The following is a 72089-nucleotide window of genomic DNA, read 5'->3' as shown; positions in this document are numbered from 1 at the left end:
ATGTGCCACCCTACATTGATTTTCTTGTTTGAGAATCACTGTTTCACTGAGACATACTTCACAATATAGGGAAGAAAAGACAATCGCAACCTCAGTTCCATGCTGACCTGAATCTCTGAAAGACTGTGGTCTTAAACTTTGATATAATATTTTCATATTTATCTGCTATATAAAATCGAAAAAAAACAACCTTAGACTGTGAATTAATGTCAAGTACAATAACAGTAGATGGGCTGGGTGTAGAACAAAATACATGAGTTTATATTTTGTACATGAAAATAAATTTTCCCTGAAATTTTGTACCATCCCAGTCAAAACCTACCTTTAATACAAATTTATTGTTTATGTGCATGTGTGTGTCATTCATTTATATTTTTACACAGAGACCAACATATTAATTTATCATCTTTGGAGGGTGGTGTGCATGTTTATTACAACTCTCTCCCCTAAACATCAGCACTCTCGGTTATCATAAATAATAGTAATCATTTCTTTGCACACTTTTTCTTCCTGCATTGTAATTTATTGACTTACGAAATATATCCTATGTAATATTGTTGCTTTGAAGTGAAATGAAATTGTACAAACTGAAGTAGACATAAGTGCTCGCTTTTAAGTTATTGACCCAAGATAACAGCTTTTCATCTGGCAGAACCGAACAAAGCAGTAACATTCAAATATAAACAAAGAGGGTTTTTTTGAGCATTTAAGCATCAAGAAAAATTAAGCATTGTGGGAAAACAGCCCCATTAAGTCACAGTTAAAACATCAAGATTGAAAGCTGAGTCAAGCTAAAGTAGAACATTGCATCTATACAGTAAACATCACCCTTGTGACATGTGCAGGATAACGGTTGCATTAAGACCTGTTGCTATGGATACAAAAGCAGGTCTACATTACATTTGAGAAATATCCTGATGCATTAACAGCCACAGGTTGCAGGCCACATTTAACCATTATACAGGTCAAAAGTTTAATTGCTCCTGTGTTTCACGTAAGAACGTGAAAATGCAATATGGCCTTTATCATTTAAATTTCACATATATCCTACATATATTGCAATAAATACACATCTAGGCAGAACACTTAATTCTGATTGGTCAATCGCTACACAATTGACTGTTAGTCCAGGCAACATACCTCCTTCTTATAACTCAGCAGTCTCTTTCTTCTCTCATTACAGAATTATTGAAACTCAATACTTCACATGCATTTATTTATTTGGTAAAAAGGTCTTTGGTGTCACATGATCCTTCAAAAATCATTCTAATATGCTGATTTGCTCAAGACTTTTTTGTTGAAAACTTTTGTGCTTTTTTGTAGAAACTGATAAATTTTTTTCAGGATTCTTCGATGAATAGACAGTTCAAAATTATGACTACAGCCTATATTATATATTATAAATGTTTTACTGTCACTTTTAATTGTATTAATTTGTTTAAAACAGTTCTGAACAGTAGGTTAACAGTTGGAAAAATGTACAATAATTGTAAGGAATTTAAAATAAATGTCTTACTAGCTGCATTTACAAAGAATTATGGAGCTGGGAAGAATCTGCGGCAGAGAGTGAAAGAGAGAATCCTGACAGTCAGAGAGACTGCAGACTGTCTGAAGGTAAAACATACAGTAAGAACCAGAACTTGATAAAATTTAACAACTCATAAATAAAAAGTTGACATTACATGTTTGTTCGGAGCATTTGACTGCAGATTGTTGTTGTTTTTTAAGCCACAGTTTAATGGCGAGTTCGTAAAGAAACTTTTGTTGAAAGATGGAACAGCCAACTGTATTGGATCTCAAGCCATAAGTAAACTATTTTATAATGCCTTGTCTGTAAATGATTTATTTCACGTGCAATTGCGTGGAGGCATTATCCAATCATAACAGTGGCTTTTTACTGACAAGCCTTAAAAGCATGAGTCTTAAAAACTGATCATTTCAGACAGAGTGACGGAATGAGGGTGGGAATTAATCATTTCGTCAAATATATATATATAATTTTTTTTTTTTTTTTGCAAATTACAAGTGAACCTCAAGGAACATTAAAATAATAAAAAACAAAAACCAATCCATGTCATTGCCCCTTTTTATTTTATTTTTTTAAGTAGCAATGTGATATCACTATAGAGACTCTTGTCTATTGCACTCGTAATCTCTCTCTCTTTCATTGTGATTCACTCACTCTGTCATGCCATTCAAATTAAACAGGATATGATTCAGTAAACAGTGATATTATTGTTCCAAGCAATGGCAAGTGACTCTATCAGCTGAAGTCTTTACCTCATATATGAACAACCTCCACACTGCATATTCAAGCCCTTTCATACTGCCATCTTGCCTCCCATTTGAAAGCTTCCAACAGCTCATAATCCATCTATCATCCATTTAACATATTCAAGTTATCATTAACATAAACAGAGCTTATGGCTTTGATTATCATTGTTTTACTACCAAACACTGTTCTCCACAAGTTAAAAAAAAAAAAAAAAAAAAAAAAAAAAAAAAAAATGAACTATTGTAGTATTGCTATGGAAATTTCCTGGAAAAGAAACGCACATTGAAGGGACACAGACTTACGTGTAGAGAGGATTAGAAACAGCGCCAACTGCGAACAAGTCCAGGATAAAAAGCCACTCAGCCATGATAAGCTTAACATTGAATTATGAGGGCTGGCAAAACTCAGGACCATCCATTCCCCTATACACTCATTCTCAGCAGAGATACTGAAAGAAAGTGACTATAATAAGGGTGTGTAGAGAGTTTTGTATAGGGGAATGGAGTCACTGGAGTTCATTAATATTTACATGGATTTTACTGGCAGTAAATGCATGTCCATCCACATACTTACATTCATGAGGTAACAAATCTAATTGAGGCACAAAGACAAAAACATGAAATAACATTAAGAACACATACTTTGAGAGGAAAGGTGGCAATGTCTTTAGAAAACTTACATTTATGCATTTGGCAGACACTTTTACAGTTCATGCATTCTCTGGGAATCAAATCCATGACCGTAGCATTGTAGTGTCATGCTCTACTGTTTTAGCTACAGTAATTTGCTCCGAGATCTAAAAATGTTAAGTAGCAATATTCATTCAACTTTTAAGTTTGAGCAAGTTTTTAGTGCTATTAATACCCTGTCCAAGGGAACCTTCTAAAATAAAACCTTATAAAATAAAAAGCTGGAAGCTGAATGACAAGACAAACCACAAGTTAACCACATGAGTCTGATGGGAAACATATATAATGGGTTTGACAAAAAATACTTCCTTTAGAGGAAGGGAAGAAAAGATTCATCCATGTTTTGCACAGACATGTCTAATTCTCTGAAAAAATGCATATCCTCAGAGTGCAAAGCATAAACAGAGGAGTTTGTGAGAGTCCTATAGTGTGACATCTGGTTTGGGTTTGATAAGCAAAAATGTGATAAGGAATGATAGAGGTTTAGGGATTGTGAACCAAGAACCACTTAAATAAAATAACAGAACCAAGTGATTTTCATGATATTCGATTCTGTTGACATTTTTCTCACCCTGAAAGTGTTCCCTGCGTCACTATTCAGAACGAAACTGTGTGACCAAGTCTGATTTTCAAGTAAATTATTCATATGATCCGGTTCTTTTTAGTGAATAAAAAACATAGTCTGATCAGTGGTCCGATTCTCAATTAAATGACTCATATGATCTGATTCTTCTTAGAGAATCAGAAACATACAGCCTGACCACTGAAGTCTGGTTCTCAAAGGAAACACTCTCATAAGACTCTTTTCTTCTCTTATGAGAGTTCTTTTTTTTTTTTTTACATCACAAACAGTCAAAGCTGTTTCTAAATTAATGCACATAAAACAATGTGTACTTAAAGAAACACACTGTGAGTTTTGTCAGTGGTATTTAAAAAAAGGGAAAAGTCATGTGACTACACCTTTTATTATTTGTTGTTTGACACTTATTATTGAAATGATCACAACATTTGGTCGCAGAATTGCATTTCTGTTTTCCAAATATTCAAAAGAATCATTAATAGAACAAGAATCAGAACCAGAATCATTACATTTCATACAGTTCCCATCCTTATAGAGTCATGACCGTCTTCAGCACTGTTGGGAAATAATGTGTGAAGACAAAAAACAAGATATCCCACCATCATTCATCAGGTGAACCTCATCAGAGCAAGAGCACAGATACGCTCTGTGTCCGAATATGCCAACTTCCATATATATAGCAGGCGAAAAACAGTACGTGAGCCGAGTAGTTTGTCCAAATTCATAGCATTCATAAAACAGTAGGCGAAAAGTACCTGGATGACTTACTACTAGTGGCGAGATTCTGAAGTGCGCTTTTGATGGACACTTCAATATCTCATGAGGCCACAGAAGAGGATTTTTGACTGGAGGTGAAGCGACGCCACTGACGCTTTAGGTCACATGACTGTGACAACATGGCGGGTGTAATGAGCCCGAACTTCTTTCAACTACACAAATTCATACCATATAGACCTTATGTGGCCCCGCGCATTTTCAGTGCTGTGCTCGTTGTCTTTTGTCTTCCGGTCTGTATTTTCCAGTGATGGGGACGAGACCGCCTATGCCGAGTCCGAGTCAAGACCGAGTCTTTGAGAAAGCAAGTCCGAGTCGAGACCGAGTCTTTAGGAGTCGAGACCAAGACCATAAAAACATGTCAGTTTTCATATTCATGATTTAATGTCAATCATAATATGTCTTAACGTCTTAATATGGACTATGCTTTTACTATCATTAAAAAAATCCCTACCACATGCATCATCTTCTGCCTATTTTTCTAAACTGCTTCAACAGTGCTGCTCTGTCATCAACATGTTAAGCCCACCCTGACTTTTTTAATCATAGTTAGGACATGCAGAGCAAATTAAAATTTTCTAGTGGTATGTATTCTAGTGGACTAGTGATGGGGACGAGACCGCCTATGCCGAGTCCGAGTCAAGACCGAGTCTTTGAAGGGTCGAGTCCGAGTCAAGACTGAGTCTTTGAAGGAACAAGTCCGAGTCGAGTCCGAGAAAGCAGAAATCGGTCTCGAGACTGGACTCGAGTACTACATCACTAGTATTTTTACAGCGATCTTGCGTATTTATGAATTAAAATCTTCCCGGTCTACTGACATTTGTTAAGACATCTGCTTTAAACATTACAATCCTCATGATAACTTTCGTTAACTTTACATTAAGTTAATCCACTTCAAAAGCGAATTACTCCTCGACAGCAATGCCATAGAGATATACAGAGTGACCGCAAAAGCTGAAGTTCAAAGACAATATCCTAAAGATGGCTGCACCCTCATTTCTCTTGCGCATAAGGTCTATAGAACGTACATTTTTAACAGTTGCGAAGTAAGTTTCAAACCAAATGTAGTTCCTACTAAACAGTATGTGATTTCGCACACAGCAACACTCTCTCAATGTAAAGATGTCAGCATTGCTAGCACCTAACATCAAGCCATATGCTGACAGATCAGCAATCCCCAGAGTTCACCCTCCATCCCTCAGTGCTTCCTGGGCAGGTTTTCCCCCTTTTTTCTGTTGTTAATAAGCTTAAATTTGTCAGGTGCTCAAGTCTGTCTCCTGGGCTGGCCCACACTAATCCTTTCTCTGATGATACATTGAATCGCTGAGGGGGAGGGAAGCGAGAGGTCCTCTAAAGGGCCGCAGGAAGTCTTAGAGTGCACCAGTCCTCTGGGACGTCCAAAGAGAGGAAAGGGGACGGACAATAAGACAAGTATCGGGGACCTATTTGACATGCTTTAGAGGGAATACGATGAGCTGTCCGATCCATCTGTTGCACATGCTCGGATACACACAGAATGCATCCTCCATACTTCAGATTCATAATGCTATAATATAAACACTTCAAAGACTCACAATTATTGTACAAAAATACGTTTGCAACCCAAATCTTTGTATATGGTGTCATACGCAGATGCTGGCCGCTAACAGACATACACATTTTGAAGTGGGAGTTGAGCAGACTCAATCAATACAGTTTCTACCGAGAGCAGCTGTTGGCTGGGATCTTTAGTAGCACACTGCTGTCGCTATGGTGACACCACCAGCTTCAACAGCTGCACGGAGAGGGTGTGTGCGCGCATGTTTGCTTGTGTGTTGATGATTAATCTGTGTCCACCACTTATCGCCCCACTATAGGTGCTAAGGCCATGGGCACAATACACTGCTGCCTCTGAGCATGCGATCTGTACAGACAAATGGAAAAAACAGGCACCGCATTCACATCAAAAATAATCACTTTTGCATTTTATTTTACTGTAACTCAAAATGCAAATGAAAAAGAAATGCCTCCATTGTGTATCCTGTGTCATGAGTAGAAAACAGTTTAGCAGAACTCAATTAGGTTTGATATATCAGGCAAAGCATCACAGAAACGATTCATATAATCAAGTTTCAAATGATTTTTACAAGGAAGCTAAAAACAATATTTTATAACATTGTACAAAATAAACACACATACACATATATCAGGGGTGGTTCCTCCAAGGAGGCAAGGGAGGCAGTGCCTCCTCAAAAAATTGGATGAGAAAATAATCAACAGTACAAAGATAAAGATAAAGCAACGCAAATTTCACTCATTTCAAACTGACAGTGTCCAACAACACCACAAGCAATTAAATTTACAGCGGGAAGCATCTAGCCTCACCTGAGCCCATTGAGTTTTAACAGAAGCGTGCCGTGGGTTTGGTGGGGGGTAATTGAGAATGAATGGGGAAAAGTCACGTTAGAGGAGGCAATGATTCCATCACGCTTTGATTGGCTGTACTTCTCTTATTTTTGTGTGAGTTCCGTGTCGGCGAATCAGTCTGAATGAACAAATAATAGTGTTGTTGTGAAGACTAATTAAAAAGAAAGTAAACAACTCACCCACTTAAATATCACCACTTAATGTATTAAAATCACCTGAAATTACGTGAAAAACACAATCTGTCAGGTTTTTTAGTGAGCAATCTGCTTGGTGAAATTAAAGGTGCATGTCTGTGACCATCATGACACCTGCAGTATTTAGTAAGCTTTGATAATGCAAAAATAAGTGACTGTTAAACAATAATTAAGACAATTAAAAAGAACAGCTGAACAAATTAAATATATGCAATCTAAAATTTGTTACTGTGTTTTTATAGTTACTATTTTGGAATAAATGTAAACATGCTTAAAATGCTTACTGAGAAACATACTTGGTTTTAATAAATAGAACAAATATATGTAATATAAATAGAATTAATTGCATTGTTAATGTAAAAATACAAAATAGCATGTTTATTATTATACATGCTATTTTGGCTCTTGCATGTGCAAAATTATATAAAAGTATAATTTTATATTACGTTTCTAATAGAATATGGAACTCTATTCTCGGATGAACCTGTTAGTCATATTAAGGATGCAGAAGAGGACAGGCAAATACGAAAGAACAGAGGGAATCTGCTGTGACTGTATGAGAAAGAGAAAAAGGGAAAGTGAGAGGGAGGGTTTCGCCTCACATTCCACTGTCATTTGCCCCCTTGGAAAAAAAATAAAGGACAAAAAATACAGCACGAACTGAGCTCCTGTCTGGTTACTATAGCAACCGAAAGGCTATTATCGTACCTTGCCATTCATTATGAAAGGGCTTTAGTTGACAGAGTGAGGGTTGGGAAGAGGGGAGAGAGAGAGGGAGAAAGAGAGAAAGAGGCAGACAGAGAGAGAGAGAGAGAGAGAGAGAGAGAGAGAGAGAGAGAGAGAGAGAGAGAGAGAGAGAGAGAGAGAGAGAGAGAGAGAGAGAGAGAGAGAGAGAGAGAGAGAGAGGAAGGAATATTCTCAGTGCTTGTGGCTGTGAAATGGAGTGAGACAGGAAGAATGATTTAGACGCAAATATATATTAAGTAGGAAAAAGAAATACATAGCAAAGAAGAACGATCAAACACATTAATATCAAACATCTTTCAGAAGGAAAAAAAAAATGTTTTATACATTATAAATAGCTCCATAGACACTCTATTACACAGAATCCTGATTTCCAGACCCACTTGCAGATCTCCACAGATTTACATAGAAATGGTCTTGCACACATTAACTGTCCTTTGCATGTTTACTTACTTTGGCTAAATTGAATAACCTTTTTGCTATGTTTAGTATGTTCAAATTTATTACACAGAATTGTGCGCACTTTCCGCAAAAAAAAATCTGTGCTGAAAATATGAAAAACGTCTGCAGATTCCATCTGGGCCCAGTTATTGCTTTACTCGGTGCATTGTGGAAAAGACAGAAAGATAAACAAAGAAACAGAAAGCATACTCAAGGTGCACTTGACACACTCATATGTACATACAGTACCCACACACTTAAAGGGGGCATTTATCTGGTGCTTGTGCCTCTGACTGTGAATGCTGACTCTACTCTGTTCTGTTTTCTGTTATAGGAAAGTAGGCTGAAAGCCATCTGAGGACAGAGAGACAGAGGGAGGGAAAGAGAGAGGGCACATGCAAGAGCCAGAGATTGAAAACTAGAGTATCCAGAGAATCCAGTATCCAAGATGGCGCCAGTGTGGTGTTTGGCAAGCCGTCGCCTGTTGTCTGTGTTCTCTTTATTGAGTATATTCATCTTGTTTGTGTGTTTGTCTGCACAAAAAGTTACCACAGCGCTTGCTTATGATCGCTCGTTTCTCCTCAATACACGAAGGACTGTTGAAACTTTTTCGGATCCGAATTACAAGATAATTACAGGGGGGGTACAAGATTCCTGATCCTCCTTTTTCGACCTTCCTGCTATCTGAAATATGTCGCTTACCGGCCTGCGAATACCACCAGAGGAAGAAACGCTATAGAAGACGTGGAACACGTGGCGGTGTGTTGGTACGGGTGAGGAGACACCTCCGTGCCTCGCTGCGTGAAGGCCCGAGTCATGCGGATCTTGTGGGTCTGGCTTCCAGTTGCGACCATGGCCGGATTTTGTACTCTTTTAAGCACGGTCCTGACTTCGTTTACCCGGAACAACCACGATCAGTGCTATCGTCAAGGAGGTTGTCTGTTACTCTGTTCTGCCAAATGCAGATAGGATTTTGATATTGGGCGATTTTAATATACATGTTTGTTGTCCAAACCTATGGTTAAAGAATTTCTACAAACTTTTACTTGGCCTACTTGGGCCTACTCATAAACAAGGGCATGCACTTGATTTGATCTCATCTTACGGCTTTTCAGTTAGCGATGATCATAAGTTAGTCTGATCATAAGACTATTACTTTTAATATAGATGTTCCCAGCCCTGAACCACATTATGTGCCGGTAGCCCGGTATGATCGTTCTTTTAACTCATTTACATCTGAAAAATTCCTAGATTCTTATATTAGTTACCCAAAAACTCACAAAATTGAGTCAAACTGTTTTGGAGCAAATCCAGTTGAGTTAGTGAATATGTTCAATATGTTATGTTTAAACGTACTGGATGCCGTTGCCCCGTTTAAATTGAAGAAAACTAGAAGTCGTGCACATCCTTGGCTTAATGATGAAATTAGGGATATTAGACGGAAATGGAGGAAAGCAGAAAGGAAGTGTAAGAGGGACAAATTACAAATATTTTATGAATGTGTTAGAGATCGTATGATCCAATATCAAAAAGCTATTAAGTTTGCAAAAGCAAAATATTTTTCAGACATCATCACTAAAAATGCACACAGCCCAAAAATACTATTTAATACCATAAATAATGTGCTAAATCCGATTTATAATTTATATCCTGATCCCTCCTCCCATATGGCCTGTGAAAACTTCCTTAAGTTTTTTTGCGACAAAATTTATGTTATAAGATCATGTTTTTTAGCCTCTTTGGACCTACCTCAGTCAATATCGTCACAGATTTTAACAAATTTATCTTTTCTCCAGTGTCTCATATTCATCTGCTACAAATTTTCCGACAAATGAAGTTCACTTTTTGCTCACTGGATGTTGTTTATCCTCGCTTTTTATCAGATATACTAGATACTATCAGTCCTAACTTACTGTCAATAATCAATAGTAGTTTAGTTAGTCGGATAGTTCCATCTCATTTTAAACATGCCATTGTGCAACCACTGCTCAAAAAGTCAAATCTTGATCCAACAGTTTTGAATAACTATCGTCCCATCTCTAAATTACCATTTCTATCAAAAGTTTTGGAGAAGGTTGTGTTTAATCAGCTTTCTTCCTTCTTACAGGAAAATTGTATTTTGGATAAATATCAGTCTGATTTCAGATCACAGCACAGCACACAGAGTCTGCACTGCTTAAAGTATTAAATGACTTATTTCTGATTGAAATAAATGTGCTGTTTTAATTCTGCTGGATCTTAGCGTGGCATTCGACACTCTTGATCATGGCATTCTTTTGAATCGTTTACAGCAAATTGGGATCAGAGGTTGTGCTTTGAACTGGTTCGATCCTTATTTAAAGGATCGAACCTTCTCAGTAGAGACGGGCAATTATTATCTCGTGCACCGGTTTTGTATGGGGTTCCGCAGGGCTCAATCCTGGGTCCTGTATTATTTTCCTTATACATGCTCCCGTTGTATACTATTTTTAGCAAGCATAATGTATCATACCACTGTTACGCAGATGATACTCAGTGTTATGTTCCTTTACATCCAAAGGATGATTCTAGTTTGCAGTGTTTGTTTGATTGTTTGAGAGACGTTAAACAGTGGATGTCTGCCAAGTTCCTTCAGTTAAATGATTCCAAAACGGAAGTCTTAATTTTTGGCTCCTCTACTTCCACAGAGGTTGTTGCCAGTAAACTGGGACCTTTAGCTGGCAATCTCCACACACATGTTCGAAACCTGGGCGTTACTTTTGACTCTGCTCTGACTTTCGACAAACAGATCAGTGGTGTGGTCAGAAGTTGCTTTTATCAGTTAAAGAATATTGCGAAAGTTAAGGCATTTTTATCACCCAGAGACATGGAGTCTGTGATACATGCTTTTATTTCATCAAGATTAGACTACTGTAATGTACTATACTTGGTTGTCTCACAGTCCCTATTGTCACGTCTTCAACTAGTTCAAAATGCTGCTGCAAGATTGTTAACAGGAACAAGGAAAAGCGAACATATTTCACCAGTATTGTTCTCTCTCCATTGGCTTCCAGTTAAATATCGTACTGAGTTCAAAACACTATTGTTTGCTTATAAGGGATTGCATGGACTGGCTCCTCCATACATCTCTGATCTCCTTTCATCCCACCATAATGGTTTTAGAAAACTTAGGTCAACCAGTAATCTACAGCTGACAGTTCCAATGACACGTTTAAAATTGAAAGGAGATTGTGCCTTTTCAGTGGCCGCTCCACAGCTTTGCAATAATCAACCATCTTACATAAAGACTGCACCAACATACATTGATTTTAAATCTTTGCTTAAAACCCACTTATTTACAGTTGCTTATGGTCATAAGTGGGCCTAGCGGTATAAATTGAAGTGTATTGTTTATTTGTGTGTTTTAGGTTTACTCTAGGATACCTGTTTACACTTTGTACAGCACTTTGGCCAACAGCTGTTTTTAAATGTGCTCTATAAATAAATATGACTGACTGACTGAAGAGAATGAACGAACAAGAAAAATGAAAAAAAAAAAAAACGAAAAAAAAAAACACTGCATGCGATTAATCCACCTCAAATGCAGCACACAGACTCAAATACATTTTCCCTCCAGACTGCATACATCCACATGCAGTTTTCCAGTAATTCAGTAGCCGTGACTGTGGCCGACTGCTCTGTTAATCCATTGTGCTGGATTTAGAGAAATCAGCTGGACTGAGGGGGTGAGCTGCAGTCAGGCATGTCTACGAAAAACTGCTATTTAGTCACATTCCTGCTGTTTCACATTCTAAATGACAAAAGAGCCTTAACTGTTGAGTTGCTATTCTCTCTCTCTCCCAGCTCTTTCTTGGGTTTTCTCCACGGTTCTTAATGAGTCCACGTTCAAATGTATTCTTCTTGCATGTCTTTGCTGCTTGTTTAATGGCTGACAACTGTAATTCACCATTATTAGTAAGTGTTTGTTTTTCTGTTTGCGTGGACGAACTCAGATGGACAGACTATAGAAAATATGTAGGATGCTTTATGCCAGCTTTGAACATATGGCCGTGTGGGACAACGTCTGTGAGAAAGGGACAACGGTGTCTTCTTACTGCAAAATACGCAGACATGCACACATGGCCAGACATAAAACGCTTTTAAAGTAAAAAAAAAAAAAAAAAAAAAATGAAACGAAGACGACTTTTCAAAACATTTGCGATTGTATAGAAATCTTTTCATAGAAATTGCTTGGCGGATCTCAATTTGAATTACTCAATTCTCTGGTATACAAATGTCCCGACCTTCAATATGTGAAGTGATATTTCACTCTTTAAGGAATCTTTAAATTTCTAAATTTCAAGCCAAACAAAAAATGTCCTTGACAAGGGCAAAACCCGACAAATTTATTTTCACTATTAAAGATCAAGATTTGTAAGCTTTTAAGATTTCCCTATATTCAATGACTTTCCAGCCCTGGAAATCACAATTTAAATACAAGTATAAATACAAGAAAAAAAATATGCTGATGACAGTCGATGACAGTGTAACTAACATTTTAAGACATTTTAACTTTCGATTACATTATACCATACATTGATATGAGCTGATTAGTTAGCCTCATAATCATATTGCGGGTGGAGTGAGTGGATTTATGTGTGTGAAACTGCTCAGGGTACTTTGGTACTGCGGTAAAATCTGGGCGTTCCTGGGGCGTGTGCTGGCACTGCAGACCAACTACCATGATTCTGACAGCGAGGGAGAGGAACAGGGTGTGTGTGTGGGAGGAATGGTGTGTGTGTGTGGATATTATCAGTGGAGTGACACTTTAAGAAGCCTGTAACTTCAGCACCATTCTTCCACTGCACAACTGCATCTCTCCATACAAATGAGAGATGCTGAGAAACACAAGAGGTGAAATTTCCATGCCAAACCACTGTGACTAAAGCAAATATCTTCCATCATAACCGTCCTGCATTTTCGCACTGACCTTGCACCAGTTTCACACACACACATACTTGTTTGATGAGGTGGGCTGGCATGGTGGGTGAGGTGTGGTGCCAGAGGAAGACGAGGGCACCAGAACAATAGTCTTCATCCAGCACTGCAGAGGAGAGGAGGGGTTCCTGCATGCCCTCGCCGAAGCTAGACACCACAATACACACAACAAACTATGACGAACATACATGTTCGTAAATGTTGAAACATTTACATGAACTATCCCTCATGAAATTCTCACCTGAACTGGAAAACGGTTACTATAACAAACCCTGATATGAGAAAACACTACGCTGTCATAAATTTATTGGCTTCACGGACCAATAAATAAGCTATTTTTATTCTTAATTGACATTTCAATTAACAAAGACAGTGCTTACTATATGATTAGTCTTATATTTACGGATGCGTTCATTGAAGATTTCGGCTTTAAAAAATTAAATCAAAGTGCAACAATAACTTATATGTATAATAATATATGACCTGTCAGGAATAATATTAATCTGGCAAGGCGTTATTAAAATGTTTCCGTGAACATACAGTATACACAGAGTTTGTTTATATAGAAAATTAACTCACTACATAGGAGCAGCCTTCATACATTATTATATTGGAAGAACAGTATTAGTCTATTGTAAACATCAAATCATCTAAAACAAATGTGTATCCATTTTTATTGCCTTTAATAAATCACTGGTATCACATTAAACTAATAGTTTAAAATATATCCTTTTAACAAAATAATCACAACTGGTTTTTAAATTAATATTTCCATTATAAAGACCATTTTAAATGATAGATCTGAGAAACCTAATACACATCTTCTATATCAATGCACCATATTCTCTCTCCTTGCCTCTCGTGACCCGATGCACTAACATAGACTATATGCTCTACAGTGTAATAAGACACTGAAACACTGCTCATCTAAGAACAAACCACACATCACATACACACATACACATATTCAAACACAATAAACTCATGATGACACTCAAAACATCATGAGTTTTTTTCAAATTTGCTATGTACTCAAATATGGTCAACACTACAGATGTATCCATCAATGTAGTCAATGAATCAAAATTATAATCTTTAACTGTATTTCAAGAACAGCAGAGAAGCGTTTTAATAAAGGTGAGTATGAAAGTAGATTCATCTACTTCATAACTGTCATGCCCTCTAAAGCCGATATAAATATCCACAGACATCCATAAAATGTATAGTGTCAACTTAACAATACAAGCAAAGTATTCCAGTTATAATACAAATTGAGTTTAATGAGGCACTTAATGATGTCAAGAAATGGGTTGTTCATTTTGCTGATTGCAACTCCCTTTAAATGACCATTTTAGCAGCTTAATATGGCAACCAATCTTTTGAAAATAAACACATCATTCTGCATCGCTCGGCACTACACTGTTTGACAAATACTTTCGGGGTTAGAGAAAGCATAAAGACAGGAAAATATATTTTTTTTGCTTTTCTTCACTTCAAGGGTAACATGCACAAATATAAGGTGAATTAAAAATAAACTGATATCATAATCCCCACCATTTGAAACACCACAGTCAATCTTCCAGATAAAAATCTAGTCTGCGGGACTGTTTAAGCCCAGGATGTACTCTTGCTTCCGTTCAAAATGTATAGCCTCTGTTTGACTCTGAGAAAATCAAGCACCATTGATTTGGAGCCCTACCAGAGATATGGTTGGTTGTCTTACTCACGATGTCTGTAGGAACACACATGATGCTGTGTACACATACAATGCACTTCTGCTGCAGACACACTAAAGGTATCTCTCTATTTTATGCCATTAACATCCTCTGAGCATCAAAATAATCCAACATATGTTGCTGTAAAGGTAGGCTATATCCAAATCTGAATATGACGAATATCAGAATATGACGGTCAACATGTCGCAGAAAAAATATAGCCTGAAGTCGAAAATAACAAGAAAACATGTGCGTTTATTTTTAATATCGATGAAGGTTTGTATGAGGTCAAACACAAGTGTACCGAGCTATCGATGTCACGCTCTCAACAGTACTTTGTGCTGCTCTCAAATTGGTGGATAAAACCCACACACATGCATACATGAACCGAAGTCACTGGACATGTCCATCTATGAGGACTTCCTGTATGGAAAGAAGAATTTGGATTAAAAAAATAAAAAGTACTGACACACACAAATATGGGTGCGGAACGAGGGCGTAACAGACAAGGCTGTGGCAGAGACATGCACACACACAGCCATTTCAGTGTCCTGACTCACAGTCTAAACATACGCTTTGTTTGGGCCAAACCCTCAATGGCCCAACGTCACCCCAACCTAAAAACACAGATCTCTCACTCTCTCTGACTTCACCTTCTATCCTTTAAACTCTTGAACCACAATCCACAGGCCTACACTGCGCCACCTTCACCTCACTCAACCCTATCTCGTCCCCTCGTGTCCCTCTTTCTGACCGTCCTTCCTTCCCTACTCAATCTGCTCGGACAATCTCTCTCGCTGTCCTCTGCTCTGGTCCTTCTTGGATGGGCGGATGACTGAGTGCCTCTCACAGCTCCCGAGAACCCAACCCGTGGACATCGAAGCAGAACGTCACAAGTTAGGGTCTCAGGGAAGGAGAGGGGCACGGTGCGGCGCGGAGAATCGAGCGATCGCCATTGTGTCTCTGCTGTTGTCTCGTCCTTCTCTCCTCCGCTGTCTCTAATTCGCCATCCCTTCGACATTTACTGCAATCGGCAACTTAAAAGCAACACAACATAGTTACACACACACGCCCATCAGCATGGACTGCAAACAAAGACATCGAGTCTCACGCGCAAACACACATGCGCACGGAGGACTAGGACATGCGTGTAGAAGTGGTGCCACACACAGACCCCTCACGCCGGCCACGCACACATAACACGAATCGAGTACCTGCCTTTCTGTACACCGATATGAATTACTGCGGAAAAGACATTCACTCATCTGCAATGAGGTTTTAGAGTATAAAACAGCCGGAGTCAATTATAAAAAGGCTGAAAAAGACCAAGTTCTCGAAAATCCAAAGTTCTCGAACCTACGAGAACAGCGCAACACTGTCATTGCTACTTCATATACAGATACTATTGGGTCACGTCAGCTCTTGTATAAATCACACACATGCACTGAGAGAAGGGGAGTGAACTCACCGAGCTGGCGGCAGCGACTGACCGTGCCTCGGGTGCTGCGGTCCTCCGAACGCCTGCGAGACTGCGAGGACAGAGAAGGAGAGACAGAAAGAGAAAAAAACGTTTTTTTTTATGCTGCTCATTCCATGATGCAACGCAACACACCACGTATACAAAATAAAAAGAAGAGAGCACGTAAAAAGACACGAGAGGGCACTGACAGGCTGATGTCTGCCCGCCGTCTGGAGCCGAGAGACGCAGAGGAAAGAGAGAGAGAGAGAGAGAGAGAGAGAGAGAGAGAGAGATAGGAGGAACGTGAGAGAGAGGGAAAAAAGGTGGGAATTTCAAACGGCAGCAGAGCGCTGCTGAAAAAGGAAAACGTGAACAAAGGAAACAAAGAATCTGGGGAGAAAAGGTATCCGGATTAATCAGCCTATAGGACAGAAAACTGAATGGGGATGAGAGAGAGAGAGAGAGAGAGAGAGAGAGAGAGAGAGAGAGAGAGAGAGAGAGAGAGAGAGAGAGAGAGAGAGAGAGAGGTAGGGCCACGACACCGGCAACACACACCAGACTTCTACCTAGAGGGCTATAAGATGAGAGATCAGCATAGGGGGTGGGGGCGTACGCACACACGCATGCACAGTCTCTCACCCCATGTCACATGTGCGACGGGTACCATATCCCAAGGTGGCAAAAAAAACAGGCAGAGCGTCTGATCTACGAGTCAAAAAGCAGTGAAAATAAACAGCGGCGAAACGACTCTTCCTCACCCTCTTCATCTGAGTCCCATTCATCTTTCTATCTGAGCGGGCCGCTCCCACTCTGAGCGTGTTTAGCGGGATACGAGTCTAATGAAAAATCGAGGCTCAGAGGGAGAGCAGGAGAGAAAGACTGGGATAGAAGTGATCCCTTCATTTCCTGCAACAGCTGACACTAGTTAGCGCAAGAGGCCCTCTACCCCCTGAGAGAAAGAAGAGAGGGAAGGAAATAAAAGGAACAGAGAGAGAGAGATTGGTAGACAGAGAAAAAGAGGAGATTTTCATCTCCAAAAATGTCCTTACCTGTGATGTTTTCTCTGTTTCGGAGGAAGAAAATGTTTCTGAGCGGCGAAATTCCCCTCGTCGCTCACCATTATTCCACTCTCTCTTTCTTTCTTTTTCTTTCTTTCCCACTCTCACTCCCTCTCTTTCTCTAGCTAAACTGAAGATTGGAGCAGGAGGGAGGGAACTAGAGAAAGAATAGAGAGAGAGGGAGAGGGAGGGAGGGAGCAAGCACAGGGAGAGAGAGAGAGAGAGAGAGAGAGAGAGAGAGAGAGAGAGAGAGAGAGAGAGAGAGAGAGAGAGAGAGAGAGAGAGAGAGAGAGAGAGAGAGAGAGAGAGAGAGAGAGAGAGAGAAATGGAGAATATAGAGAAAGGGAGGGCAGAGAATAAAAAGAGGCATGAACACATGAAAATATGATGTGCTTGGCTTACATTCGATACCGCCTGGCTAGCACCACGGCCACAACAGAGGGAGACGAGGAAGAAAAAGAGAGAAGGAGGAACGAGAATGACAGAAGGCAAAGGAATCGGGGAGATGTAAAGTGGAGAGGAGAGAAAAGGGGGGACACAGGGAGACTGCGGTGGAGGAGACCTCCGACAGGCCACTTTGATGGGCTCTAATCAGCGACAGACAAAATTTCACATGCACTTTACTTTCACACATCATATTCTCTCCTGTCCGCATTCACAGTAATTTCACGGCTTAACACTTATGATATTCTTTACGTAGACTATTTCAAATTTGACGTTTGCAAGCTTGAAACGCCCGCAACACACTTATGGCAGTGTCCCTCATGTGGAAATGGTGTTAGACTTCCCTCTCCTGGACATAAGCAGCCATTTATCTTATAGTACCAGTTCACATTCTTCTTCACCTTGAGATTCATTTCGGCCCATTTTGCTTGCCGTACTTCACTTAGAGCAGCTACAGTGCTGTGTTAAGCAGACACACTCCTGCTCGACTCTATCCATCTGCATTCTCATGATTTATATCCGTGTAAATAATACAATAACTCAGGTACCAGTATTAGCCAACAGAGGGCCCCCAACTGTGCTTTATCATACAGGTAAAGGTCATAAACACACACACACACACACACACACACACACACACACACACACACACACACACACACACACACACACACACACACACACAACGGGGAGAGAGCAAGATTGTGATGTCTCAGTTCTCATTGATGCACACACAAACTTATTTAGAAATTTAATCATTTAAAATTTTGGTTAAATTACTTTGGGCTAAATTGTCTGACAAAATTCAGTTCAAATTCACTATAAAAAACTATACATTTTGCATTAGCCAGTACAGCAGGTCACACAGATAAATATGGACAAAATTCAGTCAGATGTCATACACTACCATTCCAAATTTTTGGGCCAGTAAGATTTTTTTTTTTAAGGAAATGAATAATAATAAAAAAAAAAATTGTTTTAATCAACAAAGACACATTAAATTGATCAAAAGTGACAGTAAAAGCATTTACAATTTAAAAAAAATAAAAATAAATTGGATTTCAAATAAATATGGCTCTTTTAACCATCTAACTTTGGACTATTCGTCTCATCAAATAATCATGAAACAAATGTACAACAGTTTCCACAAACATATTAAGCAGCACTAATGTTATCAACATTGAAGATAGTAAGGAATGTTTCTTGATCAGCAAATCATCATATAGCCTAAGAATGAATTCCAATGGGTCATGTGACACTGAAGACTGGAGTAATGATGCTGAAAATTCAGCTTTGATCATATCAGGAATAAATGACCTTTTACAATGTATTAAAATAGAAACAGTTAATTTTAAATTGTAATAATATTTCACAATATTACTGTTTTACTATATGTTTGCTCAAATAAAAAGCAAGTTTGATGACAAAAGACTTCTTTTAAAAACATTTAAAATTCTTACCAAGCCCAAAATTTTTAATGGTATAGTTTACATAAATACACAATACTCTTCATTTTAACAACTGTAATGTGGAACGATCCCTCTAAGGAAACCACTTGCAACACCATAAAAAAATTGCACTGTTTGACATTTTTGATTCAGACACAATAAACCTACATTTTTTTAGCTCAAAGAATGATGTCATCAGCGAAACACATTCTCTGGGTCCCATCTTCTCCTTTAACACAAAAGCACTATTGTTTGCCAAGTGTATAAGCAGCCTTAAGGACATGACTGACAGTGGGACAAATATAAAGAGAGAAAGAGAGCAGATGAATGTCTATTACTGATCCCAAACATCTATCAGAAATAAGGTTTTGGCATAGAAAGGACTGAATTAAGATGTTTAATCATTAATTGCACAACAGTGCCAATTTGTCAAATATATGCAGTTTCTAAAATTTCTCAAGCTCATAGTATTTCAGCAGGGTTTGACCTTGAGAACTCATTTTACAAATATGGATATTTCAGTGGTGAAAAAGTGGTCCAAATCAATCTATCCATCCAAATCAGATCTGTTACTCCAGAGCATTCGAAACTGTGCTAGTCTAAATGTGGTTTGGTTCTTCCAGCCTTTTTTAGCTGCAGACTTGCATTTCTGGAGCTGGTTTTTCCACATTGACGGCACAGTTTTTGGTTAAACGAGGCTGAACTCTGTACACATTTGGCTTCAGTGCACCATTTTCTCTCCCTAAGGCATTCTGGGTGGCAGAGCGCTCAAAACATTATTTATCCACACTGTATTTCTTAAGCTGCATTAGAAGTTTGCTGACTCACACTGTTAGCAAAGCAGGAAACTGTATATTATGTATAATAAACTGGCTTCAAACATTTATTAAGGCTAGGCACCTAACCATATACCATCTCAGAGGAAGCAGCACTAACCAGACGTTGTTTACGGTGGAGACATTGTCAATTTTGTCCCCAGTACATTATGCAAACTATTGCATAAGGAATAATACAGATGATATAGATGCATATAGCATAGCATAAATATTAGCATACCTTAGATAACACAAATATTAAATATCCAATGAGTGGCAATCCGATGTTTAAAGGGGTCATATAATGGTACATGCACTTTTACAAGTTGATTGCACTGAAATGTCTGTTGGCAGTGCCTGTACACAACCATCCTATCATGATAAAAATCCATCCAGTGGTTTTGTTTTAATCTCCTTATATGTTTGACCCTCTCTGAAATCAAGCCGTTCGATATTGTGACGTCATAAGATCGTACGCCCCTCCCGCTATTGTGATTGACAGCCGTCTTTCAACACAAGACCCGCCCTGAGCGAGCTGTGACAGCCGTCATAGTAGTCCGCCATTGTTGTTATGCTGGAGCAGAATGGCGTCTAAGCGATTGTGGTGTTCAGTTCTTAGATGTAATAAGGAACACAGCAGTCATTTGGATGTTCCTAAATCCGAGCCGTTGAAGATGCAGTGGCTGAGTTTTGTTTTTGAAGCGATATGCCCAAAGGATTGACGCGGGGATTCCCTCACGGGGATTCCCCACGATCGTCTGTGCTTTCATGTTTGCGCGAATCATTTCAGACCAGACAGCTTTACAAACGAGAAAAAACGGATCGGTACCAACGTGTTCCTGCTGAACCTCCAGAAGATGTGAGTGTAATGTTTTATTAACCTTTATATTAGTATTTATATTAATCTTTGCGAAATTTGCAAACCTTGCTGCAGGCTTCACGATGAATGCTAAGGTTAACACTCAGGGTACATTACGGCATGTTTTCTATGTACGACGTTCTCAATATAATTCATAATCCCACGTTTATAATGAACAACGCGTGGTTATTGTGTTAGAAACGGTGTACGCACAGAACAGAGGGGCGGGGTCAGCAAAGCTCATTATCATTTAAAGACGCATGCACTGAAACGGCGTGCTGAAAACAGAGCTGTTTTTGACCAGGTAAAATGAGTGTTTTCTTACAATACTAATGAGAATTTTTAATTAAAGTATATTACAAACTTTTAATTTAGACCCTAAAGAATCATATTAGCTTGTACAAAAATGGCATTATATGACCCCTTTAAAAAAAAAATTTGTTGCGGTTTTCATCGTAGAGGAACGCATCAGCTGTAAGGTTCTGACCAGCAAACAGCTTTCAGACTCCAATGTATCGCTTTTCTGCAGCCTCATTCTAGTGAAATCATGAAACAAAATGCTAACAACCATTTAACCCACTCCCGATACACACTGACTTTAAGCTGTAGTTTTGATTTAATAAATAAAGTCATATGGGGGTGGTTAAGAGCTCATCATACTAAAAGTGAAAATGTTACCGCTAGACCAACAAGTCATTCTTAATTTTTACACACTGATCGAATCATTTATCTACTGACCAACAAAATACCAAGACTAACCAATGTAGAAATTAAGCTGTCAAATTAAGTAAGTTAAAGGTTCAATTGAGCATTTGAAATGGATTTAATTGACTGCAATGCTCCCTCAAATTACTGCGTAATGCAGTTGTTATGTTTTAAAAAAAACTCATTGTGCTATTAAAATTGTTGCTTAAATGACTGTTGGATATTTCTGATCTTAATGTTATTGTTTACATTTCAGTTTTTAATTGGAGATGAGCACACCCCTGACCTCCAGATTAATACTGTATATCATTAATATATATATAGTCTGTATTGACTATTTATCAAAACAATTCATGAAAAAGTGCAAGCTAATTCATTTCCGGATAACATACACTCCTGTTTAAAAGTTTTTAATGTTTTTGAACATGATCCTTCAGAAATCATTCTAATATGTTGATTTGCTACTCAAGATTTTTTAATTAGATTTTTTATTTAAAATGGTTGTGCTGCTATTTTTGTGGAAACCGTGATCTTTTCATGACTCCTTGATTAATAGAAAGTTCAAAACAACAGCATTTATTTAAGATATAAAAGTATTATAAATGTCTTTACTGTCATCTTATCTAACTGACCCCAAATCTTGGAATAGTGTGAATATTTACAAGCAAAGTCTTTGCCATTTCATGACATCACAACTAGCACCTCCACCATTTGATTCAAACTGCTTTAATAAACCCGATTTCCATGCACACAGACATGCTTGCACGTGTACCACTGAATCAAGCAGAAATTTACACTAAACAACTAAAACAACAACCACACCTAAACAAGCACACACACACCTGGGTCAAACCTCACCACGGCACACACAAACTTTAAGCACAACAGAAAACAAAGACACTGACTGAAACAACACAACATGCACACATATAGGAGTGTCATTCAAAACACATATTTTATCTGACGCAGTGACTGCTGATGCTGCTTCCAACAAATTGGTGGTACCAAATTTGCTTTTCAAGTCCTCACAAAATATTCTCCATGTTTTGACATCTTTTTGAAATAGCCTCAAAAGCATGAACACACAAAACCAAATATTTGCCATAAAATAGCCATTGTAACAGCCTAATGTCTCTATAGTATAGCATTACGACTCTCAAAGCTCTATGCATGCTGATAAAACTAAGCAAACTTGTAATAAAATACACACAAAGCAGGTAGACTATCTAATACACGGTCTACAGTTACCTTTATGGTAGAATTTGTACCTGATGTCATTGATATCACTTTTCATAACCAAAGAAAAAAATAGACAGACATTGTGCCAGTTATAAATGTGTTTTCAAGCAGGAGAGAAACGCACAACAAGATGGTCATATAAAATCCAGAAGGATATGGTAAAGAACATAAGGCTTTCACAGTTCCCATGTGTATTTTAAGACTTGGTGTTTGTGGTGCAGAACATTGTAGGATACCATGTTAAACACCCTGTTGCAATAACTGTGTGGTCTTTTGATAGAAATGTAACATTTCTATTCTCTGTGGGGAGTGGGAACACAATGCTGTTTTTATTAAATGCTATACTTGTAGGCAAGCATGATGTTAACAGATTCACTGACAAAATATAATCAGCTATGGGATGAAGCTTTAGAGCGATTTAAATACGTAGGGAATGGTTTAAATGTTAAATTATGTACATAGGCTATACGTAGGTTCTATTGACACTAGAGGTTTAGCAAATATGGTAATTCTGGCTAAAACTATATTAGTGTCCACACCAACAGATGATAACATGCTGTTTTATTATAAGTGCACGTTGCAGTTATGTCGTCTGCAGCTGTAAGTTCCTTAAAGTCGGGTGGCTTCTGATTGGCTGAAAATCATTTTGAAAGGGATTCCAGTGTGTTGTTATCGTTATAGTTTTGGCGCAGAGCCGCAGACTTTCCTATTCTCATAGAATTAGAGTGATTATTAAAACTTTATAGTTTATAGTTATCCTTCTCAGAGTGAATTGGCATTCTGTCAAACCCTTTACATCATCAACAAAGACCATTAGACTCCACATATAACATTTATAATCACTGTTGTACTGCTCTTAGCACGTCAGGGAAGCATGTTAGTTGCGATGCTAGTAACGTTAGCATTAGCACTGTAGCTTGTACAGAGAAGGGCGTCTGCTCGGGGAAAGCTAGGAGGCTGTACAGTTATCTCCCATGTTGTAACTCTAAACTATACAACCTACTACCTCATCCCGAGACATCGCTGTCTTGAGGGGGAGGATAGGAGAATGTCTCCACTGCTACGTTTGCCCATATGCAAGTAGCAAAACTTAATTTACTCAATGTTGAAAATAGGTGCAATCAATTAATTCTAATAAATAGATGCAAACATTCATGCAGTCACCTAACATTTATCCTTTACAGCTAAAGTGTCAACCCTGAACAGAAGTTTCTAGTCAGCAACAGCAGTGGTTGCAGGGAAGACTGTTGCGTTCACCTCACAGACACATACCTATAGACACGAGCTTGTGCACAGAGTCACCACAAGTTCGGATCTACGGGTTTGTGGCAGCTGGCATCACTGCACTGCGTCACAGCTACACACTCCACCTTTCACAGGACACCAAAAATAATATACACTGCACTAAAAAAAAACGCTAATTCTTTTTCTTTTTCCTCATGCGCCAATTTCAAAACACTTTGAGTCAGTTTAAAACAAAAGACAGGCATAGATGGCCATTTTTGGAAGATACGTTTTTTTTTTTTTTATAATACAGAGGAAGAAGATCATTATGTACGTCACCTGAAATTCATGAAAAGGATAGATAAAAGATAAGATTAGGAATTCATAAACAGAGAAAATATTGATCCTGTAAAATGAGTGGCTTTTTAAAAAATATGTACAGCTGCTGAACATTGAGAAGAACTATACAAATTATCCATGTCCCTTTCCACAAGCAAACAACAACATAAGCAAGTCAAATATATAATGTGACAGTGGAATTCAGGTTAAAAAAATTCAGGGGGTAAAAATCAGCAAAAAATTAATACATTTACTTTAATGAGGTTAGAATATTGCTAACATACAGAATAAGTCTTATTGATTAGACAAGAAAAATAACGACAAATTCCCAAATATTACTGCAACTTAAACTCAAGTAATTATTCAAATAATTTGATACAAAATTGTTGGGTGTGGTTCAACAAAAATAATTTGTTTAATAACTAATTAGAGACATGATTAAGATGGGAGCTCCCACCAAAATATTTTACCATAAATTCTTTGTATTTCAAATCACAAAAGTTTAAAACATATCATTCAGAGTGAAGGTCAGTTTGAAAGACATGTGGTGTTTGCCGTGCCCAAATGAGACAACACCGCTACTGTTGGATCAAATATACTGCAGTGACTGACATTTGAGAAAGCAGCAATAGCAGAAACGCTTTATTTATTTTTGATATCTACACTTAGTGTATATGCAACTTAAGCGCAAGTATAGAAATACTAAACTTTTTAGCAGAAATAAATCTTAAATAAACCTAAAAACTGTTTAGCTAGTTTTAGTTAACTATATCGCACACATTCAGTGTATCTTTTTGTTTACCAATTACTGCCATTTAATATACAGAAATAAGAAATCACAGACTCTCCATCAAGGGCTTTCCCAGTCTGTGCTACAAGATGTAGGTGCAACAAGCTGCAATTAGAAATGCCATGATTCATGGTAGAGTGCCACTCCCTAAGGAAAATCAAAGGTTATTCCAGAACAATAGAGTAAATGTTAAATATATCAGCATTATATCTTGACCTATTTCTACACAGAGACACGGTGTATTGTATTATGAGAAATGCCAGAGAAAAAGAAAATAAGTTGTGAGTGAATCGAATCTTGAACATGCATCCAGTACACAGTCTCACATTTCAAATGTGTTTCCATGGCATCGTACGACCACTCAGAACCCGTTACTGTTATTTGCTTGCTGATTTCTAGCCACTGGAAACAAATGAATTGTGATTCGTCAAACAGTGTGTGTACACAAATATCTGACAACAACTGACCCTGTAAAAAAAAAGTTTTTAAGTATGTTAAATGTTTGACCGCAATTGACCTACATTTATTTCGGATATGACCTTAGACTAGTGGTCTACGACTTGTCACTGAAAAAATCCAAACGTACAAAATAAAACAAAAATGTTTGCTTATGGAGCATAATGGAATGTGGACAACTGTGGATACGGAGACTATTTTTACGTCAAGGCGGACTTTAAAAACGAACAAGAAATGACACAACCCGATGGTAAACAAGATGCAGGTTAAAAAAAAAACGTTCAGAAAAAGTTCGGACTGAAAAAGAACGAAAAGAATGGACAGAAGAAAAAAGGGCATAGGAAAATATCATACCGGTGGAAGACGTCTGTCTATGGTGATGACCAGTTTTATGTCCATACCAGAGTCATCCTACACCTGGCGGCAATATGGAGTCAGGCTTAGGGTGCAGACTAGGCCAATTCCGTTGCCCGCAAAAAATCTGGAGCAGGAAAGAAAAACAGCATGTTAAAAGGAAGTACAAAAGTGCCTCTTTCGCACGTTCAAACCATTAATACACAAACACGTCCTGACATGAAGGAAGAACACATACAGCACCTACAACCTTGAAAAAGAAGCCAAAAATGGCAACCCTAGTTCAACAAGAGCAAATCGCCAAGTCATCGGCAGACAACATTGAAAAAGCCCCTGTCCCCTCTTTCGCCCTCCTGTGCGGCCGGTCCTATTCGTATTTACCGTGGAAAAAAAGAAAATCCTCAAAAATGGGTCAGAAAAGGTTCCATGGAAGACTGAGAAGAGAAGGCGGAAAGGTCGAATGCGGTGAGATGTGGTCGAGGAGGAGCTGCGGCACTGCCCTGGCTACAGGGAGAGTGGAATTTGTGACCATGCAAAGGAAAGGGTGGTGTTTTCTTTTCTTTTTTTTTTTTCTTTTTTTGGCGCTTCGCTGTACTGGGGTTTTTTGGATCTCAGCAGGGTCCTTGGCTGCAGTTCTGACTCCCCTTAGTGGTGCCAAAATGTGGACGTTTCCCTTTGTCTTTAACTCCCATGAACTCCCAACAACTGAGGGGCGATTAAAAACAAGCAAGGAACGAATTGAAACAGAAACGAACTGACAGAGCAATAAAATAAAGCTATAAAAACGTTAAGAAAAAAGTTTATAATGGAGAGAAGCAGATGCAGAAAGAGGGGTAGAGCGTAGTGCAGAAAATAAAAAGCAGCTTTACGGACGACAGAACAGTCTAAAGAGTGAAGACTGAAAAGGACTGCTTTCACACCACATTACTCTTTCTGCAAATATGCCATCTCTCCGTCTACGCGAGCAGAGCGCTCTCTCTTGCTCCTACTCCTCCCTCCTTCCTTCCAGTCGGCGTCCAATCCACGCCACGTAGTGAGAGAGAAAAAGAGATACACTTTTTTTCAACCTCATCAAAATGGCAGAGACAGAAAGTTACAAGCAAGAGAGAGAAAGAGAGCAAGCGAAAGGGAGCACAGCTCACTGTCCTGTTCTGTTCTGGATAAAACCACAGGCAGCAGTCCGAAATCTGTCTCGATTCTTTTTTTTAAGGTACAAACTCCCTCGGATCAACAAAACAACAGCGAAAAATATTTTTGTTATGCCCCACGATCAAATATAGTGCCCGCTGTAGACGGGGTGCTGTGCCCGCCATGCTAATCGGATGCAATTAATAGCTTTTTCTCTCTGTGTCTCTCCATCCATCTGTCCCTCTGCCTGTGTCTGTCTGTCTGCTTGTCTCCATATCTATTTGCTTGTTTACATGGCTGCCTAATCCAGGCATTGGCACAGTCTCTCCAATGCTCCCCGTGTGTGTGTGTGTGTGTGTGTGTGTGTGTGTGTGTGTGTGTGTGTGTGTGTGTGTGTGTGTGTGTGTGTGTGTGTCAGTGTGTCAGTTGGTCACAGTCTGGCTGGCGTTCCGCCGGTCCCCAGACAGTCAAACATATTTGAGTGCTATTACCTCACTATCACAGAGAGTCTTTCACCTACATTATTCATCATTCGCCTAAAAATATATTTCCGTTGCCCTCTTTATATTTCTTTAATTTGCATCCTGACAAAAATATTTTCATAGCCGAATGGTTTTCTACATGAAGAAAGGAGTGTATCTGGCGAAGTTGCAGAATCACATGGGAATTCCTCGTGAAATGGTTCACGAGATCTCAATATGGCTTCCCTTTTATCCTGCAATGCAGCCCAACTCATCTATGGTGTGCAACATGGCAGGAGGGGAATAATTTCAGGGGTGCACATTCTGCAGCCAGCATGTGGTGCAACATCATATTCATTCCCCACATTTTTACTTTCCAAAGGTGCCAACGTGATGTGAACTGCATAATAAAAGTCTAATTCATTTAAAGAATCCTTTTCAATAAATATGTAAATAAATAATAAACATAATAAACATGAAACATGAATTTGGATCATGTTTGAAGATAAATCTTGCACTCGATTGTTTTATAATGTGTAACTAAAAGTTTAAAGTTATATATTTTGTATAAAAATTATTAAATATACACTACAGTTTAAAAGTTTGGGGTCAGTAAGATTTGTTTTGAGAACTTAATACTTTTATTAGGCAAGTCTCATTAAATTGATCAAATTGACAGTAAAGGTATTTATAATGTTACAAAAGATTTCCATTTCTAATAAATGCTGTTCTTTTGAACTTTCAATTCATCACAAAATCCTGAAAAGAAATGATCCCGGTTTCCAAAGAATTATTGAGCTATTAGAGCTATTAGAATGATTTCTGAAGGATTGAGACTGGAGTAATGATGCTGAAAATTCAGACTTTGCATCATAGAAATAAATTGTATTTTAAGTATATTAAAAGAGAAAACCATTATTTTATATTGTAATAATATTTTGCAAAATATAAAATAAAATAAAAAATCTGTATTTTTGATCAAATAAGTGCAGGCTTGATGAACAGAAGAGACTTCTTTCAAAAACGTTAAAAATAGTAATGTTTCCAAACTTTTGACAGGTACTGCATGTGTATATATTTATGTGTGTGTGCACGTGATTTAGTTTATTAAAATGCATGTAGAATGCCCCCAATATTCAAGATAAGGGGACAAAAATACCTCTGTTTGTCTTTTATATTTAATTTAATATAGTTAATATCACAGAAAGAGTACATTTTTTTCTTCAAATATCAGCATGATTACAAATTGATATACAATGGTTCAATAAACAAGAAGTTAATATTAAGTGACATATACAGTCAAACCAAAATTTATTCAGACACCTTCAACATTTCTCAAATTATCACAGTTTATTCGCTATAGTTTAGAAAATGGTAATAAAATATGACAAACCAAAATCATCAAATCAGTTGATATTTCTCTGGTTTTGGCCATCCTTCTGTTAGACTGTCTCACAAATGAATAAGGTTGAATAGCTGTCAGTTGTCAGCTGTTAAATTTAAGTACACAATTAGATAATACCAATTTAGGTCAACCAATTACCAAGCAATGCTTAATTTAGTTCATTCTGTGGTGTAAAAAGGTCACATTAGCAATAAAGTTTTGTCAGGATTTAGCTATCCTCACTTACATAAATGAACTATAGTGTCCTGCAGCCACAAGTAAAAAAATATCAAAAATTATATCTGGTGTCCGAATAATTTTAGGTTTGACTGTATTTTAGACACAGTATTGCTTGTTTTTGCTCCATTTTGCCAAGGAAAATGGCTCCAAACAAAGCCATAGGACTGTTTTGCGTCTCTGAGCAACAAATGGTGGTGTTTCCTTACTGAATGAACACATCATTTGGATGAATGATTCAACGACTCACTCATTAAGTCAAATGCTTCATTCCCGAATGAATCAGCCATTTAAATGAATCGGTTGAAACCATAGACAGTATATAAACTGGACACAGCGACCCCATTGGATTCAACGGAGACAAGTGAAGTCATTTAGAAGCACTAACTTCCTGATGGTCGAGCGTACTGCGCAGACTCAAACTAAGCTTGACGACGTAGATGTGACATGAGCAACCCGTCTGTCTTCTAGCAGCTGTGCCAAGCGAAATCTCAATCATTCCCTTCCGAAACTTGCAGAGATGGAGAGTGTGAGTAGGAGGTGTCCATGAGATAGGAGCAGGAGAAACGTTTGCTATGTATTCTGATTAATTATTTACTCATGCCACGTCCCCCCGATTGCCTGCGAGCTTCTCCTCCTGTCTATACGGTAATTTCTCTACTGTGCGACAGAGAGTCGCGTGGGTATGACGCAATCGTTAGCCTACTTTTACAAAAACTGCTTCTACGGGGCCATAACGTAAGATGTAATGGAGGTAATGGAGCCTTTTATACATTTTCGTGTTTCTTTGGAAATAAATAATGGACAAATGGAGTCTTTAAACGCCTCAGATGTAAAGTTATTCGCTGTCAAAGTAACGCCAAAATGAATGGGAGTCAATGGGATGCTAACAGCAGGTGATGGTCTGCTAGCCAATGGCGGCGCCCGGGAAACTTCAAAATAATATGAAACGCTGCCCCCCTGGTTGAAACTCAATGACTCACTCATTGTTGCCACCTACTGGTGGTTTTAATTTCACATTTAAAGTATCTTTTAAATGTTTTTTTTTTAAATAATTTCAAAATATCAGTATTCAACCTTTTATGTTTAAAACATCAATACATCATTTACGCATTTGTAACTGCAGGTGCATTCGTGTCCCCTCTGAGCTGCTGCAACAGTCTAAATGCATCTAAATGCCACTTCAGATGCAGTTTCTGTTTCCTCTGCATTGCAAAGATGGATTTTGTTGATACCCATTTCATTTGATTGGTAACAGCCCTATTGTGTCTTATTATTCTAATTTAATTTATTGATTAAATGGTAGAATTTGACTCAAAAGATAATGCACTCAATTAATTAGGTTAAAAATGGCTTTAGATAAAAATGCCCATAAAAGTTAAAAATCAATTTAAACTTATTGGAAAAGATCATTTCTTGTCACTGCTGCGAACTGACCACCGTACAGATTATGAGAAATATCAAAATCTTTAGGAGTCAGCTGTCAACGGTAGTCCTAAACCAATAAACACACTATTGTGTTTAATTAAAAAAATATTGTCTAATTATCGTTATTGATAAAAACCCAGAAAATTTTGAGATATAATTTTTTGTCAATATTAGACACCCTTAATATATAAGTATATTCAAAAGTTTGGTGTCGGTAAGATATATATATCTACACCAAACTTTTGAACAGTTGTGTATGATATAATAAATATAGTTAATGTTAAAAAAAATGATATTAATAAATATTTCATTATTCTGTGTTAAATGTCAATAAATTAGGTTGACATCTGCTCGTAAACAATTGCAACATAATGAAATTGTCTGCAGGAGCTTATAAGAGGGTCGAGGGGGGTACAAAGAGGCTTTTTAAGTCTCTTCCACATCCTGCTCCTCTTGAATCTAAATGAGCAGATTTGACTTTCAGGTGTCTGCCAAGCCCCCTTGTCTGCCCCTTGTTTGCCCTGTGCCTGCTCTTCTTCCTTCCCCCCTCAACCCTCTCGCCTAACCCATGCCAAGCTTTAAGAGTGGGCCTCCAACATAAGGGTGAACAAAGAGGGCATTAGGATAGGGAGTACTGTCCGCAGCGGCTGGTTCCAACACGGGAGCAAAGAGGGAGAAGAGATGGATGCAAAGAGAGAGTGTAAGCAATGTGAAACATTAACTAACTGAACATAAACGATATTCGTTTATACTGTTTGTCTGTTCCAAAAACTGTCATAATGTCGATTTTTGATTTTCGATTGGCCCACACAAACTGCTAAAAAAAGAGCAGTCTGAAATGGACCTTGTTAAAAATAAACTTCAGCCGCTCGTTTCTAACATTGGGATTCTTCAGAAGGATATGCAGAGCGGCAGGTGCAACACTCAGCTTGGAAAAGCACAAGGTTTGACAGACAGATAGGTATAGTATATATATAGATAAAGAATAAACACATTTACAATGCTTGCCATATTACTTTTCTCTCTGCTTGTTTGTTGCCCTACGGTGGTTTTATGTTTCTTGTAATGTGAGACAGAGGTGCAACAAGATCTTATGACAGGGGTATGCAAAATGCCTTAGTTCTGTCATCCCTTTGTGAAGACTAAAATCTTTATTTAACAGTTATATTTAAACTTATGTTTATGCGCATAACGGTTTCCAAGTTCCAAGGTCAACTGCTGGAAGTTGCTTCTATTTTTTTTTCTTTCACTTTTATCTTTTCCATTACAACAATAAATAAAAGTGCAGATGAAAAATCTATGACAGAACAGCCAATTATTTATCACATCATAAAATTAAACACTCCCAAAAACACCTGTTAACTAGACATAGATAGGTTTCGAGAAAAGTGCCATAAAATCTCCTGAGGCATCCTTACCTACGTGAGTTCACCAGTGGCAAAAGCTCTGAGACAATATGAATACATTTTAATAAAAAGTTTTGAGGCTGTTTATTTTTAACAAGAGGGCAGGTCTGAGACATTCGAAACAGCACTCTAAAGCACAAACGCCTATAATGACTCCATAGGGCATCATCAACCTCAACAGGAAGAACAATGTCGTCTTGTGCTCAGTGGCTCCGAGCCTGTTTATGGTGACATACCGGTGAGGTCTTATTGGTTTTCAAAGAAAGAGCCTTGGCAGTGGTTCTGAGGAGTCAAATCCTCTGAAGCCAGAAGAGAGAAATATAAGAGAGAACACCCACTCAGCACAAACACAGTAAGGAAGAGAGACACAGATTAAGTGATAAAGAACAAAAATTATGAATCTTCCCCATGATAAGAATAAGACATGTCACATGGGTGACCACTTGAGTCATTAAAATCTTCTGTGTCTTGTCAACCAGCTGCCTGGTCAGCAAGCAAATGACAAGCATCTAAATTTTTTCTATCTTTTCCCCCCCCTCTCTGTCACAGACAATTAGTCTGAAGAGGTACTTCAGAATTTCTGATGATTATTTGTTTATTATAGACAATAAACTAAAGCAATTCAGTATTAGGTAGAGAAAAATACAATTAATTAGGAAATAACTAAATATGTAACATTACATTTTAATTACGCATTCAGAAAACAAACTGCTTCTGCTTGAATTGCCAACAACAACAACAACAACAAAAAAAAAAGCAGATGTTCATTTATCACTTTCCCAGTCAGCGATTTTGAAAAAAGCTGCCAGCCACCCCCAGCATTTTGTCATAAAAGTTTCATGGCCCCCAGAATATTTAGTTGTATGAATATCTGAATATACAATATATCAAGAGAAAGAACAGACCCTCTGTTTTAAAAAAAAAAAAAAAAAAGCCTTCATGCATTCCTTCGTACTGGGTCGTCATTTCATTCGGTAACATTATGCAGTTTTGATTTTTAAGCTGTGATCGCGTTATTTTACATATGAATCTGCTTACACATCATATCTCTTGTTTCTGCTTCTTCTTCACATGTGATTTGATCAGGAGATTCTATACCCTTTCTGAAGATGCATAATAGCACCCTCTACTGTATAACAGTGAAAACACGGAAAGCCGTCAATTTCAGTCAATGGCGGGGAAAGAGTTAACAGAGAAAAAAAAATCTACTGATTATTTGAGCATTCACAAAAGTAAACTAGCTGAGTATACAAAAGATCTTTACATTAAGTTGCATGTTTCCAAGAAATCAATCTAAATAACAAATATGTGCTTCTGCTAGACCACTTTGAAGTCTGGCAATTCTGTTTCAAATGTAATGCATTTATGTTATCCTGATCTTAACATAGAGATATGATATGCATGTTAATGTGGACCTGGCTGAAGGGTTCTAAATATCCTTGTGATCTGGTTTCAGTAAACACATTAAATGTCACATCACACTCACACATGTATGGCTCGACAATAAGGACTGCCCGCGTAAACATCACTAGGGACAGTCGACGCAACTGTTACTAGTTACAAGTTTTTAAGCCTTGCCAATTTAAATATTCAGGCACAAAAGGACGACAAAGAGAAGTTTTGTGCGCACACATTTGAAGCGTGTGCCCAGAAAGCCGCTTCTCAGACAGCAATGTTAATTAAACAACAAAGGACAAAGAAAAAATATCACTCGCTGCTCTTGACTGAATAACTTTCGCAACTTTAATAAGGATTAATCGATATTTAATTTATACAGTGAAGATGCAGTGCTATTTCACATTTGATTATACATTTGATTAATGTGTTTACTGAAACCGTGCGTGAGTGTGTGTGTGTGTTGAGAGAGGCGCGGGCGCGATCGAACAGTGGAAACACAAAAACATACTCCGTCATTTTGTTCAGGACAACATTCAAACTGCAAAGTGTTTACTTATCTTTGTGTACACTCGCAATAAAACACAACATTGTGCTTTTGTCAAACTGTAAACTCTTGTCAAACTGTAACCTACAACTGTCACCCAACACAGTGAGTAAGTTACACATTCTACATTGATTAAAAGAAAATCAAATTTGTTTTTAGTAGTAGTATTATTTTATACAGAAATAAATTATCTATAATTCAGATGAGAATAAAGTTAGTGTTAATTAAAATTAAGGAAAACAAATATATTGAAATATAGCAAATTAATTTTAAATTCATTCAGGTACAATTACCAAACATATCTCAAGGTCTTTTAGTCTTTTTATTAATTTAATTAATAAACTAATTATATAAAACTATTGTCCATGCACTACAAATAAACTGGTTCTATGCCTTTACTTTATTAATAAAACTTATTTAAAAAATACAAGGCATTGTAAAACTTAAGACATTTATTTTCCTTTGGTGGTACAGCCTACAGATATGCACAATAAAAAAAAAATGCCTTCTACATATTTGTTTTGCTTTTCCCTCCATTGTACCGAACTCGTACCAAACCGTGATGTCTGAAGCGAGGTATGAACCGAACCGTGACTTCTGTGTACCGTTTCACCCCTAATATATATATATATATACACACACACATGTATATGAATGAATCAAACTTACTATGTTGAATTAATTTTAAATATCAATAGATTAGATCCAGTAAAAATAGCTTCTTCACTTTAAACAATATAGATAGTATTGTTCCCTGTTTTTAGCTTTTGGCATCTCCTTTCTGTTTAATACAACAATATAAAAGAAAGTGATTAAACCCAGCAGCTACAGTTTCCAATATGATACAAACACTTCTGAAGATAGTTGTAATTTTGTGCTGGTACTGAATTTGTCCACTGCTTTTCTTTCCCATTCCAGGTCTCTCACGTCTCTCTGTCTGATATTCTCCTCATGTGCTACTGCGGCACCCACACTCCAGTCCTCCCTATTAATCTACCACTCAGATATACAGCGTTGTCACTGTCCTCCATTCCCAGGATGCAATGGCTGGAGATTACCATTGTACAAAAGACGGTGCTAGTGCAAACTTGGAGTCATAAACTACTAATTTCATCACATTGTCATTTCAGGACCTTCAGTACACTTTTTTGGTCAATAAATGGTAGTTGCATTTCAAGCGATGATCTGATTAGAGCCAGGTAACCTCCTTTGCAAAAAAAAAAACCTTTAGGAAAGATGACGAAAATCTTTACTGTGGGGATAACAAAGTAAATATAATATTCCTTACATAAAAGTCGTGCCAGTAACTGAATTTGCAATCAGCATCACAGTGCATGAAACTATAGCTCTGTCCCAAGATCTAATGAGTCTTAAAATTTAAATCAGAATTTTTTTAGATCATAACTCGATCTTCTTGTGAAACGACAGACTTCTCTCTGACGATGTATGCCAGATTTCTCTAATCTTTTTTGCTTCGTCAATAATTCATTCAATGGAATGAACGTCACAATACAGAAAAATTATCTGTTGCTACTTCCGTTACATTGCAACTTTAAGTGACAATGTGGACCAAACTGATTTTTTTTTTTTTTTTATGAGATTGTTGCCATTTTGGGATTGCCTTCACCGTGACTGAAACATACTGTATGAAGCTGCCTGATAGTTTCAGGGATGGGTAGAGATGCACAATGTCCTGTATCAGCACCATATTGGTTCATTTGATTGCCACTATTAGTTATTTAGTGCCAGTTTTGACCTATATTGTGTATTTAATCGCTTTTGCTTATTTTAGAATTTAGATCAGCATTTAGCACTAACTTAAAGGGATAGTGATAGATTATGACAAAGGTTCAACAATTTAACCAGCACCCCAGAGGTCCCTCGTTTACAATCACAAGGGATTCTTATTTTTACTAAAATCAAACAATATATTTTGCACTTTTTAAAATGAATATTTATCATTCTTTTACATTGTACATTATAATGATGTGATGCCTAAATTCACTTGCAGCAAATTGTTATTTCAAGTATGTAGATTATAGATTTATAATATTGATCATTTATCAGTTATTGGCCATAATCTTAAAAATAATATGGGCTTAATTGTATCATCCAAAAGATACCTATACCTTTTGGAACAGCCTTTGTATCGGTAATGTGTATGTGAAATGTTGCCTAGTATGTACAAAACTCACTAGGACACTAGAGCACATGACTTTCCTTCACATCCAGTATGTAATGTAGTAATATTTGTTCAATATTAATATAAATCACACGGTATAAAACCACAACAACAATCAAATTGCATTGATAAAATCTTCCAAAGTGGCATAAACAGTTAAATCCTCTTTAGACTGAAGCAAGCAGGTGGCTAAAGAGACACAAAAATGTAGACAAAGAAAGAAAACAGCCGGAGTCCTTCTTAGGAAGGCGTGAGGTTGGACCAGGAAGAAATGGGAAAGGGGGGAACCTAATTACGATATTAATCAAGCTTTAATTTCAATTCATCTCCAGTAACCGTCACACACGCTCACTAATCAGAGAAGCAAGTAACACAGCCAACTACACAGTATTAACACATCTCAGCCCCTCGGCAGGATGGAAAGAAAGGGAGAAAGGGGCTGATGAAGAAATGCATACAGCCTCAGTAAAATCAAACTGACTGATGCCTCTCATCCAACCAGAAAATCAGCACAGCACTGACAGAGAAAAGAAGAGAGGGGGGTTCAGATATGTGGCGTGTGCCAAAGTAGGGAAGGGGTTGGTTATATTCTGTGGTGAATATTTTAAAAGGATGCATCTCGAGGAGCAACTCTGAGTGCATTATTCAACAGACGTTTATCTTCAAAACCACTATAGCTGTAGGAAAACCTTTTCGGTCACATCTTCATTGAATTCTGAAACCGTTGAACCCGTCTTTATAACAGCGGTGAATGTAAGAGCATTTATTCAATGTTCTTTCATCCTTTAGCTACACCACTGACATTATTATTATTATTGCACAATTATACATATAAGAGATTACGATTATTATGATTCCATTATGATTTTACCTGTGCTTTGGCAATAAATATCACAGCTTGAATTGAAATAGAAAGAAAGAAAGAAAAGGGGTTAGAGACAGACAGAGAGAGCTGAGAAGGTGGTTGCTGGGACTCAAGGGGACACAATCTACTAATTCATCTCATGCCAGTTTCTTTTCTAGGTGCCGTAAAAAAGATGTCTCAGTAAATTTTAATAATAATATAAAAAGCCCCTCTGGCCTCAAACTTTGGCCTCCATTCTCCCCTCTCTCTTTAGAGCAGGGGCTTGAGAAAAGGAGTTCAGGAATGCTCATTGTGTGAGGTAAGTGCCTCTCTCACTTGCTTTCTTGCATTCTTCCTCTCTCTAGTTCTGTTTTTCCCTCGTCGCTAAATGTTTTCTTCTCTTCACCTTCTAACATTGAACTACCCTTTATCAGTGCCCCATCTATATTTTTTGGTCTCTCTCTTTCGATTTCTTTTGTCTGCATCTCCGTCTCATCCTTCTCTCTCTCTCTGTCATTCTCAGAAACGAACTCACTTTCTCTCCATGCTCTTTTCCTCTTTAATTTACTCTGGAGGAGAGCGGAGGGGGCAGCGCCATGGTTACCTGGCGTAGTGCCATCTCATTACACCGCCAATTGATTCTGGAGCACCGCCACGTCCGTTACCCCTTTTCCCTCCCCTCCTTCAGCCCTCATTCACCGCATCCCCTCCTCTCCTCTAGCCCCAACAGTCAACCTCCCATTATGCTGCTGAGACTGTCTGCAGTGTGGTCTGAATACTGAGCACCATCTCACATAGACACACACCCGCATACACACATGCTCATAAAAACGAGGATACTGGACCACTTTACTAATTGTGAACTTCAGAATCTGCTAGATTGTTAAATCCGCTGAGTCACACAAGTGAAGTGGCATCTACGCATCGACCTGTGGTGATGCCGCACAGTGTTTGGTTTGAAACATGTTCGGCATTGCTCATAGGACACAATTTAATTTAACACTGGATTTTGCTTTCTCGTCCAATCAAACAGAAGCTAACTGATCATGTGACTGCTGGTCTGGTAACATGTAGATGCAGCAGAATGACTTTCAACCTATCAAGCTCTCTCACTCTCTAGAACTCCTTAAAACATGGCAACTTTCTCTGTCTCAGGTAGTTACCGCATAGTGTTTTTTTGGCTCTGCAAATGTGATATGTCAGTCAGAAAACGGCAAGGTTTGCAGAAAACGGCAAGAAAATGTGTTTGTTACTTTAACTATATATATATATATATATATGTATATATATATATATATATATATATGTGTGTGTGTGTGTGTGTGTGTATACACATACTTTTATAGGCTACATATACATATATAAATACAAACATACATACACAATTTTAAGATCTGTCCAGGGACAACGGATGAAAAATAGCCTTTTGGCTAATTCTGGTGCATTTGCAGCAATGCTAATTAATGTACACTGTCCCTGTCAAATAAATGAATAAATAAATAAATAAAATACATATATATATATATACACATATATATATATACACACACACACACACACATATATATATATACACACACACACACACATATATATATATTAGTGGTGGGCCGTTATCGGCGTTAACGTGCTGCGTTAACGCGAGACTCTTATCGCGCTATAAAAAAAATATCGCCGTTAATCTATTCTCCAAATTGGGTTGGGAGATGGCTCTATACTACACAAGCTATGATGACGCAATCTACCCGCGGCCGCGAGGTAAACCCGGCTGCAACGCATCGTATTCGTCGTCGTCTTAAGTAAACACGGCTGAAAGTGAAAGCTGGTGAAAAAGATCGGTACAACATCCATTATTTGGATAGACAGAGTGTGTGGGGTAACAGTTCGGTAAGTTAACAAACGACTAATCCGTTCTACCACTTCAAATTCAAAACGAAACATATAACTGAATACCAGCGCGCGCGTATTATTCCCAATATATCTTAGTGTCTGCACCCGATTTTAAGAATCGTTGTTGTGTTTCTTTTTAACTGAAAAGACATCAGTTAGACAATATTCTAATTTTAAATTTGGGGTTTCATAAGCTCCAAGCCATAATAAACATTAGACCTACTTAAGTCTCTGCAGCTAGTGTACTTAAATTTTATTTATCTGCAAAATTATGTTGTATACTTACAGTTTTGCACAATATATGTTCTCAAAACTACATACACCCATAAAAAAAAAAAAAAACCTTTAGCAGTTGTTTAGCAGGGTCTGTGTAACCTGTTCTGAAATGGTTTTATTATAATATATATCGTTATCGCAAGAGGCTGCAATGTATATCACAATATGGATTTTAGGCCATATCGCCCATCCCTAATTGATAGCCTATAGTAGTTGATAATAACATAGGCCTACCTAATGTTGCCTACGGATGGTAACAGTACAGTAGTAACCTTTTACAGTCTATGAGTAGAACAGCTTTCTCAAGCAGTTTGTGATGCATTTTGGAAACAGGAGATGAGCCCCTGGTCTAATGCGCCACCTGGCTTGAGAAACCCGTTCTCAAAGACTTACTTTTATAGTCATTATTTGGGTAGCACACATATTCTGAATGCCTTCGGCAGAATTCAAATGAGCCATTTTAATCTAGATTAATCTAGATTAATTCAAAATTAATCTAGATTAATCTAGATTAAAAAAATTAATCTATGCCCACCTCTAATATATATATATATATATATATATATATATATATATATATATATATATATATAAATTCTCCACAAAGAGAATGTTAATAATATATATTCTCTGTAGATAATTATTGTAATAAATATGATTAAAACCTATTTCTATGTAATTATAATAATAATGAATATATAAAGACTACCTGAGACAAGTCATTCATTTAAAATACATATAATAAAACAAAATGTATATTTTTATGTAATTTAGACAGGTAGACAGAAAGATAGATGGATAGATAGACAGACAGAGACAGAAAGACAGATAGATGGATCAATGAATGGATAGATAGCTAGAGGGATTCCAGAAACAATTATTAAATAGGAGTAAAAATTGCTATAAAATAATTATTTTTAAATAATACTACAATCGTATAAAGTGTGTATATTAATATGAAAAAAATGACTTACATATATACTTATTTATATATACTATATATATATATATATATATATATATATAAAACATCTTTCTGTATGGCTGTCAGAGGCATTACACCATATAACTATATTGTGGCTGCTTGGAGAGAGGGAGCGGTAGAGCAGTAGAGCTGTAGATCCCGAGCTGAGGCTGAGGTGGGCCTCCCCCAGATCGTGGCCCCTTTCCTGTGCTCAGCTCGGGTTGTCTGAGGACACGGTGAACCAGGCCACCCGATATGAAGGAGAGGGCCCTGCTAAGGGGCCTGTGAGGGACGCAGCGCCACAACTGGAACTCTAGGAATCCTGCTCAACATGATGGAAAGAGGAGGGGAAGGACGGGGCACTTACTGGTGTCCAAAGGAGCAGGATTAGGCAGTTTGGATGGATGGATGAATGGGGAGGTTAGAGAATGGGAGAGGTGAATAAAGATGAGAAGGGAAAGATAGACAGAAGAACAGTGAATTAGAAGGTAACGCTACAATGGACAAGCCCATTTGAGGATACATAATCAAGGTACAATGTATCCCAACCCATACTAGTAGGGTAATGGGATAGCTGGATGATAATTATATTTTTAATACCTCGTCTGCAAAACCAATCTGGGCTTAATTCACACCCATTTTTGCTGATTAGTCATTCATAACGGTAATATGAATGTTTGATGTTTAAGCCTCCACAATCTCAGTTTGATCCCCTGTACTCTTTCTCTCTCACTTTCCCTCCCTCCCTTCATCTCTTTTGTCAATGCTAGCAGTATATGAATGCCCTCACTGTGAGACTTTCTCTCTCTCTGTTCACACTGCTCTGCTCCGCACAGGGATGCCTGAGCGGTGAGGTAAGAGGGCACTATACCTCAGTGAGCCAGAACACACACACACTCACACACATAAAATCACACAATGCTTCTCAAGTTAAATGTCTCGCACACACAGAGAAAAATGTCTATATTTTCCTGACTTCAGCTCCAGGACCATCTATATATTGCTGCATTATCGTAAATGTTATCCCTCACACTTTAATAAACACCAAAAGAACAAGGAAACACACTCTCTGGATACACATGGTTGGGTATTTGAATACTATGCATGCACACACACACACACACACACACACACACACACACACACACACACACACACACACACACACACACACACACACACACACACACACACACACAGACAGACACACAAAGAATGAGTCATGCAGTGATGAAAAGGCAGTCCTTTCAGAATGAACCCTCTGACCCATTCTTCATGTCCAGGAGCCCATTCTCTTTTATCAGGCTCTGACAGATTTCCTTTTCAATAAAACCCATTTAGACACCCAGCACTGGCTCAACGTCCACCATAACAATGCAGAAACCTTAAGTGAAACCGCTTCTTTTGAGATGATCCAGGACCAGATGCCTCCACGCAAATCTTAACCTTAGGTAGATAAATAAAACAAAAAACTTAAATAAAAACTGAGATTAAAAGGGAAACAGTAAGTCAGAGGAGAGGCTTCAAAAGAAGTTGCGGCAACCGTAACTTTAATGACACAGTAACCACAAGCTCTTGTGGTCTGATTGACAAATGACAAGTTATTATGATTGACAAGAAGATAAAAGTTAGTCACAAGACAGAATAGTTGACTGATTATGTGCATGTCTAGAAATGAATGGGCACTTGAGGAGAGAGAAAAGATTTTCAGAGAAAAGCCAATAATTTCACCTACTGAGGCAATCCATTGCAAACCCCAGAATAATAAACAAAACTCTGACCCATTTTTCTCACACACGATCAGCTGGCTAAAGGGACATGTGTGAAAAATCTTGTGATTCAGATGTGATCACAGCATCCAACAATGTAAATAAATAATTTACACTTTATGTTCCCTTTGGCAATAACTTAGGAAAGGTTGCAGTTAACTTGCAAACTGTTACAGTTATACAGCAAAATCTCTCTGCCAGATTTTGACAGATTTTTTTGAATATTTCTTTAGAAAAAAAAAGAAAGAAAAGAAAAGCTTGTTTGCAAATGGAAACATGGAGTAAATGAATGGACAAATTGGAACATCTCCCAACACCAGAACAACAAAGACTGTTAAAGTGCTGGAGAAAATTACCAACATTCTCAAACATCTTAAAGGAGTCATTCATCCAAAAATGAAAATTCTGTCATCATTTACTCATCCTCATATCATTCCCAAACCATACGCTGTTTTTCCAGGACACATAAGAAGAGATTTGAGGGCAGCTCACATAGATAGACCTCAACGGTCATGGTCTAGCAAAAAAAAAAAAAACACACACAAAAACAAGTGGTAACCTTCCGATCTCTCTCCTGAATCCAACACGGAAGTGACTTAAACTGCAATTCATCGACTGGCCGCTAGATATAGGCTCTAAAAAGGCTCCAAAAGAGAGTCAATCCCATATACCCACCATGTTAATATGCCCAACTTTACAGCAGAAAAAAAAATATGTTTACAGCCTGGTACAAAAAGTGGTTTTGGTCTATTTAGCTAATTTTGCACTTCATGATAACTGTGAGGGGGTGAATTTTTTTTAGAACTCATCTGTTTAAATTGTATTAAGCCTTAAAGTTCTGCATAGTTAAGGGCGTGGCCACTTGAGAGACAGGTGGATTGCCGCTGCTGTCACTACTAGCCGTTTGTCTGCTGTCTGTTAGCTGTCACATCACTTCAGCTAATCCCGCCTCTTTGCCCATTTTCGGTTATCCAGGAATGACGTGCGGCCAAGATGGCAATGGCTGACTCCGCCCAAAATTGTCATTTTTGGGTGGACTATTCAACATTGAGCACTACTCACAAGTGAGAGGACTTTACAACTTGAGAGGGTATGCATTTACCACAGTATGTGTTTCTGTGGCTGTAACTTAAAAAAACAAAAAAAAAAGAGAAAAACAGGATGACATGCAAGTTTTGAAGTGACTCTGTATTACACTACAAAGAGCTTGAGTGAAAATAGAGGGCAGTAACACACCATTTCCCAACACTTTGGAATACATTAAGAAACCCATATTTGTAAACACATTTAACATTTCTTGGACGGTGATTAAATCACCAGTGCGGTCAGTGCTTACAGTACTACTCTGATATCTTAGTGAGTAGGGGTGTTGACCAGAGAGAAGAGTCAGTCTTAGAGTGTGTTTACTCAGGCTAAAGAGTTGTAATGTTTCAGCTGAGAGGAAGCAGAAGTGCCTTTCGCCCCCCTAATGGGCCACAGAATAATATTACGGAGAAAGGGCCTAATTATGACAGGACCGTGATCCCTCAGTAACACAAGAGGAAAGGAAGAGAGAGAGACGAAATGGGGAAAGATAAAGGGAAAGAAAGATAGAAAGAAAAAGAAAAGAAAAAAGAATATATATATATATATATATATATATATATATATATATATATATATATATATATATATATTATATAAATGTAAAGCACTTTGAATTACCACTGTGTACAAAATGTGCTATTATAAATAAACTTGTCTTAAAACCAATTTGCCCACAGCGCAAAATGCAAGACAAAAACGGAAAGATAGAAAATGTCAAAATCTTTTCTAAAGTCACGATTTAGAAAAAGTAAAACTGAATAAATGGAGAAAAAAGCAAGCAATTACCCATTGAATGGTGAAGCATTACACGAGCAAACTCCACTAGCTGACTCAAAAATGTGATTTGGGGGATGTCACACCTTCAACTGTTTTTGCTGAATTCTCACCCTCTTCTTACAGGTCTGTCACATTCACCAATTAAGAATGGAGAAAGGGTGACAGACTAAACAGCTGCACTAAATTGATTAACATTTTGGCAGCAAATCAATGTGAATCTTGCTGAAACAAGCAAAAAGAGTATCCTGCAATTCATGACCAACTGTACTGTTTAAAATCACCAAACGTAATGTTCTCAAACAGGTTTTCTGAACACTGCCCCATCTTCAGTTGGCCTGATAAAAAGATATTCAAGCCCAAAACTCATGCCATCAGCTGAAATGTGTTGGGTTGCTCACAGTGTTTATACTTTTCAGGGGAATCAACCCTCTCCATATGGTCTCTGCATACTACACTGTGAAAAGAAACAGTATGTTTTTCAGATTTAATTAAGGGTTCCCACACTTTTTTAATTTACATGACTTTCTGAGTCCTGGAAAGCACAATTTCTAATCACCATCTTTGAAAGTATTAATAAATGTAGAACACTTCAAAATGATTTAGCAAGACATATCCCATCACTTCACAGATGGCCTGTCCTGTTTTATCATATCTTGGCATGAATTTTATGTCTAAAAGCCACTTATGTTTGTTTTCTCTTTAAAGCTTACAAGTTATGCAGTCAAGAAATGTTTCAAGGTTCCACATTTTGGCACATTTTGGGAACTCAAAAAAACCCTAATCCAGCCAAGAGACTTCAGTTATATTATTTAGACATCATTATTTCCCATCACACTTCAAATATTTACATCATTCACTACTGTCACCTATTTAATGCCAACTGTAAAATGCTTTTTCTATAACAATTGTGAACATCGTTAGATGAAACAAAAATGAAATGAACCCCTTGCCATTTTTAAAACCTTCAGTATACTTATTAATAGTAATGCATTCTTACTAAGATTACTAAGCAATTCTTAGCCAAATCTTAAAATTCTGAACTCATTGGGCTGAAAAATAATAGCAAAAATGCTCATTTTCAATTAGCTTTTGCTTTGAATAAAGAGCAACCAATGTTAAATACAGTTAATTCCTTCATTGGTGTGATTTTATAATAAAAAGGTCAACATTTTTCTATTTAAATAAATTAACAACCGTATAGAAAAATAAGGTGTACCAGTAGTTATGCATGTGCCAAATAAATACTATTTCAATAAAACTGTAATTTCAAATACAAGGCCATCTGTTCCCTGCACGTATTACATTAAATTTTGGTTAGTCCCTTTACATAACGCAAAGGGCAGACGAGCGCAAGCCTGCAATCTGTTCAAGAACGGGAAACACTCTTTTTTAATCAGCCAGTATCCAAAAGGAGTATCTTGGGAAATGCAAATGTTATTTGCGTTATATTTAAGTATTTGAATTGTCACAGTTTGTGTGTGCACAATTAGGCAACGCAAATGCAAAATGAGTTTGCAATCACATCTGAATTTTGACAATATGCTAATACAGTTGGTCTTCAGACTGAGTGCTTATTGCCCGTCTGGATTTCTCTGTGCATCTCATCACACATATAGAGCAGTTGTACATGTCTCATCAACTGTAAAAGCGGGCTCTTTCTGGCAAGATATCACAAATATGATAAAACTTGACATCAAAGGGGTGGTTGAATATGATTTCACTTTTCTAACTTTAGTTAGTGTGTAATGTTGCTGTTTGAGCATAAACAACATCTGCAAAGTTACAACGCTCAAAGTTCAAAGCAAAGGGAGATATTTGCTTTTAAAGAAATCGCTTTTTAAGGACTACAACAAACGGCTGGTAGAGACTACACAACATTCCTCCAGGGTTAGTGACATCACCGACCCTAAAATTTACATAAACCCCGCCCCCGGGAACATGATTTATAGATTATCAAGACAGAATATGCTAATCAATGACTAGAAGATAACTACACATAAGCAACATAAATTCATCAACTAACCATTCAGAAATGTCCTGTTGCTTCTACATGTTGTCACTTCTTCTAGAGTCTTTTCATCATTGTCTGACTCCGGTTTGAACATAAAAGGCTAAAAGATTTTGAAATTTTCAGTGCATGTGTGTGTGAGGTAAAATGACACGAGCTCTTGAAGCTCCGCCCCCTGCGCCGGGAGCAGCAGCTCATTTGCATTTAAAGGGACAGACACAAAACGGTGCGTTTTTGCTCACCCTCAAAAAGTGACAATTTTAACATGCTATATAAAAATATCTGTGTGGTATTTTGAGCTAAAACTTCACATACACACTCTGGGGACATCAGAGACTTATTTTACATCTTGTGAAAAGGGCATTATACCACCCCTTTAAGTTAAAAATTATATGCATGCTGCTTTTTCCATTTTAAAGTTTCTGTTTTCAGATCAGTTTTCTATTCATATTTTCAGCCTTTTCTTTTGTGATCGAAAATGTTCTTTTATGATACAATTTTGGTGGAAATTTGCTTATTTTCAAAGGATCAAGCCTGGAAAGTAGTTAACAAATTACACCAGGATTGTTGTCAAAAACACTGAAGCTCACTACATAATTCGTTTATACTGAAAAAAAAAAAAAAAAAACATGCTTATACACCTCAAGATTATTAAACTAATTTCATTGAAATTTCATAATTTATTTTACGAATATAATACCATAATACGAATGGCCTGAAGGGCAGTTTTAAACCACAGGGATTGTGCTTACTAATATGAGATTTGAGGTGAAGTCATATCCTTCAGAGTTTACTAAAATAATTATATATGAAGCATATTAAATACTTCAGCACTGACCAAAACACTATAAATGTCCTACTGAGTATACTGTTAAATATGCGTATACACAGCCAAAAGGTTTTCATCATTTTGTTGTAACTTGTGTACATTACATATGAGTAGGTTTATGTTATTGTCTCCTGGGAGTGAGTGGCCTTAACTTCAACTAACACATTTTACAGATGAAATAAACTATCTAGAAAAACAAACAATCATGCAAGGCGTTTCCCCCTGAATTATCTCATGTTTATAGCAAATTATCTCACGTTTAGCGAATGACGGCCCTTGGGGTTATATTGTTTGCGTGTGTGAGCTTCACCCTGCCTTTCTGTATGAGTCACAGAGCACTTTCTCTGCTGGCTCAGACTACTGAACAATGTGATTACTCCAGTTGTCATTATATCGAACGATTTAAGCTGAACAACCAGTGCATGCCTCCTGAGTCACATCCTCTACACAAACCCGCACACATACCTCATGCCTGCTCATATCCGTCACTGAGTCATACCTGTAGCACACACACATTAGGAAGAATAGAGCTTGCCAAGCTGAACCCCCTACACACACACACACACACACACACACACACACACACACACACACACACACACACACACACACAACGGTTAAAGAGTAATCATACACATACTTTTGCAGAATCATAACTCATAAAATCCAGCACACACCTGTCATTCATCACTCAAACCACATATCTTCCCACTCACAGACTTTATGCTCGAATTTATAATCTTGCATCTTTCTCTCAATTTCTATCTTCATCTTTCCTTCGCGGTTGGTGAAAAAGAGATGGTAGAAAGTCAGGCAGAGGGATATAGCGGGGTGGAGGGTGAGGTATGTGCTGCATTCTTCGGCAGGCATTCAGTGGGATAATGTGTTGGTATGAGCAGTATGTGGCAATCTGCCCGAGTGGCTTCCAGTGCTGCTTTAAAAGAATCATAAAGTAATAATAAAAACTCTGATCCAGATAAGAACAAAGATTTAAGTCTATAGAAATGCAGAACTATCCAAACAAACACATTTATGCCTGCCTAGTTCAGTAGTAAATATTATGTGCTTTACTTAGCCTATATGAATTATTGTGCTTTACTTAGCCTATATGAATTATTGTGCATTATGTGGTGACAGTATAAAGGTGCCTGGAATATAGCAGCATAACATCACGGGCATACAAACAGAAGCCTTAAAAATACCATCCAAGGCAGTGCTTCTCAACCTGGGCGCCTCAGTAAACTTCCACAGATCCACAGGGTGACTTAAAATTAATTATATAAAAAAAAACTTAATGAAAATAAAAAATAAACAGAAATTTCCTCTTCAGTAACTATTGATTTTATAGAAGAACATACAGAATCCGAATCAATAAATCAACACTCCCAGTTTCTGTTAATAAAAAAAGTTTGAAAACAAGAAGCATTGTCATAATTACTGCAGAAACAAATTATGAGTAGATTATAGCTTGGCAAGCTACTATTTCTAAGTAGCATCCCAACACTGATATAATGAGATTGGCATGTAATCAAAAATAATTCAATTAATAAAATAATGGAAAAAAAGCTACATTCACAAAAATATTGCATTTGCCATTTTCTGTGTCTTGTTTATACCAACACAACCCAAAACATCTCATAAACCTTTGATGGAGACTTTCCTACTAAATTTAGTTAGAAAAAATTTAGTGGATCAAGCATGGACAGATCTTGTAACATTATTTTTACCATTTTGAAGTGATACCATTTTTACTGTCTGGTGCAGTCATAACAACCTGGAGCTGAACACGCTCAAAACAGTGGGGATGATTGTGGTCTTCATCAGGAGAAACACCACAGCACTCCTCCCACTCCCCATCATGAACAGCAATGTGGTGACCGTGGAGTCATTCAGGTTCCTGGGCACTACCATCTCACAGGACCTGAAGTGGCACAATCACATTGACTCCAAAGGCCCAGAGGTTGTACTTCCTTCGCCAGCAGAGGAAGTTCAGTCTGCTACAGGAGCTGCTGATGCAGTTCTACTCTGCAGTCATTGAGTCTGTCCTCTACACCTCTATAAAGGTCTGGTCCAGCTCAGCTACCAAATCAGACCACAGAAGACTACAGCAGATAGCCTGGATTGCTGAGAGAATCATTGGTACTCCCCTCCCCACTCTCCAAGCACTGTACTCATCCAGAATGAGTAAAAGGGCTGGCAAAAATCACACTGGACCCCTCACATCCAGGCCAATTCCTCTTTGAACTGTTGCTGTCTGGTTGTCGCTACAGAGCACTTAGCATCAGAACAGCCAGGCACAAGAAAAGTTTTTTACCTCAGGCCATCTACCTTATGAACAGTTAAATGCCCCCACTGGGCAATAAACGTGCAATACAAAACACTATTTATAATATTTATTTAGCACACCATACCTCTTATTTGCATTCCCTTACATTTGTATATAACATACATATTTTTTTATCTGTGTTTTGTCACTGTCATACTGTCTGTGCTGTGGAAGCTTCTCACACAAAGACAAATTCTTCGTAAGTCACGAAATCACGAAAAAAGATGAGCGAGGAGAAAAAGTGGTATTATCTGAGCCTACTTCACCTTTCCAGGCGGAGACCTGAGGCTTCCCATTTCCAGGACACGTCATGACACTTCAGTGAGACTTTCACGACACAAATCGGCACAATACCAAATGATTTTGTCTCATTATAACAGTGAAAACAACTTAAAATATTAAATAAATGTTATTTATGGTCATACAGATAAGTGTAAGACATCATTCGAAACTAGGTCTAAAGGGTCTATTTTGTCTATTTGTGTACACTCACAATAAAAACAAAACATTGAGCTTATAAAGAAAACAAACAGAATGCTGCTTTCTGCCATCCCGATTTCCTTTCCGTCAAGTTTGGCTACTAGCAAGTTCTTGCGTGCCATCTGAACTCTTGTTTTAGGTTGGTGTGTACTATGTAGATTCTCTTCGTCTGCTCTTTTTCCTGTTGTGGCGGTTAGCAAACAGTGTTGCATAACCATGTACGCCCCCTTCTGGATTGGAGTGTGGATCGCCTGTGACTGACTATATTCATCATCTGACTGCATGCACCGAACCGTGACGGTTCAGGACTAATATATGTACCATTACACCCCTAGTAAAAATATTTGGCAATAAAAGCTTTCCGATTCTGATATCAAGCAGTAGACAAATCAATCTGAATATCTTTGAAAAATGTAAGATGTCATAAACCATAAACTTTGATTGAAAAAGACTGGATTTGCCAAAGTTCTCATTATCAGAGTCCATTACCTTGTAAACACAACAACTTTGATTTCTGACAAGCCTGATAAAAATCCTGGAAATTGCATAAAACCATCCAATCAAATTGGAGCCTATGATTCTAAGAAAGCCTTTGCCACAAAGAAGCTGCTTATGATGGACAAATATGAATAGTTTTTCATCACATGTCCATCTGGAGATCTCCTCTAACATAGACAGGATAAAGCCTGCATATGTATTGCACTGTCTGCACCAACATTTTACCATTATGAAAGTGCACCAGGCAGTGCAATGAGCAAACATTTTTCCGACCACAAACATTTGAACTATATACGCACAGTATATTGCAGTTTGAAAGTTCAAATAACAAAAGTGTCAGGGAAGATTGTGGGAATACCCACACTCAGCACGATATATTTTTAGCAGTCCGTTCAGGAAGCCAATTAGATTTTATTGGATTCTTTGCATGTGTTGTATTCTGAGTATATGCTGATGAACTCTGGTAGGAGATACAGGGTCCCATTAAGTAGGTACAATTGATATAAATACTAATTTGTTCCTTTGTCAATCAAATTTATCAATGAGTAATTTCAGCAGGATAGGGAGAGTAGGGGGTGTTGAGATAATTGTAGGTACTATCAACTGCTTGTATGTTGGTGTACATGCAACTAAGGGTGATGTGATGTGATGCAAGTAATTTATGCATTAAAATGTTGTTTTTTTAGGAAGTTTTTGTAAGTGTGATGGTTTGTTAATGTCTGTATTATGTATGTTTTGTTGGTTAATGTTGCAGCAGTTCTCTCATTCAATTTCTCCCATGGAACACAATAAACAGTTCCCTGAACCATGACTACATATACATTCCTATTTGGGCAAGACTGCGTTTCTCAGAGGGCCTTAGAGTTAGTTAGTTAAGAGTAAGTTAAAAATAATAGGAACACTGACAAAAAAATTACCTTTAGGGGTGCAACAGCTTGTCATGCTCAAAAAGATACTTTTGCAATTTTTCCACTTTGTTTTCCTGAGAGAGTAATTTTTAATCAAGTTTATCTGTAAAACACCAATTTATATGACCTTCCTCTTTAGATAATGTTGCCCCACTGGTAGTTTGTGTATTTTTCGTCTGTGTTCCTGTATGTGTTGTGTGTGTGGTATCTGAGAGGACTCTTGAGAAGACAAACAGCGGTCAGAAAATGGAAGGAAGACAGAAGATGAAAAGACGGAGAGATAAACAGACAGAAGGATTCTGCAGTCCTGACGCAGAATGCAAAGCAATGCAGCTGCACTCATTCAATCACCTCTCTTCCCTTCATCTATTGGAACAGACAGAAGGATAGATAGACTCTCAGTGTGTGTGGGAGCTCTGCTCTCTGCCCATTCCTCCATCAACTCTGGTCCGCCTGGGTCATCCGTCTATTGATGGCTGGAAAAGGATGAGCGATATGAGGCGGAGGAGTCAGTCTGCTACACTAACCAATTTCTCACTGGTGAGTGAACTTGGCGAATCATGGCAGGAAGACGCATGGAGTGTGTCTGTCTCCTGCCCTGAGGTCCAGAATTCACAATGTGGGTGTTACTATTCAAAGAACACAGGCAGTTACGGTTGTTACAAGAATTGCACAAATGTTACAAAATCCGCACAACGTCTGGGTGTGTGCACACGTGAAGATAAATGTCTCGGTGACTGTGCTGGACAAACAGCATTTGAGAACGATCAATAAGTGCAGCAACAGTCGATACTCGTTGCTTCCTCCCCGACAAACAACATGTTCTTTTCTCCTCCATCTATCTCAATTTCTATTCTTCTCCCTTGTGCCAAGTCAATCCCTCCATCTTCCGTTTCCTTTGTCTTTCCCCTTGTCTCTCTCCTTCCACCCCCCACCCACCTGCTTGCTCTACTGCAGTGTGCTCTGATTGGATGAAAGCTTGTCTCGAACCACTTTAACTTTGTCCGAGTTGGTTATACTATTGGCTATCTCGAACAGGCCTGGGTGAGAGAAGGAAGGGAGGGAGGGGGACATTTCCCCTCAGTCCCGTACCCGCTGCAGGGAGGGCGCAGTGGGCATGACTTCGCAAGCGAGGCCCAGGCAGACTTGTGGCCTGTCTGTATAGGACTGGATGGAGCCGGATCGGCCTGTTTGGCCTGGAGGCCTTTAGAGATTAAGGTTTATTTGATTGGGCACATCCATGGGCAGCTATCCCATGGCTAAGAGGGTGCCAGGAGACTGATGAGTCATGTTTTCACTTTGTTGCTTGATGCACAGATGTGCCGAATCCTGATACGATTACTGTTGATTCAGAAAGAAAATATTTTTGCAGGTTTTCTAAGACCTCAGTATTTAATGGATGCCTGTTTCCGTCTCAAAGTAAATTGCAACTTTATTCTCATCATAATACTTTTTATTTTAAAATGAGACTTTATTTCTTACTTTTGTTACATCTCACAATTGCAACTTTGCTTCTCATAAATGCAACTTTATTTCTTCCAAATTGTGACTTTTTATCTCACAGTTTTGACTGTCTAGTAATTGCAACTTTAAATGCGACTGTACATTTTGCAAATGCAACTTGATTTTTTCAGAATTGTGACTTTTTTTCACAGTTAAGCAACTTTGTTTCTCATAATTCCAATTTTGCATTTCAAAATGTATCTTTATTTCTCCAAATTGTGATTTTTTTTAATCAGTGTCGCAACTGTGACTTTCTCATTATTGCAACATTATATTTCGCGATTGACTTAATATCTCCCAATACGACATGCTGTATCTTGTGTTTCTCATTAATGCACCTTTATCACAATGTGATTCACTATGTGACATCATTCGACTTTACATCTTGCAATAGCAACTTTGTGGGATAATAAAAATTTATAGAGAAAGAAAGTCACAGTTACAAGATATATTGTCACACTTTCCCACAATTACATTTTTATTTTTTACTCTCAGATGGAAAAAGGCTTCCATAATATTTAGCTAATTATGTACAGCGATTGAATACACATTTGTGCTGTCCACATAGTCTGTAAGAGCTGGACAGTACACATAAAAGAGAGATTGTAGTATGTATGTGGAATACCGGTACCTTTCCAACTATAGGAGCACACAGGGGACTCACACATGTACAACCGCTGTCCTTCTAACCAAATTATGATGATCATATCTGGTTGACTCATGAATTGTGACTATAGAGGGGCGGTATCACCAACCACTCCCTTTTTATAACACTGTTCTGCTGGGTAATGTTTCGAAGACAGTTGAACAGACAGCTCCAACAGGACGCTGGTGTGACAGTCTGCCACCCGCAGGTTCACTACAGTACTGCAACCATGCATATCAAGGGACATTTCACATTGCTCTTACCTCTTATGTGGGAAATATTCAATTCCATGTTGAATTTGCAGGCTCATCTGTAAGGGACATACAAAGAAAAACTCAGTTTAGTAAAAGAATTACAGTCAAAGCTTTGTTTTAAACTGTATGTCTCAGGAGTGTCTCAGAAACAGACACTCAATGACGTAGGCACATCATGATCTTTACTCTACCCCTTTATCTCGATCCCTTCATTTATTTCTCTGTGTACCCTGGAATTATTCTTCTCTCCTGTTCTAAATCTACCTTAGTCCCTCCCCCCTGCTTTCCTCCCTCCCACGTTGTCCTCAAATGCCCCGGCCTGGCGCCCTGTTTAGCTCATGTTGGTGCTTTTCCTGTCTGTGTGTGTGCGTCTTAATGTTTCAGTTTTTCCTTGTGCTTCACTGCATGACAAATATTTACACGTTTTTATTGCCAAAGCAAAAGTGGCTAACGCAATCATTATTAAAATGAAAGAATATAAAAGGAAGAAAAATATATAACGTAAGTAAATTGCAGTTTTTCATTATTTGGCATTGTGTCAAATTTGTGAAAAACACGTTTAATTATGTTGGACTTCATTTCACGCATTTCATTCAACTTCTCGCATACAGGATTCGTCTCATTTCCTTTTTATTTGCATTGCAGGCAAAGTGTAACCTTTTATCTTGTAGAAGCTATGCTTTACTCTTTTTTTTCCCCTCGATCTCCGGTTATTCCCTGCTTCCATTTTAATTAACGTTGTATCGCTCTCTCTCTCTTTCTGATGAAGAAGGGGGTGGGAATTGGGGTGGATATCCGCATTGGTTGCCATGGCACCAGACAGCTCCATTTCTACCAATGCACATGAGTAAAGTGTGTGTGTGTGTGTGTGTGTGTGTGTTTGACTGTGAGACGCTGTGCAAACTGTGAATGTCTGTGTCTTAGTCTATCATTCAGCTATACTGTGACTAATTCATCATGAGCTACATTTAGTTTTTTTTGTTTCCTAAAACAGTCAAAAGTTCAATGACATTAAAAAGAGGCAATCAAAACTTACCTACAAGCCAAGCAAGTGTGTTCATCTCAATTTCATGTTACTTTTCTGAAGATGGATTTAACCTGTTTGAATTTCACTATTTTGGTTTGGTGTTTCGCTTCCAATAGGGACTATTATAAGAGCACATCTGCTGCAAAGCTTTCTATTCCCCTTAGAGCAGTGTCTCTGATCTATTGCTGGCCTTATGCTGGCCTTTTCTCTTCTCTCTTCCCAGAAGAGGGCACTATTGTTTCACAGACTCCCCTTACACAGAATTCTGAACTATGACCACGGATCTGAGGTCTTCAGGTTCAGCATTATTGATCATGTAGCCCTTGACACTGTGAGCTGAGAGTAATTATTACAGTGAGAAACTAAACAGGCATGTGGATACTGATGTGTGATCAAGTCCTTTACAGGAAAACAAGCAGGTATAGGACAGATTTTCCGGAGAAACAACTGACAATGAAAAACTCTTCATGGGATCCACATTTAGCATAAATTTTAAGAGTGTGAAACTACGAGAAAAAAAAAAACATCCATATGTTTATATGTTTCCATATATTTTTGTAAATGTGGGGACTAATTGTTTTTGTCTTTTGGGGAAAAAACAAACAATGAAAAACTCCACATTTAGCATAAGCACATTTTAAAACGCTGGGGCAAGAAACTGGGGAAAAAAATATGTCAGTCTGGTTTTCATATGAATTTGTGAATTTAGGGACACTACATAAAAAAAATAGTGTTTGGAAATAACAAAATGCAAAAAACTTACATAAAATATGCTTGCTTCAAGTGGTTAAAGTATTTTTCAGTGAGAACACAATGCCAACACGATGACAACACATTTACCGAATAAATTCCTAGATAAGCATCACAAAAGTCACGTGTCTTTGCCTCAACAAGTTTGTGTAACTGAATCATTTGCTCTGAGAACGAAAAGAAAAGATGTTTCTCTGGTCATTTAGAAATGTTGGAGCCAAAGCCAGTCCATAAAATGTTTGCCAACATCTGAGAGGAAGTAGCCAATTTCCACATAAGTGATGATTTTTTTCTCTCGAGCATGGGGTTTGAAATGTCACTTTTTCCCTTTGGAAACGTTTTATGCGACATTACTTTTCCTCACCTAAATTAATTTCACAACTTGGATGTAAACACAGATAATAAATGTAATAACTGAGCAAGGCCACCGCTTGCTGTTTCCTTGGAGCGTAGGCACTAAACAAACTTGCAGAGACACATTCAGCACACACACACACATGCATACTCTACAAGCACGTACATTGACTAAACTACGGTGTAAGCGTACAGTATTGTTGAAGGTCTTTGCTTTGAGGATGATCCTCTTCACCAAGTTAAACAAAAGGGCCTCACCAGCGGCCTGTAAGACAAACAGTCTTCCTAGAGAAAACACTGACAGTTACACTGTAACCCATACTGCGTAAGAGGACGCCCGTGCATGCACACACACACACACACACACACACACACACAGCTGTGCAAAGGCCCCATGGAGAGGTACAACTATGCGGATGTCTTGAGCCCAGAGCAAAGTAAAGACAATAGAGCCTTTGACAGTCTGACTGTTTCTGTATTTCACTACCGTCTAAATGTCTATCTCTCATGTCTCCAATTTTCCCTGTAGTTGTCCTTTCTTTTTCTCTTTGGCCTCAGACTTTCATATAATTTTTTTTTTATAAAAGTTAACTATTTACTCCACGGATTTTCAGAAAAGTATACATAGTTCAATTAGTTTCAAATCAGTTCAAAGAGGTTGAAAATCATTTGACAGATTTACATACTTGAGAATTTTATTGATCCTTCTATTTTTAGCTTTACTAGATAGTTTATAAAGTCCTAGGTTTAAAGGAACATTCTGCATTCCGTACAAATTAAGCTCGATTGACATAACTTGTGGCATAATGTTGATTACCACAAAAATGTATTTCCACATTAAATACTGTTTCAATAGCATAATCGCAAGATGGAAACAAAGCGTGTTAACATGATTTCAGTTTAAAAGAAGAAAAAAAAAGTCTAAAACCATAAACAGGCCTGTAAACACAACAAACACTTACCAGCTCAAATAATACACAAGTTTTAGCTAAAGAATTGCTTTTATAAAATTAAGCATCACTTTTTTTTCCTTTTCTTTTGCTTTTAAAACTTAAAAGTTTTTTGTTTTATTTGAAAAACAAAAACTTGAAAATTGACCCCATTTACTTCAATTATAAGTGTCTAAATGCAAAAGTGTAATTAAAAAAAAAGGTTTACATCACTTTTTTTGTGGTAATCAACATTATGCAACAAATGCTGGATTTAGATTAACTTAGAATATTTCTTAAACTGGACAACACAAAGAATCAAATTGTACAAAACAGCTGTGTGTTTTTAGAGAGAACGAACTGGGTTTCCACCCTAAGAGGCCTCTCTGGATAGGTGAGTAGGTTAATGTATGTCTTTGAATGTATGTGCGTGAGCACTGTAAACATACAGTGCTGCTCTGAAAACGCTGCACCCTCTGACCCTGGAAACTGCTGCAGTGCAACAAGTTCATTCAAATACATGCATACACATACACTCAGCGGAGGCCTCTGGGAGGAAACACACATGCCTTCTCCATGTGACAATGCCAGCACACACACACATATGTGCATATGTTTGGCTCCTTCCTTTCCTGAGCAGCAGACAAATGCAGGGAAAACATGGACCCCTTGCTGATTATTGCGCTAGTAAAAACATAATTTCTATCCATTAGGAGGAAGTCATGTGTCTATTCTACAAACATACAATGATCATGCTGAAAATGGACGAGGTTTGAATTTAGAACAAACACATGAAAACAGTTCTAAAGGGAAACCGTCCTAGACACTTCTTAGTCTAAACTATCTTTTGGTCAAATAAGAGACATTCTGTGGCTCTAGATGTTTAGTGAATGGTGAAAAAAAAAAGGAATGAAGAAAAATATCCCTCAAAGAGTTGCTCAATGAATCCTTGTTTGGACTGTGGCCAGATGTCCTGAAACTGTATCGACATACATGTTGCCTGTCAAACTACATTCCAGACCGGTTCTTTTTCTTTCTGGCTTTAGAATGGACACCTCAGTCATTTACCTGTTTAAGAGAACCCACAGCTCTTTCATAGTTACTGGCATTCTGGCTTCTCAGTTACCACTGACATTGATGTCATAAGGGGAGTTTGGTTTCCAGTCTCACATTTTGTCATATTTTCTACCTGAAAATAGTAAGCCTTTTGAGAAACCAGCTATTCCAAATGGCTCTTAAACCAGAGGTCTAAATATGGCCAGAATAGCATCTAAAGTCAATCAAAATGTAGGCTATTATATATAGTTTTTTAATGCATGCTCCTGGTCTTATTATGAATGATTTATCAGAGAATGTTATTATTGAAAGAAGAAAAACAATTAGTTTTTAACCCTATTCGCACTGGATTAGTATTACCTGGTGACCTCTAGTCATTTGTAATAACTGCGGAGGTTGTCTGTGATCTTAATCCCGCGCGAATCGGCCATGTCTGTAATTTGTAAAGTAAAAAATTCCCCCGCAAATGAAATCTCTGTGATTTGGCAGGGTCATATATAATTCATTTTTTAAAGTTTTAAAAAATTAAAGTTTTTGTTTCCTGTGCGCTTTTTTATCAATCTTTCACGAAGAATGGAGGCTGGGTCATATCGCTATACACCATACAACTATACAATTTGCAGAAAAAGAAAGCTGAAAACCATCAGAAGAGCAAAAACAAAAAGAATGATTAGATGGAGATGGATGACATATATAACAGCATGCGGTAAAGAACATCATTCTGTTTATGACATATCATACAGCTAGACCTATAAAGACAAGACATTTTCAAGCAATATTGACAACTGGCCCCCGACTGAGTCTGGGTTCTCCCAAGGTTTTTTTTTCTCCATTAGGTCACCTGATGGAGTTTTAGGACACCATTAGGTCACTTGATGGAGTTTTTCGGTTCCTTGCCACTGTTGCCTTTGGCTTGTTCAGTTGGTGATATTTTGGGGATATTTAATTTTATTTTATCAATCAATTAATTTCACTAGAACAAACCTTGTTGTATTATTTTAATTTAATACTGTGAAGCTGCTTTGATACAATCTGTATTGTGAAAAGCACTATACAAATATACTTGACTTGACATCATAGAGTAAAATCACAGGCTTCGCTTATCCCATGTGAATGCGCCAAAATCCAGTGCGAATAGGGCTTAAGTAATATTTAATAAAATTAAACTAATAAAAAAAAAAACTTTTTCCTTCTAAAACAACTTTCCCTTTCTTTCCAGGCTATTGGATACTGTCAACAAACAGAAAAATAGCTGCTTGGGTATTGCAAACGTTTATTCACGTCTGTAACACACTTTTTATCATCCAATCAATTCCCAATGGACAAAAAGTCCCACTCCAGTTTTTTTTTCTCAATTAATATTATGTTTCCCTCAGAAATACACACTGTTAACATCTACATGAATTCATGTTACTTCTATAATGACATACATTATAGTTTTAGTGTGTTGTGAACAGCACTTCATGTTGACTAACGGCTAAGTACAGTGTATGTTTTGTGCGCGTACATGCTTCTCTGGACTTCTACATATGACAGTATAATAAACACAGCGGTCACTTAGCTTTCTTCAACTGCTTTGGCTAACTTTCATACACAGTCTCATTCTGTCATGTGTAATGTACACAGAGAGGCACTCTCATGTTTTGCTAAGAAATGCTGAAAGTCTAACGATGTGTTAAGAGACATTTCTGCTGGATAGAGTGAACAAAGACAAGGTGACTGTTTCAGTCCCAATAAAACAAAATACCCCAAAAAACAAAACAAAAAACACAAAAAGACTTGCACAAGAATGCCATAAACAGATGTTTCTGAAACATGTGCTGTGCTCTGGTGTTAAATTTACTGAAATTAATCCATGAATTAACGCTGGAATGTGATTTTTCTCCGTGGTTGGATTTACTACACAGAAGAACGACTGGAACGTGTTCTTTGGCACCTCCCAGTGCAGCGGGAAGCTAGAAGAAAACCAGGAGTGTGCTATTTCCAAATGTCTGTGTGTTTCTCATTTAAAAAAAAGGAAAGAAAAAAAAGAAATTAGATCACTTTAATATCTATATAGAATCGTATATAAGAAAAATTGTTCTACCAGACAGCATTGAGATTAAATTGAGAGCAGTTTTGTTTGCTTAAGTTTGTTGTTTCTATCCTCATACATTTCAGATAATGTTCACACACTGCAAAGATTTAGCAAAATATTAAAAGTCAGTTATTTCAATTATCTTCTCCTAAGGAAAAATCTTTTAGTAGAAACATCTAAAAAATAACTGAGGCTTTAAAGACCCACTGAAGTGCCTTCAGCGTCTATTTATAGTGTAAGGGGCGGGACGCTTCGAATTCTAGAGAGAATTTGATTGGACAGAAAATTTGAGAGTAGAGTGCAGAGTGATGTCATCAAAATCATTGATCCATTTTGGCGGAAGTGAGAGACTGTACGTTTTGAAAGCTTATATCTTCTAAATGAGAATTTTGTCATTGTTTTGGAGCACACTAGCTTACAGATAACCTAAATAAATGTCATACTAAAATCCAAAAAAACATTATTCCAATTTCATTAGGACTAATAAAACATAAGCACACATTAAAACTTTGGTCAATACGATCAAATAATAATTTTCTTGTTAAGGACAATATTCTATTTGTCTGAATAAATAAAAAAATAAACACTACAAACTACAATCAATGATTTTTAATGCCACAAGTTCATTTAGGCGTCACAACACTATAATGCAAAGTGTAAAAAATTGTGTTTTTAAAGATTAAAAAACTTTGATTGTAAGATGATGCTAATTGTAATGTAAAAATAGGAGAAATGCCCATACAAAAAATTATATGAAAAATAAATCAAAATTAAATAAATTGAATATTTTCCAATGACGCATATGGTACCAATTAATCTAATTACAGAACGTTTTCCTGAGCTATGAAAGAACAATCTCTTGATGTTTCTCTGAATTGCTGTCATTGGGTATTGAAAAACAGAAAAAAAAAAGAAAAAAACAGAGACAACATCGACAACCAAATGGAAACGTTTTACAATACAAAATACTCATTTGCATGACTGTCAGAACATATTTTCATATGTGAGAATTTGCATCACTATAGCTTATAATGCACAACTATAGATATAAATATAAATATGCCTGAGCTCTGTGAATAAAGGTGTAGTGAAAAACTGTGTTCTTGTCACACCATTTGTCAAATGTCCCCAAGAAGCTACGTGCGTGTCCCAGTATAAGCTGCTCAAATTCTATTACTCCAGTCTCATCCAGTCACACATACAGCAGTTGACCCTGCCTGACCCCTGCAACTGTGGCAACCCACTTCCTGTCATTCTTTGGACTATTCTGGGATGCATGTACAGTAGATGCTCTGATCTAATCTCTGTAGCACCATTCACAACCATAAACTCATAAACTCAACTCGCTACAATAGTTGTAAAAAGAGAAAAAATCTAGTTGTAGTAAGCAGCCTTCCTCTCAATACCCATATATTCAAATAGAAAAACACCAACAACAACCAAACCTATACGAACCCTGTCAGGACTTTAGAGTGTAATTTACAGCACACTATGTCTGATCTATTTCTGGATGGGGAGTTGTGTCCCTGTTTTGGTTGGAGGCACAGGGAGATAAACAGAATCTTCAGTTGACGAGAGTGTTTGAGAGCGTATAGATGGTATTTTTACACAGCTGGGTCAGACTTAGCCCAAGGCATCTGTCTCACTCTCTCTTTCTTCATCTACAGCACGACTAACCGTCTCAGATTCAAAGTTTCGCTTTCTGTTTATCTGTCCTGTTTTCTTCCAAATTCTCCTCCTGATCTTACAGCTCTTACATCTGTCAGCTACTTGCGTCATTAATGTTTGTGTTTAGCCAATTATAATGAGGTCACAAAGTCTACTTCTGTTTAGTGTGGAGAGAGATCTCCGGAGAGTTCCTCGAGCAATTTTACATTTTGTTATTGTGGTATGTTGTGTCTTTTTACTTTTGTTAAGTATACTATCTTAGATTAACAGTACTAATGTAAGACACACTACCGTTCAAAAATTTGGGGTCAGTAAAAAATGTCTCTTTCTTTTCCTAAAGAAAGCACTTTGGATGAATTGATCAGAAAAGCAAAGACATTTATAATGCTAAAACATGTTTCTTTTAAAAAAAATTGCTGTTCTTTTAAACTTCAATTCAAAGAATCCTGAAAAAGCACAACCGATTTCAACATTAACAATAGAAAGAAATGTTTCTTGAGCTCCAAATCGGCATATTAGAATGATTTCTGAGGGATCGTGTGACACTAAAGACTGGAGTAATGATGCTGAAATGATGCTTAAATGCTGATTTAGCTTTGACAATTACATTTTACAAAAAATAAAATGAAGTTATTTAAATTTCAAAATATTACTGTTTTTACTGTATACTTGATCAAATAAGAGAGTTCTTTCAAAAACATCTTTCCATCTCCAAACTTTTGAGCTGTATGCTCTGTTAAGTTTCTGACTATAGAAACTAAAAACATCTGGGATCTGTCATAATGGCTAATCGAAAACCAGATATAGTCCTCAAATGTATTTTCAGCATTGCTGCCCTTCTAGCTGCCACACACTCCATTTAAATACAGACTGTCAGACTTCATCTAGCTCAAACAGTCTCATGATACGCTCCTTTGCATTTATAAGCTGTGAACTGAGTTTACTTCACACGTGCTGATAGTCGACCTTCAGTCGGCTCATTCTTCTCTTCTGAATTTAGCAAGCAAAAAACAAAGCACTTGCTAACTGGATTGAGCAATATGATGCTTGTTTTTTTTGTTTGTTTTCTTCATAAAGGCAACCACAAGTAGTGAAGTGCTACTTTGTATCCCAACAAACAAGATGAGCCCACATGAGATAAAAGTAATTATGATACTGTAAGCAATTATACTTTTTTTTTTTTTTTTTTGCTAGATAATAATATAGCCCAATTTTACTTTTATACTAATAAACATTCTAAGAAAGACCCTGGTCTGCTATAAAAAAAGGATTAAAAATGGGATAACATCAATCAATTGAGCTAATAATAATAATAATAATAATAATAATAAAAATGTAGTAGTTGTTTAATTCAAGCAAATACAACTGGGAATACATGTGCCCAAACAAAAGCACATTGACTACAGGTGCAACTCTTTTCTTTCTCTTCCTGTGAACTAACAACAGAAAGAAAGCAGAAAAAGAGTAATAGAATACAGCAAAGAGAGGGGTGGGAAAAGGCACTTTCGGTCAGTTCATATGAGGCATGGCGGTTTTGGCAGTTGCTCTGGGCAACATGCCATTGTTTACATGTGGGAGGGATTAAAGCAGCTCTGAGCGACGCCATTGGCTGAGGTCAAGTTACACTATCAACAACTATTTTGAAATCTTGTGGTGAACCCAGCAGTGCTTCCAATTCACCTCACGGCGTCTGAAATGTTAAATTAAAATAATTTAACTAAATGCCATGAAATGATCAGAATTCAGTTTTCTCAATATTGTGAAACTGACATAACTGAGTTCATACATCTCAGCAGAAGATCACATGGTTATTTTTAAATAGCAATAGTTCATATAGATCATATATATGCAGATGGTTTCTCATTAATAATATATGATCACTGTGGTATAAATAATTTATTTTTTACAAGGCAGAGTGTGAAATCTTCAGACATTGCATAACAGTGCAGGAAGACAGAAGTAGAGCAAAGGTAAGGAGGGAAGTAGAGTATTCACAAAAATCCCATGGACGCTAACAACAAATAAAAAAATTGCATCATCGTCCATTCATAGAGAAAAACGTAGAACATTTAGTTTATTCACGTTCTAACAAACGGCAAGAAATGAATATTATATAAGTATATTTACATATTTAAGTATATCTAATCTAATCGAATGGGTTCTCCAGTCGTCATCTTATTCAGTTTAGCCACTCAAAACAGCATCCAACCAAGAACAGAGCCTGCCCGTAATCTGAACTTTAACCTGTGAAGGACCAAAGTCCCTCATGACCTCATCGTCTCCTTTCACAAACACAATGGGAGTCATCGTGACCTCTCGCTCCTCGGTATGAGCCAGCTCAGCAAAAACCTGAGAACTAATCAGATTAAAAAGAGGAGGAAAGGGATGAGATCAGACCGAATCAGACACAACAAGAAACACTTTTTAATCACAGGTGCCTCCTCTGTTTGATTTTGTCCCACTTTTCTCATTCTCTCTCAGTGTAACGCAATGAAGACTTGAATTAGGAGGTTCTATCAAGTGCTGACAGTAAGGTTTGTGAGTGAAGCAAGTGTTGAAAGTCCACTATATGGCCAATGGTGTGTATGTATGTGTGTGGGCAAGTGGTCAGAAGGGAGGATGATGACTGAATGACCTTCACATGTGCCTGTTGTTATTTTCCATAGGGGTCAGCCACTAAGAATGCACGGCATGCAAAGACCGCATGTGTCTCTCTTCCTAGTAAGCCCTTTTCTCTCCCTCATTCTCAGTCTGTATCTCTACCTCCCTTTCTGCTTGTTCACTCTGTTTTCTTTCTGTCTTTTATCAGTTTCTCTGCCACAGATTCTTTCGTTCTCCATAAGCACAAAACTTGCGATAAGAGTTTGAAATTAAGTTCAAAAAGTATGGCTATTTTAGGCGGTTTCCCCTCAGGATATCCTTTTGGACATGCTGTATATTTTCAAACTCTCATGCAGATTACCACCCAACCACCCCTGAACCAGAAAAGTCACCCGACAACTTTTGCAGGCTGTGTGCACACGCACACATTGCTAATGCAGCATAAGCATAAACAATTCAAAGCCCTTAAGCAAGTAACTGAGGAGCGATTGTATGGATTAGTGAGCGATAAGAAAGAATCAGAGCTTTTTCTTGCGTCGCTTGGCTTATCAATCAGTCGACGGCATACGCAGACAGCTGTGAGGAACTGCTTTGATGCCGTCTGAAACTATGTCTCTGTGTGTGCCCCCTCAAAACACTAGGGAGAGAAAGAGAGAGTGAGTCTCTATTTCTGGATGCAGTAGATGTCTGGACGTCTGAACAAAGGAGACACAGACGAGACAGACGAGGAAAAAGACGGCAGCTGAGTCCATCATACACTGCAGCAGTGAGCAACCCCTCCGTTAATAATACAATCTGATTAATACACATCCATAACACACGCAAACACTCAAGATGAGTATATGACACACACACACACACACGCATGCACGCATGCATACAAATTCATATGACATTCAGTCAAGTATATAGCATAACTCATATACAGCACATGCACACGGATCACAATATTTCTTACTTTTACAGATTTCACAGAGTAGACATAATGTCAACAGTACTTTTATCAAGTATGTACGTGCAAATCGTGCAAATCTTGTCTGCAAAAATATAGTCTTTTTACCCTTCTAAACTGATCATAAGCCTCCCAAAGTGAAATACTGTTACATTTAAATCACGTTTAAGACATTTAAAGCCACGTGTTTAGATGAAGAAAAACTGTGTGCTAACTTTAGACCCTCCCATTGCCATGAAGTGAAAAACTGTACTGAGAAAAACATGCTCATGGTATCAAAACCTAACCTCACAAACACACTCACTCACACATACACGACACTCAGCCAGACTCCAGAAATATACTTACCCACTACTCCACAACTTAAGCCGTCCGTTCCGTGTGGGGACCGTTCCTTTATATTCATGCAGAGATATCTGAAAAACATGTACTACACACCTTCTGCTCTGCTCCTCTATTTCACTTTACTTTCTTTCCTCAGTCAGTTAAATCCAGTTTCAACCTCTTCCCTGAGCAAAAAGAGCGAGAGAGCGAGAGAGAGAGAGAGAGTGGTAGAAGCTAGTGAATGCTCCAGACACAAACGCTCAGTGAAAAGACCACTGCCACTTTTCTGCATACTCTTCCACCCCCCCCCCCCACCCTCCTCTGCTCAGCTCTCCTACCCTCCCCTTTCAGAGACTCAGTCCTGTAGCAGAGCAGAAGCCATCTGGTACAGGCCAAAGTCCACTGCAAATGCAATGTGTGTGTGTGTGTGTGTGTGTGTGTGTGTGTGTGTGTGTGTGTGTGTGTGTGTGTGTGTGTGTGTGTGTGAGAGAGAGAGAGAGAGAGAGAGAGAGAGAGAGAGAGAGAGAGAGAGAGAGAGAGAGAGAGAGAGAGAGAGAGAGAGAGAGAGAGAGAGAGAGAGAGAGAGAGAGAGAGAGAGAGAGAGGAAGAATTAAAATTTACTGTTTGCACTGTATTGAGTTTGCATCCCCACAGCGTGTGAAGTTATGTAAGCATACAGTGTGTCTGTGTGTTTTTGAGAAAGGACCAATGGAAGTCGTGGCGGCTTACTTGGTGCCATTGGCAAGAAAAGACATGGGGGAAGAAGAAAAAATAAAACACTTTTTAATAACTTAGTAGTTCTATACATGTGTTAGTTAAGTGGTACAGTACAGCTTTCAATTAACATGCATGGGGCATGAAGCTGCTGCATATATTTATTTGTCTATTATGTGTTAGTCTTCTATTAAGATGCAATTGACAGACATAAAACAGTATGAAAATAGCATAAAACTTTTATGCTATTTAAAAGGTTCCTAACTTTGTTTCGGAGGTCTCCTTCAATATGTTTACATGGATTCAAGGTCAAAAAACACTTTAAATTCCTCATAATATACATTGCAAGTTCACCTAATTTCTCAGTGTCTGAAACGGTTTGATAAAGGATTCAGTCTCTCTAAACCCCTCCTTTCCGATAGCCTACTCTGCTCTGATTGGTCAGATGGCTCAGTCTGTTGTGGTTGGTCTACCACTTACAGTGCGTCACAGAAATTAAACAGCCATTACCATATCTGAATTTCAGCTCCGGAGGCTTCCTCAGCACTTGTACACAGTGATACGAACAGTAACAATGGTGCCGGTTTTACCATGTCAATCACATCCTTTGGAAGTAAACTTTCGTAGCACAGAAAGCTGAGTCTTCTCAACATGTCGACAATGCGAACCAAACTATTTCAGGCCTCAGCTACAACTACAGTGTTTGAGGGTGAGTCTAAGTAGATGTTGTTCACGGTCAGCTAAAGAGGACTATGTAATAAACCTACGTAGGTTCGTGCAAGAAGTAAGAATGGAATTACTGACAACTCCTTTCAAGCAGTTCAGAATTGGTTATTTCTATTGGGAGACAGTAACTAAATTTATCGGACACTTAGATAGTTAATTGGTTTACTCCAGAAAGATATTTATTAAAACGACTATATAATACATCAGTATATATAGTACAATATACTGTATGTATATATATATATATATATATATATATATATATATATATATATATATATATATATCATAAGATCATATTCATGTTCTTAACACATTCTGATTCCCAAAAGTCATTTATATCTGATGATCTGAATCTAAGATTCGAATCTGCGACTGATAAGCATGATAACCACGCATATGTTCACAATGAAAAAAGGTGCAACAAAAGAGAACTTTCCAATAGAAAATGTTATCTCTTAATATACGTATGGTATGCAAAGGTAAAGCTCTCAAATCCTGTTGTTTTTTCAATCCCCTTATCAAAGAATTTCCCTTATCAAGTTTTCGGATCAAAACCAAACTTACTGTGTCAACACAACTAATCAAAGAAAACCTATACTGTATATGCCTTCATATGACAGAGGTTTCATAACCATGGTCATCTTCGTCTTCAAAAGTTACATTTAAAAAAGTAACTACTTTGAGGCAACAAAATCATGAGATAGCTTTGATCTGTTTTTGATCTTTTGGTCACTACATAATTCCCAGCCTTCCTCACTTTGTTATTTCAGTTTGATGACTGTACTATTATTCTAAAATGCAGTCATAATGTAGAGTTAGTCCAACATTTATCTAATACTGTATATTTCTAAACTGTACCAGCATTATTGTCAGGAGCATTACACGTATAGCAATGGAAGTGTGTCGTATATGGCAAATAAATGAGGACATCCTGAACTGTGTGTATATGGTTTAGGGCAATCTGAATGTTCTCTGATGTCTGTCCTAGAAATCCCTCAATCTAATATATCCCACAGCTCTGACACCAACAGCAGATCTGTCTGTACATAATCTCCTCTTTTTTTCCTGACCCACATTTACACATTTACATACTGTAAATGAGTCTATATATACATATAGCATACAGACTATCTATACGACAGCAGATAAAGTACATCATGTCCCACAGTCAAACACAGTCACACCCAGAGTCTTTCATCCGTCTTTCATCAGACTGAACGTTTCATGTTTGCTGTATGTATAAGGCATAAGGAGTCCAGACTCCAGCATCCAAATATTAGAGCATTCTAGGATCTAAGAATTCATGACTCCAAAAACTGGCCAGAACTCTTCTGGGCTTATAGACATATAGCCATCATTGCTTTCACACATGAATGTAGAATGTATAGGAGCCATGGCTCAGTGAGCCTAACTAAGAGAGATCACAGCTGTCCCCAGAGGCAGGCCGCCCTTAAAAACCTTGTATGTGTGTGTATGTGTGGCAGAAAGAAAACTACAGAGTGCTATCTGGAAATAGCTCCAGTAATCCAGCGAGCAGACAGAACATTCTGTCTGTGTTTTGTACTATGCTCTGCTGGCTTTGCTGAATCATAGCAATAAGCATAACACTGAGGACAGCTCCACGCAGACTGTGACTAGTGCAGCTTGGATGACATAGTAGATCTATGGGTAACGCTAAACCATGGTCAGCCTGAGCAGTGTAATCTGATGATTTGGGTATATATAGATGATGTATGGGTGTGTATGTGTGTATGTATATACATATATATACACGCACACACACATTAGTGCGGTCAAATAGATTAATTGTGATTAATCGTATTTAACATAAAAGGTAAGTGTAAATATATTATAAAGAACATATATACACATATACACTCACCTAAAGGATTATTAGGAACACCATACTAATACTGTGTTTGACCCCCTTTCGCCTTCAGAACTGCCTTAATTCTACGTGGCATTGATTCAACAAGGTGCTGAAAGCATTCTTTAGAAATGTTGGCCCATATTGATAGGATAGCATCTTGCAGTTGATGGAGATTTGTGCGATGCACATCCAGGGCATGAAGCTCCCGTTCCACCACATCCCAAAGATGCTCTATTGGGTTGAGATCTGGTGACTGTGGGGGCCATTTTAGTTCAGTGAACTCATTGTCATGTTCAAGAAACCAATTTGAAATGATTCGAGCTTTGCGACATGGTGCATTATCCTGCTGGAAGTAGCCATCAGAGGATGGGTACATGGTGGTCATAAAGGGATGGACATGGTCAGAAACAATGCTCAGGTAGGCCGTGGCATTTAAACGATGCCCAATTGGCACTAAGGGGCCTAAAGTGTGCCAAGAAAACATCCCCCACACCATTACACCACCAGCCTGCACAGTGGTAACAAGGCATGATGGATCCATGTTCTCATTCTGTTTACGCCAAATTCTGACTCTGAATGTCTCAACAGAAATCGAGACTCATCAGACAAGGCAACATTTTTCCAGTCTTCAACTGTCCAATTTTGGTGAGCTCGTGCAAATTGTAGCCTCTTTTTCCTATTTGTAGTGGAGATGAGTGGTACCCGGTGTGGTCTTCTGCTGTTGTAGCCCATCCGCCTCAAGGTTGTGCGTGTTGTGGCTTAACAAATGCTTTGCTGCATACCTCGGTTGTAACGAGTGGTTATTTCAGTCAAAGTTGCTCTTCTATCAGCTTGAATCAGTCGGCCCATTCTCCTCTGACCTCTAGCATCAACAAGGCATTTTCGCCCACAGGACTGCCGCATACTGGATGTTTTTCCCTTTTCACACCATTCTTTGTAAACCCTAGAAATGGTTGTGCGTGAAAATCCCAGTAACTGACCAGATTGTGAAATACTCAGACCGGCCCGTCTGGCACCAACAACCATGCCACGCTCAAAATTGCTTAAATCACCTTTCTTTCCCATTCTGACATTCAGTTTGGAGTTCAGGAGATTGTCTTGACCAGGACCACCCCCCTAAATGCATTGAAGCAACTGCTATGTGATTGGTTGATTAGATAATTGCATTAATGAGAAATTGAACAGGTGTTCCTAATAATCCTTTAGGTTAGTGTATACAGTATATATACACAAACTTTATGTTTAGATGTGATTAATCAAGATTAATCGATTTGACAGCACTAACATACGTGGCCTAGTGGCCAATCTCCACTGATTGCACATTCCATCAGTAAGAGCAAAGTGTTGAGATTGAATTAGCAGAGCAATAGCACAGCTGCACATAAAACATTGCAATTCACACAACATAATGGGAGACATGTCATAGTTCAAAAGAGGACAAATTGTTGGTGCGCAACTGCGCATCTCACTGGCACATATGTGACCAGGAGGAAAGCAAGTCTTTGTGGTGTATCGAGAGCCACGGCATCAATGTGGCCTCGTTAACACTGTCAGTGAAATGTGACCCAATTCCAATTTTTTGCTCATATGTGACACTGATCGGATGTGTTCTATGACAGTGTAAACAGAAAAAAAAAACGCATGCATTTGGATATTTCGAGATTGGTTTATGTATGTTTACACGACAACGATATGTTTAAAACGGAGACGTTTTTCCTTTGAGTTTTCCGGGTACAGACGACACCATTGTCAAAATGATCCCCATGTGACGACGTAACGACTAAAAAACGCTGTATTCTGCTGCCAGGCCACTAGATGCAATGAAACACTATAGACTGAACACATAGTACGCATGTGCATGACGTCATCGGTTTCAGAGATTTGCGTTTTTGTTGTTTACACTGAGACCGTTTTCACCCGCCCAAAACGCCATTGTCTTGTAAATGAACGGCCAAAACACATAAAATGTTTTACGTTTTTACAGGTTTTATAGAAAGAGAATGATGTGAGCAGCAGTGAGCAAGTCGCGCTAAGAATACGGTCATGTTTGCGGACCAGATAACTCAACGCAAACACGTGAAATATAAAGTCATGTTTTAAAGAAGAGCGGCTTGATTAAGTGGTGGAAATAACGGATGATGGGCACAGAATGGTAACAAAACTCAGACATTTATAATTGCACACCAACCACAGGTGTAGCATACAAACTCAAAATACCTCAGTTACATACATTTTTACATACAAACATTTTTGTGTGTTTTATGGGTTTCAGGGATGTTTGGATAACTATAAAAGAGTTCACATGTTCACTTTTCTAGAAAATATTTAGCTATAAGATCTATTTAAATGCTTCAGTTTGACTTCATATTATAATAATATAATATTAAAACACATTGAAGCATTTAAACTGATATAATTTTAGTTTTTTATATTATATTTTATTATATTATTATAAGCCTAATAAAGAACTGATCTCACAACGGTATTGTTTAGGATCCTTGCTATTAAAAAGTTTGAAAAACCCCGATAAAGAAAATCTTGGAAATTCATAAGCAATAAACAAACATTTAATTTTGTTGGTTTAATGCTGCCTGTAGCATATATTTGACTGCACAAAAACACATTATGGTTGTCCCAAACCATCTCGGTCTGACGTCATAATTTTTTCCATATTATATTATATTATTATAAAGAATTGAACAACTGTCCTGCGGGAGATTTTTAAATTAAATAAAATTTCTTGGTAAAGACTTGTACAGTTAAAATAGAACTAAAAAAAAACAAAAAACAGGTAACTTAAAATGTGCTTAATTAAAGACTTCTGACTGCTTGTTTTAAAAAATATGATTTAATATATCGCTAAGTTACATCAAGGGTCAATTACATTAGAAATGGCACATTAAAGTTATAAGTTACAACTGCATGATGAAACCATTTTTTCTGTTTACACGCTGTACAGGTCTGGTATAAATAATGTTTTTACTCAGTTGGCCGAAATGTCTGCCCAATGGAGAAAATTTTTGCTCAGCAAGAAAAATAATTAGAGGGAACATTGCACGGTATCCAGGGTAATGTCAGCATTCTGCCACAAAGGATTAACCACATCCAACAGGAGTAACTGTCGACGCAAGAGAAAGCTGTCTGAAAGGGATGCACAACATATCGGTATTGGTACTGTATATGTTCATTTTTAATGTTATGCTTATTGGCTGATAAGAAAACGTATCACTTCAGATGTGCACTGTTCGCCATGATGGTTTTGAATTTCTTTAAATACGATTGGAATCACTTCGAAAAAGAAAATACAGTTAAGTGCAACATGTGCAGCACAAATCTGTCATATAGGCTACATAAAATTATAAAGAGAACACTACTGTAAAAGAATGTGAATTCTTTGTACAGCCGTGTTATAGAACATTAGTCGCTAGTGCTTTCGCAGCCTTTTGTTTTGTGCAATTGTAAGTTGTAGCATTATGTTTATTTTGTGTATATACAGTATATCTGATTTATCTCATATAGGATGTGTTTGGTTAAGTCAATTAACGCGGTAATAAAGCACTTCAGTTTACCGGTGATCATGTTTAACAATAGCGCATCAGCTCAAATGAGAAGGGTCTGTCTGCGTCCCGCAGTACTACAAACCACACCCATGCAAATTACACCCAAGTTACACCTCCCCTGAAGAAACAAGCATGGATGTCACTGACTTAATCTTTTGAAGTAAATGACTATATTTTATGAATGAAATGTTTGAAAGACGAGGTTATGTTTCTTACGAATCTTAAGAAATAACAGCTAGAAATAAAACAAAATACATTATACTATCAAATTCATAGAGACTCATGGTA

The 72089-nt window shown here is 37.7% G+C and overlaps 1 long non-coding RNA gene across 1 annotated transcript; it reads right to left on the bottom strand.

The window, feature by feature from the left end:
* Positions 1-24236: 24236 nt before the first annotated feature.
* On the bottom strand, positions 24237-65236 carry LOC308691219. The gene is made up of 3 exons (XR_014030241.1): positions 64953-65236; positions 53200-53246; positions 24237-26091 (listed from the first exon to the last, which is right to left on the bottom strand). It is a non-coding gene; the product is annotated as an uncharacterized lncRNA (long non-coding RNA).
* Between the last annotated feature and the right edge of the window lie 6853 nt (positions 65237-72089).

The sequence above is a fragment of the Scardinius erythrophthalmus genome (genome assembly GCF_964197995.2).
Source record: "Scardinius erythrophthalmus genome assembly, chromosome: 5".
Lineage (NCBI taxonomy): Eukaryota > Metazoa > Chordata > Actinopteri > Cypriniformes > Leuciscidae > Scardinius > Scardinius erythrophthalmus.
The sequence above is the reverse complement of the archived record's forward strand: the minus strand, read 5'-3'. Positions and strand labels throughout refer to the sequence as shown.